This window comes from Aethalodelphis obliquidens, unplaced genomic scaffold (genome assembly GCF_003676395.1).
Source record: "Aethalodelphis obliquidens isolate GAN/ISIS:26980383/991018 unplaced genomic scaffold, ASM367639v1 scaffold24, whole genome shotgun sequence".
NCBI lineage: Eukaryota > Metazoa > Chordata > Mammalia > Artiodactyla > Delphinidae > Aethalodelphis > Aethalodelphis obliquidens.
This window is the reverse complement of record NW_020837968.1, coordinates 7,934,206-8,006,294: the sequence shown is the minus strand read 5'-3', so window position 1 is coordinate 8,006,294 and position 72,089 is coordinate 7,934,206. Positions and strand designations below refer to the sequence as shown.

The window sequence follows — 72,089 nt, the reverse complement described above, 5'->3', positions numbered from 1 at the left end:
AGTTTGATAAAACTGCAAAAGTTCAATCTACAGTAAATTGAAAGCCATTGTCTGTGCTAGTGGTAAAAGATTACTGGATATTTGTTGTATGTGTTCATCCAGCATCTATTTTCATTTTTTCTGGAAACAGTGACTTGATTTTACCTACAATAATATTGTTCTATACCTCCATCTCAAAGGACACAATCACCTTTGATCACAGTGATTGCCTGAGGCATAAACCTCATCTGAGTTACCAGTTTGGAGCTGTGACTTTCGCTGAAGCTAAATGTTTTTCCTATAGTTACTAGATGGCCACATTTTAGAAGTGTTTTCCTGACAATACAATGGAAGACAGAAGGGCAGGAGTTGAGAGAGAGAGAGAGATGCAGAAAGACACAAAAATAGGCTCAGTCTATGTCCTGATTTATTAGTGAGTCAAAAAATGCACCTGGGTCAGTATATGCCTTGATATAACAGATGGTGATAAAATAAATTCATTTCTTTTAAAACCAGTCTGAATTGAATTTATGTACTTAGCAGCCAGGAGAGTCCTAATATAGAAGGGAATTTAATATATCCATTTAAATTCTGAAAGGATTTGAAGAGAAAGCAACACATTTGAGTTAGAGGCAGTGAAGTCTAAAAATGTGAGCAGCCTAGATGAAAGGAGAAAGAAGGTCATAAAGATACATAATCTGTTCCTTCCTTTATGCATCTGAATTTAACCGACTTCAAAATGGGTTCAGCCTCCAGTGTATAATCAAATGGCAGGCATGGGTGACAGAAATGATAAAGTTGTTGCCAATGAGTTTAGCCCTGCTTCATGTTACTTACTCCTTATTTCTTGCCATGATTGTACTACTCTGGTATTTTGCTATCTCGTGGAAGAAATGCTCTTCTTTCAAGTGAGAAAACCATATCTTTGTTTAGCAAAATATAAAGAATATCTAAGATGGTGTAAACCACCAAGAAAATATTAGAAAGAGTCATTATTAATAATTAACATTTGTAATTATGCTAGACATTGTACTAAGTAGTATATAAACTATATCAGTAAATCTTCAAAACAACTATATTTGCTTTCTAAATGGGTAGACCTAGTCTCAGAATGATGAGGCCATCTTTCCTGGGTTATGAAACTGTGAATGGCAGAACCAGTTTATGGAGCAGATACTGTAGCAACGCTATGCTCCACAGCAGTCTTTTCTGAACTGGGGATACGGTCACAGATTCTCCCTATCCCAGAATACACACTCTTTTGTAATGTGACTGCACTACACGTCTCAACAAGATATAAGTATACATATAGCTGATTCACTTCATTGTACAGCAGAAACTAACACAGCATTGTAAAGCAATTTTACTTCAATTAAAAAAAAAAAAAAGATGATGAGTCCATTCTCCACATTCTTGAATCTGGGCTGGACTTTGATGAATAGGATGTGGCAAACGTTAACGGTTCTGGGTCCAGTTCTGAAAAAGACTTGCAACTTCCACTGTCACCCTTTGGGAATGTTGCTATCACCTAGGGAAGTATCCTTAGCATCCTGGATGAGACTGTTTAGCAAAAGATAGCCCACTGATTGCCTCAACTCCTGCCAAGCATATGAGTGAAGCCATTTTTAAACCAACAAGTCTCAGTCAAGCTGCCAGGTGGCTGTAGTCTCATGAGTGACCACAGATGAGACCAATAAGAAAACTGTACAGTGGAGCTCAGCTCAATTTGATAATCGAACCACGAGCAAATAGAAGGATTGTTTCTTTAAGACACTAAATTTTGGAATGGTTTATTATCTAGCAATAAATAACTAATACAGATCCCGTATGTTGATATAGTTAAACATGAATATTGTTTTGTGCAGGTAGAGTGGATCCCCACTGGGATACTAGGCAAAATTCCTTAAAACAAATTCACTCAAGCAATATTAGCATATAATTACTAAGCTGTCAATGTGGTTTAAAAAGACCTAGAATTTTCTAGAATAAAAGAAAACATTTTATCAGCATATTTTAGAGAAAATTAAATGAAAAAATATAATTAATCTTAAAGAGTATATAAAAATTGGTATGCTGATTGAATGTAATATTAGAATTACCTATTAGATATATCAGTGCATGTGTTAAAATATAACAAGGTTTTTTATTACATGTAAGCTAAATACATTCCTTTTTTTAAATAAATTTATTTATTTATTTACTTTTGGTTGAGTTGGGTCTTTGTTGCTGTGCACGGGCTTTCTCTAGTTGCGGTGAGCGGAGGCTACTCTTCGTTGCGGTGCGCGGGCTTCTCATTGTGGTGTCTTCTCTTGTTGTGGAGCATGGGCTCTAGGCGCATGGGCTTCAGTAGTTGTAGCATGTGGGTTCAGTAGTTGTGGCTCATGGGCTCTAGAGCGCAGGCTCAGTAGTTGTGGCACACGGGCTTGGTTGCTCTGTGGCATGTGGGATCTTCCCAGACTAGGGCTTGAACCCATGCCGCCTGCATTGGCAGGCGGATTCTTAACCACTGCGCCACCAGGGAAGCCATAAATACATTCTTAAAATATATTTCATGAAGTATATTAAAAGTCTTGTACTTAGAGAATATTTAAACTATCACATATAATTTTCATTTGTCATGAACATTTTCAAATGGACTAATACAAATACATTAGGTATTTTTCATTTCTGATTTTAGAAATCATCCATGAACAAAATAGACATCCCTAAGTCCTCAGTCCATGAAAAGATTAATACCTTACATTATATGGTATATTAAACTAACAATACGATTTCTTAAGACATAAATATTGAGAGTTACAGTACTGATGGTTAGTACAAAACTAAAGGAGAAATTCACAGAAAATATACACAAATTTAGAAAGTAGCTTGATTATATAGCTATTAACAGAACTCTTGTTATAAAGAATATATTTTGTATTTTTAAAAGTAAAGAAAAAAGGTTATTCAAAAGGAAAAAGTAAATAGTAAAAAAAAGGTAAAAAAATAATGATAGATAATGGATAAAGGTATTAAGACAATAGTAAAAGAATAAAAGATCAACAAAAAATAGAAGTGACTTAAGAAAAGTTAATTAAGAAAATGTTATGGGTTGATACCTCATCAAAAGGAATTGCTAAAAATAATAGTTATAGTCACAACAGCAATACTTTGTACCCGTGATATTGTACTTGAGTCAATGGTTAAAGATCTTGTATATTTTACCACATTTTATTTTTACAATAAGCAATAAGATATTATGCTACATGGAAAATGAAAATAAAGATATAACAGTATGCATAGAATATTTCAACAGAATTTATTTGTGCATGCATTTCTCTATTTTTCAATTCTAAATATTGAAAACTAAATATCAATTTTTTTTTGCAGTACGCGGGCCTCTCACTGTTGTGGCCTCTCCCGTTGCGGAGCACAGGCTCCGGACGCGCAGGCTCAGCGGCCATGGCTCACGGGCCCAGCTGCTCCGCGGCATGTGGGATCTTTCCGGACCGGGGCACGAACCCGTGTCCCCGCATCGGCAGGTGGACTCAACCACTGCGCCACCAGGTAAGCCCTAAATATCAATATTTTAAACATCTTTTCAAAGAGCTAGCTATGCAAAGTTATTTACAAATCTTTTTCATGTTAAATTTGTTTATAATAACATTTTTTCCCATATCATTTAATTTCAGACGATATATTGATATATGGTATGCTTTAAATCCTGGGGTATGAGCTGATAGTACAGATAAAAATATTCAGGGGACTTATAGTTTGTTTTCAATCAAAAGAACTTGCTTTTGTGATAAAATTACATACAGTTTCTATTGTGCTTATACATCATTTATTTTATAAATATCTAACGAGTACCTGTTTTATGCTAGTCACTCTTCTAAGAAATACTATGATTAAACACACACACATACACACACACACACACACACACACACAAACATAACAAAATTTGCTCAACATCTCATTAGGGAATTGAAAATTTAAGCAAATGAGGTACTGTTATACACTATTAGATTAGCTACACTGCTTGACTGGCTACAAAAACCAAACAGGGGCTTCCCTGGTGGCGCAGTAGTTGAGAGTCCGCCTGCCGATGCAGGGGACACGGGTTCGTGCCCCGGTCCGGGAAGATCCCACGTACCTCGGAGCGGCTGGGCCCATGAGCCATGGCCGCTGAGCCTGCTCGTCAGCAGTGAGAGGCCCGCGTACCGCAAAAAAACAAACAAACAAACAAAAGAAACTGATTATATCAATTGCCGCTGGTGAGGATACAGAGCAACAGATGCAAAATGGTACAACCAGAATGGTGTAGGAGTTTAGTGGTTTCTTAAATAGGTAAACGTGGTCTTATATAATGAGATGACAGTGCTCCTAGGTATTTACTCAAATGATTTAAAAACTTATGTCCACAGAAGAACCTTCGCATGAATGTTTATAGCAATTTCATTCATAAATGCCAAAACTTAGAAGCAACGGAGATGACCTTTAGTAGGTGAAGGGGTAAACTCTGATACAACCGCACAATGGACTTTTATCAGGGATAAAGAGAAAGAGCTCTCAAGCCATGAAAAGACATTAATGAATCTTCAAATGCAGTTTGCTAATGAAACAAACTGTCTGAAATGCTATATCCTGTATGTTTCCAATGATATGATATTCTGGAAAATCAAGACTATGTGACAAAGCAATTTAACTGTATTACATACATATGAAACAACCTCACTGAAGGTGTTGGGGAAAGAAGTGCTGACCTAAATAAATGTGGAAATAAATAGAGTCTGAAAGATTAAAGGCAAAAGGACCTGTACGTAAGCCCTGCACGCTAGTTTATAAATTTGTTTCAGATGCGGACATGAGTTAACAGGATATGCGGATACCGCTATACATTTTTAATGGAAATGAACAATTAAGTAAGTGGATGGCAGATGATGAGATTCAGTCTTCTCACTGTTGGAGTGAGAATTTACATATAAGGAAGGGGAGAGGACTACAGTTATCCTTTCTTTAAAAAAATAATCATTTATTTATTTTTGGCTGCATTGGGTCTTCATTGCTGTGCATGGACTTTCTCTAGTTGCAGAGAGCAGGGGCTACTCTTCCTTGCAGTGTGCGTACCGACTCTAGGCATGTGGACTTCATTAGTTGTGGCTCAGGGGCTCATTTGTTCCGCAGCATGTGGGATCTTCCTGGACCAGGGCTCGAACATGTGTCCCCTGCATTGGCAGGCGGATTCTTAACCACTGTGCCACCAGGGAAGCCGCTAGGGTTATCCTTGTAATAATGGAGTAGAGTTGGATACATTAGTATAAACTCGTATATATCTTAATATAAATATAAATGTTTACATATAGAAATATTTATCGATAAATGTATACAGACAGGTTAGCATATTCACATAACTTTCCTTGCTGTGTCACCTGAGTGGCCCTAGAATCAATGACATCCATAAAGAGAGGAGCTACCTGAGGGCTCAGATCTTAATTTCTAATACTATTCTCTGATAAAAGGAACTAAGGTTCCTTGGAGAAATGGATAATTCTAAGACTAGTGTTAGGAATATATAAAATGAGCTTGGAGATTATCCTTTAAAAGATGAGCTTATAAAAATAAGGAAGTTCTTTTTAAAAAGAGCCCCCAAACCTCTCAATGATGAGGGTACATCAAAGAAACACAGGTACCAACTGAAAAAGTTCCCAATGGCCAAAGCTGGAACAAAACAAATAATGTAGCATTAGATTATATTCAAAAATATAAAACAAATATCTGGGAGCTTATTCTGACATTTAAAAAATGACTGGATAGACAAATAAATGGGGGAGAAGAATTCCAAATAATTTATGTAGAAACCCTACCATCTAGGAGGTAGAGTGTATCTCCTTACTATTTCAGTGTAAATTAACACTGTACATAGTGACATCCATCTAGAGCGCAGAATGGAAATGAGAAATCAAGCAGTAAATTTACAGTGGAAAAATTTGACAAACTGTCTCAGCCAAATGGTCACTAACAATATCAACAGTGTTAAGTCAAGTTGGTACTATTCACCTTTGATATGAAGAAAATGGCACTTCTGGGGTGTTTCTCCTCAAAACATGTAACCCTGGTCTAATCACAAGAAAGTAAATCAAGGCAAATACCCAGTTGAGTAACATTCTACAAAATAACTGACTAATGGTCCTTGAAACTGTCATCAAAACAAAGTCTGAGGAACAGTCGCAGTCAAAAGGAGACTTAAGGAGACAACTCATAAATGTAGTATGATATCCTGTTTGGGATAAAACAGGAAAAATCACATTAGGTAAAAACTAAGGAAATCTGGATACAGTATGAACTTTAGTTAATAATGTATCAATATTGGTTCATTAATTGTAACAAATGCATCATATATAATTAAAATGTTAATAACGGAGGAAACTGGGTATGTAGTATATGGGAACCCTCTTTACTCTTTGGAATTTTCTGTAAATCTAAAATTGTAATAAAAGTAAAATTTTATTTAAACACAGAAACACAAGACAAAAATAAAAAACAAACTCCCATTTGTCACAAGTTCATACTATATTTTGGAAGATGGATTATAAACAGATATGTAACAGATATATATGCATATACATTGTGCAATATAAGTATTTTGAGGAAAAATAAACCAAGGTAAAAGGACTAGAGGAGAATGCCATTTTAGATGTGTTGGTTAGATCAGAACTCTGTAAGGAGGTAAAATCTAAATTAACTGAGATTGAAAATACTGTCTCAGATATGGAGTGACAAGGAGAACGTCACAGTGGGAGCGATCAGTTCTGCCACATGCCGCTGAGAAACTTAGAACGTTGAAATTTAGTACCAAGAAAGTTGAAGTTTAGTACCGACTTTGAATTTTTTTTCACTCTTCAGGAAAAAGAGTGTCAAAAACTCATAAACAGGGTACTAACCCTTGCATGGTTGCATAAGAGTGTGCCTCTGGCTTGGAACATTTCCTTACGTGGAGCAGATCCCTCACAGCCTGTGCGGGGCACATCACTTGTTTTTTTGGAAGGGGGGATGTCTTTCTCTTTTCTGGGTTTGATGGGTACTTCCTTTTTCTACCCAAGGCTGTGTGTCACGTGCACCTGGCCAGACCCAATGTTATATGTGTTCTCTGAGTGGAGTTACTGGGGATCTTTTGTCTGCAGCTCAAGAGGACAGGGGGCACCTATGCTCACTACTGCAGCTGAGCTTGCTCTTTGATGTCTTTGCAGTAAAGCCTTGTGCCCTCCAGTGCCTGTGTGAGTCCTGTCTTTCTTGGCAATCCCGCCATCTCCAAACCTTATAGCGGAATGACATCTTGTAAGGGCTGCTCCTGGTGGCAGATATTGATATGCTCTTTCCTATTTTCATAGAGTGGGACTTGTCCACTGGAGATGTAACTGGTGTCACTGCCTCGACAGATGGAAGTTGTTTGTGACTCTGAAAAGAATGGTTAAGGCAGAGTGATGGAGACAATGACCTGACTGGCAAGAGTTCCAGGGAGAATTAGAGGGGAAATGTGTGGAAGACAGTGATGTGATTAGCAGAATCATGTAAGTCCTAATCAGTGAGGCCATGATTTTTACACATTAAGGTATTTATATAGCATAAGGGATGCCTGTTTACAATGCTGATTCCCAAGACACCAATGTGTGGGTGTTGAAGCACTGCTGCTGTGGGCTGTGCTAGGGATACGGGTATTCTTCTAAGTGTAATAGGAAGCCACTGCACTTTTGTTTTCATTTGTTCCTTTAAGAGCAACATTTATGCTTTAATAACCCCCAAGGTAAAGACATTTTATTTTATGAAAAAAAGTGGATGTTGCTGAACTGCGGGAAAACTATTAGATTAGCCAAAGAGACACATCATTAGCTCAGGTTATGGTGGTGTGAGTTGGGATATAAACATGTGAATGGGACGACAGCCATTTGGAAGCTAAAGTGGCTGATAAATGGAAGTTTAGAAGTCGGAAAAATAAATAATACCTTGTACATGGCTAGACCAGTGTAAGAAGGATCCTTTAGCAAGACTAAAGGATCTTGTGTGTGCTCTCTGGGGTGTTATTGGGTATAAAGGGGAAACTCTTGTCCTATGTTAGACATGTTTACTACAAGGTTCCTTTGTAACCTCTAAGTAGAAGAGGAGAGTAGGCAGCAGAATCTGTGGTTTTGAAATTCAGAAAAGAGGTCTGAAGAGAGATGTAGATTTTGGGATTTTCTACATATCAGTTATTACTATTACTATTAACATACTATTAATAATCTGGGAAATGAGTTTGCCTTATAAAGACAGTACAGTGAGAAGAGAAGATAGTTGGATACAGAGACTCCAAAAATGAGCCTAAGAAGAATTAGCCAGATATTTTGGAAGAAGACCAAAGGAATAGGAGTCAAGTGGGGAGAATGTGAGAAATGCAGGGAGGGGGGGGCATTGTGGAAAATACTTTTCAAAGATCAAGAATAGTCAGTGCTAAAAACTATCCCTGTGATTTAGAAAGATAGATAATACCTTTGGTGAGAACTTGGAGTGTGCCGACATGTGAATTTTGTCTCTATCATCTGTCTGTCTGTCTATCTGTCTGTCTATCTACCTATCTGTCCATCATTTATCATCTGTCTATTCTCTATCTTCATCTATAATTTTTATGCTTGGGTCATTGTTGGAAATGCAGGGCAGAATGGCTTTCTCAGGGATCCAAATTATTATTTTTTATTTTTTTATTGAAGTATAGTTGCTGTGCAATATTATATGTTACAGGTGAACACTATTGTGATTCACAATTTTTAAAGATTATACTCCATGTATAGTTATTATAAAATGTTGGCTATAGTTCCTGTGTTGTACAATATATCCTTGTAGCTTATTTTATACCTAACAGTTTGTACCTCTTAATCCCCTGCCCCTATATCGCCCCTCCCCCTTCCCTCTCCCCACTGGTAACCACTAGTTTGTTCTCTGTATCTGTGAGTCTGCTTCTTTTTTGTTATATTCACTAGTTTGTTTTATTTTTGAGATTCCACATATAAGTGATATCATACAGTATTTGTCTTTCTGTACCAGAAGTGCCTAGCTGTTGATTCCTATCTTCCCTGTACCAGTTGGATTAAAGTCTAAGAGTGAACACTGAAGCTTTACTGGGTTGATATCAGCCCACCTCCCCACAGCAACTTCCATACAGTTGACATTCACTACTCTGGCCTTGTTTTATTGCTACATCTAGAAAAGTGTAAAAACAGCACAAAGTAAAGCCATGATATTGTACTTAATAGTTTATTTTATTCACTTGATTTAATCATTTATATTAACCAAGTGATCTACAGAACATCATGTGTACTGATATATGTTCAGATAACCTATGCATTGAAGAAGATGAAAATAGTTCATGCAAAATATATGTATCACAAATGCAAAATCATTTAGATTATTAACAAGAAAATCATAAGTACTCATTTTTTCTTTTCATTTTGATATATATATATATATATATATATTTTTTTTTTTTTTTTTTTTTGTTTTCTGGCCTCTCCGTTTTTTTGTCTTTCCCGTTGCAGAGCACAGGCTCCGGACGCGCAGGCCCAGCGGCCACGGCCCACGGGCCCAGCCGCTCCGCGGCATGTGGGATCCTCCTGGACCGGGCCACGAACCCGTGTCCCCTGCATCGGCAGGCGGACTCCCAACCACTGAGCCACCAGGGAAGTCCCTGATATATATATTTTTTAAATTAATTTTTATTGGAGTGTAGTTCCTTTACAATGTTGTGTTAGTTTCTACTGTATAGCAAAATGAATCAACCTTACATATACATATACCCTCTCACTTCTGGACATCCTTCCCATTCAGGTCACCACAGTGCATTAAGTAGAGAACAAATGTGTGGATACCAAGGCGGGGGAAGAGGGGGATGGGAGGAATTGGGAGATTAGGATTGACATATATACACTATTGATACTATGTATAAAATAGAGAACTAATGAGAATGTACTGTATAGCACAGGGAACTCTACTCATTTTGATATATTTATGGAATGTTTGCTAGGTACTTTACTTTATTTTTTTATTTTTATTTTTTTTTGTGGTACACAGGCCTCTCACTGCCGTGGCCTCTCCCGTTGCGGAGCACAGGCTCCGGACGTGCAGGCTCAGCGGCCATGGCTCACGGGCCCAGCCACTCCGCGGCATGTGGGATCTTCCCAGACCGGGGCACGAACCTGTGTCCCCTGCATCGGCAGGCGGACTCTCAACCAGTGCACCACCAGGGAAGCCCTGCTATGTACTTTTAATGATAATTTAGAGTTAACTCTGTTCTAAAAAGATTACTTAATTAAATTCTCATGCAAACCCTATGACGTAGCTGCTATTATTGCTATCATGCAACAGAAAAAGAAAAGAAAGTGGAATAAGATCAAACCAGATGCTCAGTCACCCTTGTTGTGTCCTCCACACAAATTATGCTTTTTAAAATCCCATTCGTCTGTTCATGCATTTTCAGTTCTTATATTGAAATGCCTATTTTTGAACAATTGAACTTTTGGTTGTCTACATATATGCAGACAATTTGCAAAAGTAACATGTTGATTGTCAGAGTGTACCTATAGCCTAAATAAGTGTATCTAAACAGAAAAATTGTATAAGGTTTTGCTAACACACTTTAATGTGTTATGTATTATTTAAACAATCTTCTATGGGATATGTAGATTTAAAAATGTATACATTCTCCCTCATTGTTTAAAAATCATAAAAACATGCTATAAGCCTGAAATGGTCAATTTGCTCAGTTTTATTTATTTTATATTCAATTGCAGAAAAATAATTCTGAGCCATCTGGCTGCTCAAAGAAAGTGAAAACTTGCATTCTATTTTGTGTTCTCTTTTGAGAGTAAGTTTTGCTTTTTGGTTTATGATGCATATTACAGAATTTCAAGCACTGGATAATTGCAAATTACTAGTAGCAGGTGTGCAGACTATTTAGTTACCAGTTTATAATATAAAAATACATTAAGAAAATGGTTAATTTTTTATCATTCAGTTTTCTCTCATATGAGTACATTATCATTTTATGAGATAAAGGCTTTATTTTCGGCTGATTTATTTAACAAGCCAAAGTATCTAGGATGATTTCCAAGAATAAAACGGATGACATATACATATAATGTCATGCTTGGCATAAAGTAAGGGCTTTAATGAATAGCAGCTGCTATATTTATGGTTATAATTCAAATTAACAAACTATAGTAGATATTAAACAATAAACACATATACTGTAATATATGTTAAATACTTACTTTTTTGTTGGTGTTATCTCCTCCTGCCATCACCCAAACTCATCAGAAAAGAACTTGTATCTTTCGGCTTTATTAAACCTTCAAAACCATTATTGATGTTAGGTGTAACAGGAATGTATCCTGTTCATCAGATGTTTTGCTTTTGTACCTTTTTTTCTTCCTAATATATTTAAGAATTGCTTTGTCAAGTTCCACAAAAGTGTGCTGGGGCTTTAAATCAAAACATGTTGAGTTTATAGATGTTACTAATATCACGGGCCATCATCATTGGTCACTATGATTTTTTAACTGAATTATAACTAATACTTTGTTTCTTGTATGTGCGTGTGTTTCTGCAATGGCTTCTCTTCTGTTTCAAAAAAAGGAAAAAAAAGTGGAATCCTTCCGATGGTCTAGACAAGGAAATGGGCCCCTGGTTCTGACCTTATTTCCTGCTATTCTCTCTCTTGTTTGCTCACTCACTCTGTTCCAGCCAAATAGTCTCTTTTAATGTTGCTTAAACCTGTCACATCCCAAGAATGTTTACACCTCAGTACCTTTCTCCTGCTTGTCTTTCCTTAGATAGTGACACTGAGGTCTTGCCCAATAATTTTATTTAAAATTTCACCCATCCCTAACAGTATCTTTTTCATAATTCAGTTTTAGTTTCCTCCATGTAACTTATCAATATCTGATAAAACGTATATTTTATTTTACTTGTTAATAAGCTTACTATCTGTCTCCCCTCACTAGAATAAAAGTTCCATGATGGTAACATTTTTTGTCTTTTTTATCATTAGGAGATTTCTGGTGCTTGTAACTGTATCTGACATGTAGTGAGCATTCTATAAATGATTGTTAAATGAAGAAATACATGAATGAATGAGTGAAAAACATATAAATGAATGGGTTTTGTCAGATTTTTTAAAGCTACCTAATATTTAATGTATAGAGAAATGCTTTGTTTAAAATAGGGCTTAATGTGATTTATTTGCCTAAAAGGACCTATAAACGTACTTTTGAAAGATTATTATTAAAAATACTTTTTAAATAATTCCATTTAATTATTGATTAATTTATATGCAGTATAGAAAATATCAATGGATTTGAATTATCAAAAATTATGTTTTTATCAAGATGTAATAATATTTTAAATGGCATACATTAAAAGCATAATTGTATATTAAACCTAGAACATTAACCAATTTTTCTATATTAACATTGCCCTGAGGTTTGGGGACCAATAGACAACACTCTCTCTCTCTGGTATCCATTCTCCGAGATGATCCCCTTGATTCCTGTGTCTTTGGCATAGTCAATATTCATATCTCTGTGGGTGAGGTCCTCTCCCACATTGTGACATGTTTGGTCAGTATAACCAACAATGATGATATATTTCCCCTGAGATTAGGTTACACAAGGCATGTGAACCCCTTTTCTCTTTGTCATCACTTGCTGAAGTTAATCACTGTGTGCTCAGCAGCTCTAGGAGAGCCCTCTTGGGTTCTTTAAGGTCTCCTACCAAGAGGCCCAAAGGAATGAGGAATCAAGGCCTTCAGTGAACAGCCCTGGGAGTGAGTGGAAGGTGATCCTTCAGTCCCAGTCAAGCCTTCAGAAGGCTCAGTAAGAATCTTGCACCAGAACCATTCAGCTATGCCAGTCCCCTTAAAGACTACAGAGATAAGAAAAATTTTATACCACTAAATTTTGGTGACATGTTACGCAACAATGGATGGTTAATATTACTATATCATACATATAATCAGTAATATAACCCCTTTCTGTAATAGGCTAAAGTTAAAAATAAAAGCTTGCCAGTATTGCATAGAGTTGAAATACAGAATCATTTACATAGATTTTATCTTTAGTTTTTTCATAATTGAGAAACACTTATTTTGCCCCTATTCATATCTTAGATGAAACATTTTAGATGAAACAATCAGTGGAGTAATACACATTGTCAGATGATTCTTATAATACTCTCCATAGACCTGGGAGGGACGGATGACAAAATTAAATCATAAATAGAGTTGATCCTCATTATTCACTGGTTCCATATTTGTGAATTTAACTACTTGCAAAAATTTATTTTTAACCTGAAAATCAATACTTGCGTGGCACTTTTGCGGTCATTCGAGGACATGTTTAGAGTGGGGACACATTTTTAGTCTCCCTGTGCTCAAATTTACCAACTGAGGTCAAATGAGGAGAACTTCTGTCCTCTTGCTTCAGCTCTCTTACTAGGTAAAGTCTCTTTTTTGTGGTCTGTTTATAGAGTGCCACATTTTTCACATTTTGTGCTTTGTGTTAGTGATTTCACTGTCTAAAATGGCCCTGGATAGCAGAACTGAAGGGTTGTACAGGGTTTCCAAAAACAAGGAGGCTGTGCTCTGCCTTGCAGAGAAGCTACATACCTTTAAATACAAGTATCTTTAAACAGAAAGACACACAATACAAACTTACGTATTAACCAGTTGGTGACAGCGTCTCTCTGTATTTCTCTAGGAGCAAATGTTTTGGCATTTGTAACAATTTCATGCAATACAATTAATGTGAATAATGAAAATTGACAGTTTAGTTTTAATTTAATACCAAATGTAGACACAGCCTAAATTTTTCACACAATAGTCTCACAAATGCCATTGACTTTTGCTCATATATAAAATATATGTATTAAGATCTTTGAAGAAAAAATGTTTTTAATTATTACTTGAGATTATTACATCCAGAAAAAAACAAGAGTATTCATGCCTGTAATTCTTAACTAAGATTGAAAAAGTTTTGAAATATCTTTCATCTAGATATAATAATTTTGTTAAACTTAGGATATCACAAATTTATTTTAATTAAAACGATTTTAAACCTTGTTTACAGTAAGAATCCAGATGAAGAGATTACACTTAAAATTATTCCCTTTATATAAATATGAGCTACTCATTTCTAATTTTATAAAATTTGCTTTTGTTGTTTATGGAGGTGTGTTGACATATGAACTTTTACTTCATTATCAATTTAGCATATTTTAAACATGAATTATCCAAAGAACTACCAAGCATCCAAAGAATTACTAACCACAAAAAGTAGAATTTAGATAGTTGAAATTTCCTATAAGTGGCATTAAGATGAAAATAGTCATGTAATATTACAAAATGTAAGTAAAAAATTAGCTTTGTATTAGCTACAATAACCAATAAAAAATCTGTTTCAAAGTCTTTGTACAGGAATTGTTTTTTTGTTTTTGTTAATTGGCAAACTTTCCTATGACAAATTACCAATAATTTGGAGGGGGGTAATGAGGTGGAAGAAAACCCTCAGAAATAGGATGGTTTGATGGAAGTCTGAGATCCTAAAACATTTCAAGATTGTAAAGCTTTAAGAATTTTAGTGAGAAATAAGTGATCTTCCATAAGAGGAACATGTCTTCATATCATGGCCTTTTCCCTAAGCACATTTCACTGGTGCTGTTTTTGTTCTTTTTTTTTCCCCCTAGAATCACCATAATCAATCCCCTAATCCTTGCCTCAGAGAGCAATATAGAAAAGCCTTCGGCTCTTTTATCTTTTCATCATCACAGATCTTCAGGAAGTGTTGTTTTTTCCTTATATTTTAAGTCAAAATTTTTTTCCTTCCTGAACACATTTCAGATTAATATTTCAGACCACAATCTTTGGTTTTTTCCCCCTTAGCCTGCAAGTTTAATGAGTAATTCCAATTGAACAGGTTTTATAGTAAGGAAACTCAAATTAGAACTTTTTGTAGTACCTATTTTAGTAATCATAAAAATCCACAAATTGTGTTAATTTGTGTGTATAATGGGGAGGAGCACGTGTGTGTACACGTGTATTTTTTTAAATTAATGTATTTAGTCAGTCAGTTAGTCATTGAGTCATTGATATATTCATTTACACATGGTCAGTGCCAGGGATTTTATTGGACACATGGTCCCAAACTACAAGTCAGTATAGATTTAAAGTTTTAAAATTATTTTACAAGTCAAGAAATAAATGTGTATTACTTTATTGTTATGTCTATAATAGATAAGCTTACATGGAATGTAGTTAAACATTGGAATGCTTAATTTCAGTGTTCCAAGGCTAGTATTTCATAATATATCATGCTCCCGCTGATTTGATATCACTTAGTTATGACCATTTTTGCATCCTGGAAGCTAACCATATTATTATTGCTTCTTACATTTTTAAAAAAATTAAATTAAATTACTTTATTTTTTTGGCTGTGCCAAGCAGCTTGTGGGGTCTTAGTTCCCGGACCAGGGACTGAACCTGGGCCTCTGGCAGTGAAAGTGCCGAGCCCTAACCACTTGACCGCCAGGGAATTCCCATACATTTCTAACAGTGTATATTTAAATATAACTTTGGAAGGTCATTTATTTATGGCTCATGTATGGACAGAGACTGTAAGGCAGCACACATGAGCTCTGCCTCCCAGTGTTCACGCCCTTCGAGGGGCAAGGCCTGTGACTTGCTTCTAACCAACAGAATACAGCAAAGAGGATGGAGTGTCACTTCCGTGATTAGGTTACATTAGATGAGGCTCTATCTTGCTGGCCAACTTGCTTAGAGGCTCTCCTTGCTGATGGATAAATTATGTTTCCATGGCAAGGAACTGCAGGCAGCCTCTAATTACAGAGTCAGGGCTCTGGATTCCAGCCTCTAAGAAGCTGGGCTTCTCCCTCATCCAGCTGCATGGCAATGAAGTCTGCCAAAACCTGGTTGAGCTTCAAAGTGGCTTCTTTCCTCGAAGAGCCTCCAGATGGGAACAGAGCCTTACTGACACCTTGACTGCAACCTTATGAGACACAAAGCAGAGGACCCAGTTAAGCCACGCCTAGGCTTCTTACCGCAGAAACTCTAAGATAACAAAGAGGTGCTATTTTAAGCTGCTAATAAGTATGTGGTAATTTGTTAGTAATAGAAAACTAATACAGTTTAAAAAATAAGTAAACGCATGTAAGCTTGAAATGAAATTGAGAAAAATCATTGCCAAGGCTTTAGTTGCCAGGCTTCATGAAAACCATAAATAAAATAAAATTAAATTAAAATTTTAAAATAGTGTAATAGAGGTCATTAGGCTGAAATGTTTTCCATTTTTTGCCTTTATAACTATTAAAGAAAAAAGAAAACACTCTGACTTTCTTAAAAACTCTTAACAATATTAAATTTAAAAGAAAGATTTAGAACATATATCTACACAAACTCAATTACTGTTTTCCACCTAAAAACAAAAACAAAAACAAAAAACCAAAAACAAAGAAAAGAGACTTGAATATGTCTTAAAAGTTTAAAGCAAAGAAACAAGAAATAACTTCAGACTTGTGTACAAACAATGCTCATTATGATACTTTCAGGATATTTTTAAAGAAGCAATTCATTGTAGATAACAATATTTTCTGCATGAACTTTTTGAGTCGTGTTATAAATAAATTATCTCAAAATGTTTTTATGACGTGACCTATTTTTAATGAAAATTTACACTGAGGTATCTGCCTGATTTCATTTAATAAATTAATAGTGCAGTTGTCTTTTTAAAGATAGCTTCAAGAAGTGAGTAAATTCATTCTTTGAAAAATACAAAATAAAAATTTTGCAGTTATTTTATCGATACAGACATGGCAATAAGTATGAATTACAGGGGAAAATAATGTCTCTGTAGAACCAACTAGTGATTAAATTGCACAGTAATCAAATTCACTAGGGATAAAAACAGGAGCTTAAATGTATAACTTTCTTCCAACACAGACTGCACTAGTGTTCTTTTACTAGGAAGTAGTATAACAATCATTCAGAACAAGGGCTCTAAGCATGATGGCTGAGTTTGGATTTGGGTTTCCTAATTCGCATGTGAAATCCTGGATCTGTCACTTCTCTAGCGGGCTCAGTTTTCTGAGCAGCGTGATGGGGTAATACCTAGGGGATGGATTGCTGAGAGTATTAAATTAGACTTATGCATATAAAGTACTTGGCATGATTCCTGACACATAGTTCAGTAAGTCAGTGTAGTTATTGTTGTAGCTGTTAATATTATTATGATTATAATCTTCACTGAATTTATGCTCTAAGACTCTGCGTTATTCCAAATGACAACTAATCTGATTAAATAAACTCATTATTTTAGTATTTTAAAACAAATGAAAAAAAGAAATTAGATTCACCACAAAAAAATAAATGAACAAGAAAACAAAACCCAAAATAGTCTTCACTCCCCTCCTCAGATAAAATTTGTGTGACTCCTGCTTTTCAAAACATTCAGAAATGTATGGGATGATTCTCAGATTGAAGAAAATACAGTATAAATATTTGAGGGGAAACTAAGGAAGTTTTTGTATTCTTATTTAAGTAGGTACCTACCATGTAAACATTTTTATGACTACAACCCCCCTTGAAGTTTTTATATTGCAAAACATATCTAAGTTTCTTATATAAGTGATTGTATTGCAATTATGTGTTCAGTTATTGTTATTGCTCAGTGTAAAATTATTTTAACAAAATAAAGAAAATAAGGGGAACCAAGCAGAACTATAAATCACAGGCTCATAAATTTAAAAGGCAAAAAATAAACAAAAGTAGAGATTTAACTGATGAATGAAAATCAGAGGGTAACTTAGCATTTCTTCAAAGTAACCCCATCCTTAATGCTGAAGCCTCGTAATCTTTCATAGCTCATTCAGCCAGAGTTTCATATAAGGGCATTTCAGTTTAATTTAAATTAGCTGAAACGATCAGATAGCTTTTTCTCTCCTAAATGACTTGTTTTTACAATGGATATAAAAGCTATTAGCTTTTTTGTTTTAAAGCACGGATGAGGTATGAAGATTTGTCTCTTGAGGTACACACTGATTATTAACAAAGAGGTTGTAAAAATTGAACACGACTTTCAGCTAACACAGTAACACAGACTCTGCTAAGTGACAAGTGACATTAAGAGCCTTTGGGACACAGGTCTCTGTCAGAGGAAGGAGATCCATGTGGGTGTAAAGGGACTGCAATATTACCATGAGATAGAAGTTTAATGTCATTTCTTACCTGAGGATTATAGTCAACTAAAGAGAACTTGTTCAAGAGATGGTTATGACATCTGATTTTGTTAAACTCTTGCCTGACCTGTGAGTCATCTAAAGAACTCCAAAATCATTTTCCATTTTCTTCAAAACCTTCGAAAGCTTCTTGTTCAGTTTTTAGCTCTAGTTCACCTCGTAATGATGACAAAAATATCTCCCTGTTGTCAGTCTATTTTCTTTAATTAATGGTGCCGCAGACTCCTTAAACTCTACAATAACTTAAGTACACATTCAGGTGTCACACCTTGGACTTTGCCATTGCTCCCAACTGCCGCAGCTTTCAAATCCCCTGTTGAATCATGAACTCCTGTCTTTCAGTCTTTCTTACAACAGCTCCCTTTCTCTTCTCAAATGCTTAGTGTTTCTGCCCTTCACACCAGGTTCTGTGATTTTATGATCTACAACTCAATTAAGATAACAAATTAGACATTTTATAATGCATTTGTCTTTTGAATCCTTTAACCCACAACAAATTCCCTGCTATTTTTGCATTGATAACTTTAAGGTACTAGTATTCCAGCATTGTTCCTTAATGAGAGTTTTAGAACAGGGTAGAGAATGCAGGAGAGTCAGACCTACTATCATTCAGTTTTCTTGTCTTCTCAGGGCCCTTTCTGTTATTCAGGGATAATTAAATGAAATCTTTATGTCTTATGCATCCTGTCTTTGCTTTCTCTTGAATTGATTCAATTCTCACTTCTGTGAAGACGTTCTATTATTGATAGCTCTAACGCTGATTTCCTAATGAACTCCCTATGTATATATAATCTACCAGTTAATTCTTTAAGTACAAAATTTTTAAATAATCATCTGCTCCCTTCTATAACCAATTCTTGCTATACACAAATATATTTTCTATATAATGTTTAGACACTATATATTTTTCTATATAATGTTTAGACAGAATAATCCCTTGATCCATTATTTATTCCTGTGTGTATGCCGTCACTCCCTTACTTAACAATATTTACTAAACACCAGCAAGCCAGGCAGTACCACTAATGGTATGACAGAAAGATGAAGAAGGCATATTCCCCGTACGAAATGACTTAATAGTCTAGTATAGAAGATCTAGAGATAGGTATTTAAAAAGTAACATAGCAAGTTCAGTAATAAAGTCCCAGCCAAGAATGGTGGGTAATAGAAATAGAAAAAAAAGTGCAATGTACAGAATAGATAATAAAAAGTGAAAGTAAATAAAAGAACATAATCATAGGTGTGTATGTAGATAACGATTGTAGAATGTATTTGTAGAGAATTGGCTAGGCATCATCTAAGTGGTAAACAATGTTTCTAAATAATTACACTCAAAACATCAATTATTTTGTTTTTGCTGTCCTTTACTTCATGCAGTTTGAGTCTCCTGTGTTTGTCTAGCACCTAGTGTATATCTCTGTAAGCATCATATTTCCCTGTAATTACAGATTTATTGTACATGCCATTGTCTTCCATTATACAGGTTATTGGTGTTAAAGGCAACATTATATTTGCCTTTGTATATCAGCATCTAATTCAATGTTTTGAACGTATATGACCTTGAGTAAATGTTTGCTGAATGGATCTTTAATCATCCAAGTTTCAGTTGCCTAGACCATGGATTCTAGAAGAGTCCCAATGCCAATGGTTGGATTTTTGACTCAGCTTATTTCTGGCACCATATACTTGGGCTATTATTTGAGCTCTCTTCCTCAGTTTCCTTATCTGTAGAATGAAATGTACCACTTCTAGGATTATTGTGAAGATTGATTAATTTAAGCATTAAGAACAGACCCTAACAATAGACTGTTACATAAGATAGCTGTTTTATTACGCTCTTTCTTTGTTGTTTTAAATGTTATTACTCTAGTCGCATGGGCACACACACACATCTATTCTCTCTTTTCTTGCAATAGTTTTCTGATTTTTGTACCATCAGCATCTTTTTTTTTTTTTTTTTTTCTGTACGCAGGCCTCTCACTGTTGTGGCCTCTCCTGTTGCGGAGCACAGGCTCCGGATGCACAGGCTCAGCGGCCATGGCTCACGGGCCCAGCTGCTCCACAGCATGTGGGATCCTCCCGGACCAGGGCACGAACCCGTGTCCCCTGCATCGGCAGGCGGACTCTCGACCACTGCGCCACCAGGGAAGCCCTCTTTTTTTCTAATATATTCTTCACACTACCATAAGAATTCATGACCTAAAACCTACTTACAATCCCATGGTTTTCATCATTTAAATTTATACTGACTATAATTCCGTCCCTTCAGTCTGGTATTCAAGAATCTCTACAAAATATAACAAATTCCTTTTCAAGAATTGTTTTCTTTTTTTAACAAGCTTTGTTGAAATATAATTCAGGTACTATATAATTCACACACTTAAATGGTACAATTCAGTGTTTTTTTAGTATATTCATTGATGTGTGCAGCCGTCCCCACAGTCAATTTTAGAACATTTTCAACACCTCAAAAAGAAACCCCATATCGTTTAGCTATCACCCCACTATCCTCCCGTTACTTCCCAACCAGCGAACACTAATCAACCTTCTGTCTGCACAGATCTCATATGAATGGAATCATATATATGTCGTCTTTTGTGACTGGAACTGGCTTCTTCCAGTTAACATAATGTTTTCAAGGTTCATTCTGTTGTGGCATGTTTCAGTATTTTGTTACATTTCCATTGTAAGGATATACTACATTTTGTTCACTCATTTGCCCTTTGATGGACATTTTGGCTGTTTCTACCTTTTGGCTATTATGAATAATGCTGCTGTAAACATTTATGTACAAGTTTCTGTATGGACATATATTGTTATTTCTCTTGGAACTATACACAGCAGTGGAATTGCTGGGTCATATGGTAACTCTATGTTTAACAGTTTGAGGAACTGCCAGACTGTTTCCCAAATCTGATGCATCATTTTACCTTCCAACCAGTAGTATATATGGGTTCCAATTTCACTCATTCCTTGCCAACACTTGTTGTTATCTGACTTTTTAAATTCTAGCCATCCTAGTAGATGTGAAGTGGTATCTCACTGTGGTTCTGATTTGCATTTCCGTGATGACTAATGGTGTTGAGCACCTTTTCATGAACACACTGCCCACTTGTATATCTTCTTTGGAGAAATGTCTATTTAGATCTTTTACCCATTTTTTAATTGGGTCATTTGTTTTTTAATTATTGAGTTATAAGAGTTCTTTATATATTCTAGATAATAGACTCTTATAAAATACATGATTAGCAAATGTTTATCTGATTGTGTGGATGGTTTTTTACTTTCTTGATGGTGTTTTTTGAAGCACAAACCTTTTAAATTTGAACGAAGTCCAATTTAATCTATTTTTTCCCACAGATAAATTGACTTTAAAATAGAACCATACATACATTAAGCCTTAAAACAATAAAAATTCAAACAAAGAAGAAAAAAAGCCATCTGATTCCAGGAAATCCATATGGGATGAATTTAGATGGGGATTTGAAATTTACATAAGGAACAGTGGAAACAACAGCAATTTGAAATGGAAAGTAAACATCCTTCCTGCCTTTGAGAGATAGGTGTGCTCCACCTGTGCTCCAGGTATCTGCTGGTAAGCGGAACCCTGCAGTAAGGGTTGCAGCCTGCAGCCCAAAACTGGACGTTGTCTCACAGAAAGCTGCCGTATGCAAAGGATGACCACACACAACAGTGTTGTGACCCTGACAGATGTTTAAATTTTGGGAAAGGGAGATTTTGCAAGTGCTAACAGTTTTTTCAGATACAACATAAAGGGAAATCAGATCTATAAGTGATGTTCACAGAGATATTGGTAATGATGAAGGATGTAGTGTCCAAGAAAATTATACCATATCTTCCAAAAATACTCAATTATTGACAATCCAAGCTTTTTTCAGCTGGCAGCAGATGGTAGAGTGGCCCCTTGAAGTGATGGTGCATTTAGTCTGTATGGGGTTTCTGCTCGGGTTTTTCCTCATAAGACTTTTCAAATACATTCTCTCTGCTCTTATCCACAGGATGGAGCATCTTTGGTAAAGGTTAACAGGAAACACCACATCATCTCTAAAATACACCAACCCATGTAATGTTGGCTTGTTAATGATGAAAGCCAAGATAGTGTCAATGAGGTATTGCAGTCTGTGTAGGTAAATGCCTTCAGGGGAGAGGTAAAACTGGTTTGATATTGTAATTTACAAAAGCTGGGGTAACATAAAGAGAAAAGCAAATGCATACTCCATGCATTAACAGTGCTGATGCATCTTTTTATTAGTGTGTCCATAGAACATCTAAATTCATGGCTATGAAAGAAAATGGATTGAATTGAATTGATTTCAATGAATATGAATTGAAACATGGTCTAAATTTGCAGTGAAAGAAAAGTCATGTCAAAAAAAAATGAAAACAACTACTTTTTTCTATAAAAGATTGCCTTGGATTTTATTAGAAAAAAATACTGTGTTATATTTCACAACAATGACCATCCCAGATGACAGAATCAGCTCAAATCACAAACCTTCATGACATTCAGACACAGTTGCATTTAGTTTGTTTCAATGACATAGGATAAAAGATGAGAAGATGCATTAAGACTTGAACAATGTTAGTCTCAAGGCAAATGCTTTAATGTTCCGGCATGCACTGTGCCAACACTGAACACATTTATAAGTGACAAAGGAGCCCACAATATTCTTTAATAAATGTATTTTTACATGTGATACGTGAACCTAAGCACTCCCTACCTCAATTTCCTCATCTATAAAGTGGAGATAATATTATTACTACCTATTGCATAGGCATGTGGTAAATATAAAATTCATGATGTTTATGGCATTTGGATCAAACTGCCTGGTACTTGATAAATTAATGTTAAAGTGTCATTACCTAGTTGGGTTTTATTAATCACCTCTAAGCTTTAAAGGTTTTCTAAACTTATCATATGTAATAAGAAATTCAATATATTTGTAAAAATATTTTTTTAAAAATGAAAAATCTGTTAAATGCGGAGATCAGTGATTAGAAAACTATAACCCATGAACCAAATCCAGCCTACCATCTGTTTTGTAAATAAAGTTTTATTGAAACTTGTCACATGCGTCGTTTTACGTATTGTCCATGGCTGCCCTTACACACAGCAACAGAGTTTAGTAGCTGCAGCAGAGACTGTGTGGCACCTAAGGTGTAATATATTTACTATACAAAACCTAATATCTTTATTTTATAGAACAAGGAAAACTCCTGTTGCAGATCACAGTGTATATTCAATATCAACTTATCAGTATCCTTCCCCCATCCTAATAAATATTTTAATTTGTAGAAATATGTCATTGATGAATTGTATTTTATATTATTAATATATATATATGTTGAACATTTTATAATGTCCCTACATCCTTAAAAGTATGTCTCCTTAAGTTAGAAATCTGTTTCAAGGGCTTATTAACATTTCATAGTATTACATATCTATAAATTGTGAATGCTGGAATTCAATTCAGGTTTTGCCTGATTCTAAAAACAACATTCTATATTTTTTTTCACTACAGTACATTATGTTAGAGAAGAAATACATTTCAAAACTATTCATAGGGAATTTAAATCACTATTCTCCAGTTAAATTACATTGAAGTAAATAATTATTACAGTACAAGGATGTTAAATTAAATAAAATAATATTTTTGAAAATAGTGTTTATTTTCTTTACTAAAGACAGGACTGAACTAAGGAAAATAATTTGTTTTCCATTAAAAACACACTGTTTTTAAATTATTATCATTTTGAGATAAGAGAAAGTTAAGAAACTGATTAGAAAATCTGTAAACCTATGAAAGCCTGAAGTTTACCATACAAGTCTTAATTCAAATCATTTTGACCACATATAGTATATTTTATCAGTCTCAATTTTGTCTTACCCAGTGATCATTTTTTATTGTTGTTTTGAAGTTCCCACTCTCTATTAAAATTTTTTCCAACAGTATTTCAAAAAGGCAAAACCAATATGTAGATAATTTTTACAGCTAGCCCTAGCAGTATGCAATTATTGCCTGTGGTTCGCAATTGTGAATCAAGATATATCAGTTTTATAATGGTTTATACGTTTTCAAAACCAGGGCATATATTTAGGAACTACAGAAAATAACAAACATATGTTTCTTGGTTTTAGCTATGGTTGTCAATTATGGCAAAAAATCCATTAAGTAAATGCATTCCTAGCACAACTACTAATCACTTGGGAAATAACAAAATTGCTTAAAAATTTACAATATTGGAAACATTTGAGCATTGCTAACCTAATACAGATTCAACAATGACCTAAAATGATGGTACTTTTTTATTTTATTTCTGATATTGGGAACATCACTTTTTACTTGTCCTCCTGTAAAATAAAATGCTATTGATTTTTTTAGAATCAAGACATTGCTAGTTATCATGTACATTTCTTCTTAGAAATACTTTTGTGGAAATTAAGATATGATATTATTAGTTCTCTTAAAAACTGATAGGTGTAAAATTTTAAAAAACGCATTTCACAGATTTAAAAAGAAGTAGCAAAGAATTGAAGGATTGTAACTAAGGAAGGTAGCAACCATTTTTAGCTGTGCAGTTATTTATGCCACTGCATTTAGTGTTAACAGTGCTTGCAACAGCCCAGAATCCCAAATGTTCTCCATTACTTTTTCTCCCCTACAGTAAAGAGAAACTATAGAAGATAAACGAGAAACAAGTTTAAACTCATGATGTTTCTGGCATTGGAATCAATAACCAGCACTCTTAAGGTAGAAAAATCAACTTTATAAAACAGTCTTTCTAACAAGATTCATGTTACTCCTGAAGACATATGGTTTCTGATACATTAGGGATGCAATTAATAATAGCTGAAGGTTTAATGTTTCAGAAAACCCCTGCAGAATAGCAAGAAAATTCTGTAACTTATGTGTTCAGAGGAGGCAGATGAAGTTGAGGAAGGCTATCAATCGATTGTGATTTTTTCTAGGAGCTTTGAATAATATTGTAGCTATTTTTAGACACTGTTGGCAGTATTTTTTATCCACATACCTGAATGAGGTTGAAAATACTTATAGGACACCAATAATCACAATAACAAAACCTAGGCCAAAACTAATACCATTAATACATAAAATTTTTCTTGATGTTCAAGGTGTTATTTTTCTCAGAAATAGTTGATAAGGCTAAGATTTCCTTGAGAAATAGCTGACTTTGCCCCTGTTAAAAAACTGTCAGGTTAGAATGAAATAAATGAGAGTATTTTGTGCACAATTATCATGGACAGTACAGTTAAAACCATCTCAACAAGGAAGCTTTAGCAAAAAACAAATTACTTATACAGCATCTTAAAGACAAGGCAATGGACTCGTTGGTTGAGGTACTTTGAATAATTGGGATATGGATCTAAGTTGTTTCATTTTTTAAATCACTGTTTTCAAAGTTATGCTATATAATCAGTTTTTCTTGTCCACAATGACGTTTCAAGGAGCATCCATCATTTTATAGTCGCTTTCCATTTTAAAAAGGTCAATTGAGTACGAATTCAGTCTCAAACTCAATTCAGCGTGTTCTTTTTTTCTTTAAATGGTCTAAAACCTTTGAATTGGGAGGACCCAGTGTTGGTTCTTTCATGTCTCCTCCTTCAGGTCTTGCTCTTCTGTGGTAAATCAGCTCAGTGCTTTGCGATGACCTAGAGGGGTGGGATAGGGAGGGTGGGAGGGAGATGCAAGAGGGAGGGGGTATGGGGATATATGTATACATATGACTGATTGACTCTGTTGTACAACAGAAACTAATACAGTATTGTGAAGCAATTATAATCCAAGAGAGATCTATTAAATAGAAAATGACAGTAGTGTGGAAGAAGGCTCTTGCCACAATACTGGTGGCACTTTATATAAATTCCATTAATACAGATTCTTTACAAAAACATTGCCTGTTCACACCAATTCCATGTATTTTCTTTCCAGTTATTCCTCAAACCACCCTGACAACTGCCACAACTACTTCACCTTAAAGGTCCAAAATGGAGCTGCTTTTCCCAGGCATTTTCATCCACACCTTCCCTTATCTTTCTCCATAATAACAATGGCCCTAATATCCTCCCATTAATCAAGTTAGAAATCTCAGAATCTTGTTTCTTCAATATTACTATTTGGTATTCTTCAATATTACTATTTATCTAATATTTTTTGGTTCCTTTAGTTTTTATATAAAATATGTATATTTCAATCTCCCCTACATATTTTATCTTCACTGTCAAAATTCTAGTCTAAACCAAGGTTGTAAACTTATTTTTAGGCAACTATAGTAGCATCCCCTCCATACTGCTTCCCACCTGTTTCTTTCCTAATGTATGCTTCCCACAGCAAAATAATTTATATGTATGTGTATATATATATATATATATATATATATATATATATATATATATATCATGTCATGTTAAACTATTTAAACCACTTCCCATTTACTTAGCCCAAAAACCACTTCTAGGCTCAGAACCCTAGCCTCTTTTATCTTTTCTCTTTTCTTTTGGCTTTCTCTCTATGTAATTTAAACATTTAGTACTATTTTTCAGGGCAAGCAGTTTGTTTTTATATGCCTGGCTTTTTTCCATTCCTTAAATTGGATCTTCATTGTGAACATGGCGAAGTGATTTCCCCCAATCACTTTGTTTATGTAGGGTGACCAAGCATTCCTCTCTATTACAGATTGACATTATCTTTGCTAATTTAAAATTTTTGATTTTCAATTTTGTATTTATTTGTTTGTCATTTGTTTATTGTATTATTTTCCTAATGGATGGTGACTTTCACAACAAATGTATTATTGTCTGTTAAAGTCATCAATGTATGCTAGTTCTGAGGAATTAGGGATGGTTTGCCTTATTTAGGCATAACGCATAAGCCATCATACATGCATCTGTGTGTAGGTATGTATATGATATGTATGTTTATGTAGAAGGTACATATATACATGTGTGTGTACAGATAGATAGATAAAGATGGCCCGTTAGTTAATTTAGCATGGGATTAGAAAACCGAGGTAAAATAAAAATGTATCTCTCCATTTCATTATCAATTTAGTACCCTAAGTTGAAGGGAATATAGAAAAATATCCTTGTAACCTAGAAATGAGATGATACATTTGCAGCAGTTCAGTCAAATATAAGCCAAAACCATTGCAAGAAACATTAATTAATATGATTACATCTAACTTAGGATTTGGTTAAATGAAGGACATAATGGACAAAGTTTCCAGACAGAGGGCATCCCAGGGAATGATACTGAACTATCTACAATCATGAAGGGAATAATGTTTAACGATTAATAAGAATACATTTTGTACTTCAATCTAATCTGACAAAAAATATAAAGCTAAATAAAGTCAAGTATTAGTAGGACTGTGGGAGAAAACTAACAGTTGTAGTATTGTTGATCTTTTAAAATTTGTATATTTGAGTGGGTGAATAGTAGCTCGTTTTAAAAAAAAACTTTTAGAAATGTCTAATATTACAGCTATTCTGTGCATATCTGTGAATCTGTTAACACCCAAGCACATTAAGTATTCACCTAGTCTGTGATCGAGTATTTCTATTCTTGGGTAGGTATCTGCATCCCAGAAAATGATCTCACTGCTCTCTTGGTCTTCTGTACAAGAATGGCCATCCCGTTGTTATAAATGATATCAAGGAGTCGTCGGTAGTCTAGGTTTCCATCACTGTAGGTGTTGTTAAGTAAAATGTGATACACACTATGAAAAAGAATGCAGCAGCAAAAGCAGTCTGTTAAGACTGCTAGATAGATAGCAGTCTTAGCAGTCTTTTAGATAGATATTTAAGAAATAGTATGAACTCAAATTACTCATCCACTGGTGAGTTGACATAAACAAAATGTGGTATACCCACTCGATGGAATACTACACAAAAATAAAAAATGAATGAGTACTGATACACTTACCAAAAGCTTCATGATTTGTGAAAGAGCCAGACACATGTAACTGTATATTATATGATTCCAAAGGATATTTTGAGATGATATGAAATTGTGGGTAAAAAAAGAGGTATGAGTGGCGATCTCAACACTCTATCACATCTTTTTATTCTGTATTATCTTTATAAGATGAATGGGCTCTGGTTATGATACGTATATATTCAGATAATCTCATTCATGGAAGATCATGAATCATGGAAGACTATGAATCAGAATGATCTGTAAGGCATACTGTGAACAATACAAGAAATATGAAACCCATATAGAAAACTGGAAAAAGTAAAAATCATCTTTCATGGTGAAGTATACTTTATTCATTTGATTCACTACTCATGTTGGTTGATTTCTTTTTCCGTAAGTGATGTTGATTTAGGTGTTTAAGCAATTTCTCTTATTCGGAGAGGCAAAAGTAAAACAAAGTTTACTGCATAGTCACACACTGGAGCATGTTACCCCAGGAATGTGTTTTCTTTATTTCTTTTATTGCAGGTGGAATTTACTATGGTGGAGAGTAAAATTAGCTAAATTTTCTTCAGGCTACAATTCATAGACCATAGTTTTTACAGGGAATTCTAACTCAAAACTTGCCAATAATACAGAGATAGCAGGAAGTATGAGGCAAACTCTGTTTGAGGACTTTTTTCTCTCCAAGTGACATCCAATATGATGAATTTCTTTTTAACATCATTGACCTGATCTATTAAAATAGCTGTAACAATTTCTGGCTTGGCCATAAAACATGCAATATTTACATACTCTGGCAAGAGCTAATTGCTCCATTCAATCAAGTAGTGTATCAAATATATAATCATGTACAGAACTATACTATCTATTTTATTGAGTGAATTTTACATACATACAGTTTTTCCACTTTGGAGCACCTATTTACAGTGACAATAAGTAGCACAAGCAAATAAGAATAAATTAAGTAAAAAAAAACCAGACAAAACCCAGAAAGTTTAAACAACTATTAATGGAAAGTAAGAAGTAACACATTGAGTTTTATTTGTAGGTAATATGTAAAGACGTGGAGAAACAGATTTGGAGGTTTTGGCGATTTTTTGCTGGAAGAAATCTGTTTCTAACTTGGATGATTAGAGATAAATAATAAACACTTATTTGATTAATCTGGGAAAACTTCCTCAAAGAATTAAACTTCCAGAACTTTTATTCTTTTTATTTTTTTTATTTTTTTAGATTTTATTTTTTTAATCTTTAATTTTAAAAATTGTTTTGCATTGATTGTTCCCTTTTTAGAATTTTTATTTTATATTAGAGTGTACTTGATTTACACTGTTGTGTTAGTTTCAGGTATACAGCAAAGTGATTCCGTCATACATATATCCATTATTTTCCAGATTTTTTCCCATATAGGTTATTATAGTCCAAAGAAGACATACAGATGGCCAAAAAGCACATGAAACGATGCTCAACCTCACTAATTATTAGAGAAATGCAAATCAAAACTACAATGAGGTATCACCTCACACCATTCAGAATGGCATCATCAAAAACAATTAAAAAGAAAAGAAAGAAAGATATACTAGAAAAGAAAGATATACTAGATGCAAAGGTATCAAAAAAAAAAAACAAAGGCATAAACATTTTTGTATTTTAGATGGTGCTATTCAAGCAGAAGTCTAAAAACAATTTATGTATGCAATTTTATCAATCTTATGTGGTAGAATGCCATAGTGTTATATTTTAATATTTTCCCTAGCTCAATAAGAAACACATTCACCCAGGATATTTTGGGTAGTTTCATCAATGAGAGTCTGAATACCTGACCACCATGACTAGCTTAGTCAGGTGTTGCTGGACTTCTACATTTACCATCAAAACTGGATGAGGGAGTACCACCAAGAAGTATCCAAGTAATAGCTTGAAAACTAAATGTAATTCTCCCCCCATTTCATAACAGCATACCTAACTCCTGATTCAGAGTCAATTACCCCTGTCAGTATGCTGACTCCCCTTCTAAGTTGCTGGTTCCTGAGTTCAAGGATTTTTAAGTGCCCTGGCGATGCTCATAGCTAATAGTTCAGTGGGCCTCTATCTCTTTTTTCATGGTGGAAATGATTATTTTTTAATAGAGTGAACTTGTAAGGAAACCTTTCTGCATATCTACGTGTAAATGCTAAGATTCTGAGCATGCTATATTTTGGGGGTTGGTTCGGTGTATTCTGAATTTTAAACAAGTTTATTTGAAATAAATCCTTACAATTCTTGTATTATTAATAATTATTGAAAAAATGAATAACAACTATTATAAAACCATTGCTTATTTCAATTTAATCCACAGAATATTTTTAAATCATTGAATATAGTCACAAGTAGATTATCTCAACTCATTTTTTTCTTCCAGTTTTATTGAGAAATAATTGATATACAGCACTGTGCAAGTTTAAGGTGTACAGCATGATTTGACTCGCATTATGTTGTGAAATTCACTCCATTAGAGTGTAATAGTGTTGTTCTGTAAGGTAAAAAGAACCAACAGAGTCATAGACAATTCAATATATAAACTCTATATCACACCGAGGGTGTTTTTTCTATGACCCACCGCCAACACTTTAATAGAGCTACAATGAGAACTCCCTTGAATCAGGCAGAAAGGAGTGATGTCACATTCCCTAATGCATTTAGGACAATAATTGATACCAGTACGTATTCACTGTGCACATATTATCTTCCGGAAATAAGTGGAAGGCAGCCAAAATGTACCAGCCTGAGAATAAATTATAACTCATTTCTTAATATCGAGAGGATCCAATATGCTGCAACACTGTAGATAATTGTGTTTGCATCAGCCACTGTGTGATACCATTTCACCTGAAATAGAGAAACTCTTAATGAGTTCCCTTAAAAAAAAATCAGAGCTGAATTACTGATACCATCCTTCTTCCTAACATCCCCAGACATATGATCTTATAGGACATGAGTTCTGCCATCCCTCTCAGCCATGCTTCTATGAATTTAACTATTTTAGATTTCTTATATGAGGAATATCATGTAGTATTTGTCCTTCTGTGTCTAACTTATTTCACTTACCACAATCTCCTCCAAGTTCATCCATATTGTCACAAAAGGTAGGTTTTCCTTCATTTATATGGCTGAATAATATTCCATTGTATGCATATACCACATTTTCTTTACCCATTCATGTGTTGACTGACACTTATGTTGCTTCCATATCTTGGCTATTGTGAATAATGCTGCAATGAGATAGGATTACAGAAAACACTTAAGATATTGATTTCCATTCTTTTGGATATATACCCAGGGACTGCTGGCTCATATGGTAGTTCTATTTACTTGTTTTTGTTTTTATTATTGTTGTTGTTTTGAGGAACCTCCATACTCTTTTCAATAATGGCTGTATCAATTTAAATTTCTACCAGTAGTGTGTAAGTGTTCACTTTCTCCGTATCCTCACCATTATCTGTTATTTTCTTAATAAAGGTCATCCTAACAGCTGTGGAGTGATATTTCAGTGTAATTTTGATTTGCAGTTCCCTGAAAATTAGTGATACTGAACATTTTTTCATATATGTGTTGATCATTCATATGTCTTCTTGGGAGAAATGTGTATTTATTTACTTTGCCTATTTTTAAATTAGGTTATTTGTTGTTGCTCTTATTTGCTATTGAGTTATAGCAGTTCTTTATAATTTTGTATATTATTTTACTGTATATATGGTTTGCAAATATTTTCTCACATTCCACAGGTTGCCTTTTCATTTGGTTGCTTGTTTCCTTTGCTATGCAGAAAATTTTTAATTTGATATAACCCCATTTGTCTATTTTTGCCTTTATTGCATGTGCTTTTTGTGTCATGTCCAAGAAATAATTGCCAAGGCCAACATCCAGAAGGTTTTTCCCCATTTTGCCTTCTAGGAGTTGTACAGTTTCAGATGTTACATTTAAGTCTTTAATCCACTAATGATGATATTTTATAGTGTTCCTTTTCCCATTCTTAGCATTAATTGAATTGTTGCCATCTCTGAGTAAAGGCCATTTTAGTTCCTGTATAACGTTCTTGTAACATGTTGTATAATTTATACTCATAAGCATTTTTAAATTAAGTGATAATCAAAGGAGAACATTTTGTAATAAATATGGTAAATATTAAGGTAGATTAATTTGTGTTGCAAACAAGTTTGCAACACAATTTTACTAACTAAAATTGATATGTGGTCCTCATTTTAAAAATCTTAAGAAAAGTGGAAAACTCCAACATCATTTGATCATCCACCTATTCCTGTAACTTTATAGCGCCTACAGTTTTATGAACATTTAATTTATGATAGTAATAAACCTATTTGATAGCAAATCCTAACTTCAGTAGAAATAAGTGCAAGATCAGTAATCATAAATGTACAGAGTCTAACCGTGAACAACATACAGTATCAGCAGTCTAGACTTATATTCAGATATAGGTAACATCCTGTTGGTAACACTTAATGACTTGACAGAGCATCAAATATTGGCAAAATGAATGTTTAGTTTCATTTTATTAAATATTGAAGGAAAGTTTTAGATACCTATATATAAGGAGTGACCAGTGTTTGCATAAACTTTCGATTTGATGCTTCAAATTTTGACATAGTTTTTTTTTAGGACATTCTGCTAAGTGATTGTTATATATCTGGTAAGTCTTAAATGAGAAATGACTATTTTATAGGTATATGTTGATAGTCTATAAACAATAATTAAATTAAATACATTTTTATATATTAGCAAAAAGACCTTTGGTGGTGACACAATGGTATAATAGAAATCAGAAATATAAGTTATTCCAAATTTATTTTTATTTTCTATCACTCCTGCTAAAATATTCTTTCAGGGGGTAAAAAGAAGACTCTGGAGAATATAAACATTTATTGTGTAGTTGTGAGCCTTTATTTATTCTAATGTGTTGGATATCACAAAGCAAGACTCGAAGAAGACAAAAATAGCACAAAGCAATCTTCAAAGAACAATGACTCACTTTGAGTTATTTTCAGAGTAAAAAAAGGAGTTGTATTTCCCACAATTTTGAAGACTTAATCTTGACGTCTCCCACTTACCCTGAGAACTAGAAAGCAAAGATATCTGCTAGAAATGAGTGGGAGTGTCATATATGAAGGAATGTTAAGGTTCTGTTACTAGTTAGGGCCCTTCCATTGAGGACAAAAAAAAAAAAAAAAGGTTATGAGTGAAAATATAAAATGCAAGTAAAAGTTTTACGAATTAAAATCTGTTACCTAAAATGCCACTGCTAATTGTTATCATTGTACATATGTGTCTCTAAATGTACACAATATTAGTATTAAAAACACAGAAAACAAAAGATAGGACTGATTCAGAGAGGGAATTGGCTGGGTAAGTGACAGCAAACATGGATTGTAAAAGAGATGAGAACTTAAGAAAAATTGGATGAGATGGATTAATGACAGGGGAAAGGTGAAATCCAGAGAGGGATAATAACCCAGAAAAATAATCATGTCTGATTCTAGTAAGGGGGAGAAATTGAGGGCCTTGAGGTGATTATGAGACTGTATATTTAGTATGTATAGTATATGTAATATATAGTATGTAGTATATATATACTATACAACATATATAGTATACATATACACATACTGTACATATGTACATTTTCTATATACACATTATATATAGATGTACATATATATGAATAATATATACTATATTCAAGCTGCTTCTACTGGAAAATTTTCTCTTTTGGTAATTAGAAATATAGCAGGTATATATTTCTTCTAAAATATTAGAAGAATGCCTAATGTTATATATTTATAAACTGACACATTTTTCTCTTTTTTTAGCCATGACTCATGGCTTGTGGGATCTTAGTTCCCCCACCAGGGATTGAACCCAGGCCCTCAGTAGAAAAGTATGGAATCCTGGTTACTGGACTGCCAAGGAATTCCCAGTGACACATTTTTCAAATGAGTTTTGCATATATAGCTGTCTGGAGTACTAGGTACATTGATTGGCTCTAGATCTTTAGATTAGTAACATCTATCATTAGACCTGTGAGCTTTTTGAGATGGGTGCCATCCACATGGTAATTCTGACACTTGTTTTCAGTAATTATTTTAATCTCAAACATATTTTTGTAAGAAATGGTAGACTAGAAATGGAAACATCTGTAACTGAAATAGTGACGTGCTAAATGCCAAATAGATTTTTCAAAAGCAATTTATCAGCTTTGTTGATACCATCTGCAGAGTGAAGCACCATCAAAGCACTGTAAAAGGGCGGTTTTCTCTGAGTGGAAGTTACCGAATGAAGTGATTGAAGAAATCAATATAACAAAAAAGAAATAGGATAAATGCAGTGAAAACAGGGGGAAAAATAACCCCCCCCCAAAATTACAAAGATGAAAAACTACCGTCATTTTGGCTTATTCACATCTTTTTAAATTGCATATTGTATGTCCATCTTTGAAATAAAAGCTGTGAAAAGATGCCCATTTAACTAGTTCTTTAGTTCATCTTAGTTGTGTGTGAGAGGATTTATTTATTGAATACCTTCTACCTTCTCTTTTATCTGTGCACTTTCTGCAAAAAATAAACTCTTTTCGATTATGCATTATTCTTTCAGTATATAAGGGGAGTATTTACTTCACCATTTGACCTGTGTGATTGGCTTGAAATAATTAATGTGTTCACAATATGAGCAGGATGCCAGTGGTGGGAGCTGGCATCACAGAGGTATGCTCCTTACAAGACTATCAGAGTACAGGGCTTTGGTGAAACGAATTGCCAAGCAGTTATGACAATGCCATAGTCGCATGTCATTCAGCCATTTGAAAAATAACACTTATTAAATGCCTGCTCCATCTGTGGGTATTTCTGTGAGGAAATAAAACTTGTTTTTGCATGGCCCTTAGATTCTAGTGGTGACAACAAAAATTTTTTAGACTTAATCTTATAATAAGTTAGGAGGCGATATATGTCATGGAGAATAAGGCATAGAGAAATAAGATAGATTTCAGTAAAAGGGATATACTTATAAAATAAGAGTGGTCAGGGAGAGCCATGTGGAGAAGGTGACCTGGAAGCAAAGACTGGAAGAGGCTGAGGAACAAGTGTTGTGAATCTCTGGGGGGGAGGAGCTCTCCATTTAGTGAGAATATGAAAGGCAAAGGCTCTGAAGCAAGTAATTGATGTTGATATGCCCCAAATATCTGTTAATCAACAAATAGGACAAACATCACGGTTGTCTGTGAAAAATGGTCAATTATCGTGCATTTGCATTTCCCAAAATTAGGTGGAAAAGATAGAAATGTAAAGTCCATGACTTCAATAATAACAGGAATGTAGTCATTTGCATAAAAAGTCTTCTTACCATAACCAGAGTCCATCTTAGTAAATAGAGATCATAGACATGTTTTTACCTACCTAAGTAGAAGACTTTTTGGTTGACATAAATGTATTAATCAACTGGAATAAACCTCCCAGATTAAACCAAATCCTGGTGACTTTTATTATGATAAAAACATTTTTCTTATTTTTAAGGTATTCTCCAAGGCAATATTCTATGAGTGAATTTCTCTGTGTGTGTGTGTGTTTACAATCGTTTAGAAAGTGCATTCTATTAAGATGGGGAGTATTATTTGAATAGATTCCCGAGTGAGTGAGGCATCATCAACAAAACCCACTGCACACCCTGAAGGACAAATCAAAACCCCTTAATAGAGGAATGCTTTACAGAAAAGCTGCATCCCAGAAAACAGAGTGGGGATCAGAGTTGTGACTGTCACAATCTCTTCTGTGTAGACAGATTCACTTGAAAATGGAATTGTTTCATTCAGTTTCAGGAGCACTTTGGGTTCTCTCATGATATTTTTTATTCCCTCCTTTGAATGTGGGTTGTTTATGTCGCCTTTCTTCTTATAGAACATAACATTCTTTAGAAAAGAAGTTGTTCCGCTTACTTTCGTATTTTGCTTAGGATTCAGCAAAATGTTCTACTAGGAGAATCATATAAATATATTTGCTCATTTAAACATCTAATAAATATAATTAATTGGATTACATAGATTTGGTGTTAAATGTATTAAAGTCATGACATACTTAAAATATTCTATCTTTAAAAAGATTATTTAATAAATCAGTCTGTATTTCTCATATGTGTGCCGTTGCCAATTTTTCAGATTTTACATTTGCTAAAAAAAAAAATCCTTATACTTGTGTATAGTAGTTTTTCTGATAGAATGTTAATGTGAAAAGAAATACCTTCTCTTTCTTAGTATCTAAGATTTGGGGAAGATATCCATGTTTCCACATTACTAAGTCTATTTCTCTGTAGACAATGTAACGCAAGTCATTACAAAACTCAGAGAAAGCATTACACTACATTACATCATGTAAGGGAGTTTTTGACATTTCCTAACACACAGCAGATTTCAGGTCTTGAGATGCTGCAGCAGCAGGGAGAGTAGAGAAATTAATGACCAAATTCACTAATTCTAATTTCTAAATAGGATTGTGTGAATGCTGAAAAACATTCAATCCCTGCTGCTTCACTTTCATGCTCAACGATGACCCACAAGAGTCTCATGCATATACTTGGCTACCAAAGAAATTCTATGTTTTATATCTAACCACAAAAGGAACAACTCCCTATTTGCTTACCATGCAGAAGAAGGTAATGGCCATGTCTTTGACACCAACAATTTTAAAAATCCAGGAATATTTTAAGATGCATAATCTATCCTTCAAGCAATCCATGAGCATCAAATATATATATTTGTATGTATATATATAAAATATGTACATATATTTATATATATAAAGTAGTCTAATAATTAATAAACTATTTTGATGAAAACATCCTATGACTTCATATTGTGTTCCTACTGTGTGATGAATACTATATATATGTATATATAGTAACTTTCAATATATATTACATATACTATATAATAAAATTTCATGTGGTAATCATTGCAAAAATTTTTATGAGGTTCAGAAAGATTACTTTGCTCAACATCATTCTACTTGTATTTCTTAACAAGGATTTATATCAAGATCTTTTCCTTGTAAAGACATTTATCTATTTTGCATATTGCTATTCATAAATATTTATATCTAGTCCCTTCAATAAGAAATAAAAATGCAGTCACCCTTGGTTCTCCTAGTAGAACAATGAGTCTTAACTAGGTTGGGGCATATGATAATCAACTAAGAGGTTTTTTTAATAAATAACGAATATGATACCCTCTCCCCTTTCCCCCATCTGGATGTTGATAACCCTCCAGTAACCACTGTGTGTGTTTAAAAAAATATTAGAGTTGACTAATGATCTTCCTCTACTTCCTCACTGCCTCCCTTCCATTTGAGAAACTATGCTATAGATTTCTATTTAGTAATATCAGGAGGTACTTATAAATAAAATTGGAAATGAATCTCCCTGTTCCCCTTTTACCTTCCCTGTATTCACACAGTTATCCTATGAAAAATGGGAGATGTAGAACAATCCTCTTTTCATATCCCCTTTTGCTCATGCATTGCCAAAGAGTTAGCAATGCTGGATTCAAACCGCAGGACATAATTATCTGAGCTCTTAGGGCTAGCATAAGCAAAATTTTAAGAATTTTTCAAATTAAAACAAGATATAAAAATATTAAGATTCATCTTGAAAGGAGACCTAGTAATACTTAGGAGAATAATACACATCTTATTTTACAACATAGCCAAATCTGAGTAAAGTATGTTATTATATGCAAGCCAGAGCATCTTACCAAATACTATTAGTGTTTAATCAATATCTGTCATTTCCTCTATCAACTGTGATTAGGAGATCAAAGAATTTAGAAAAAGAATATTTATAGAGTTCAGATTTCATGCAGATATAAATACTATAATGTCTTTGCCTTATGTTAGATGATGAAATTTAAAAAACTCAAGTACACTCTAATCTGGATACTGACTGTGATAATTAAAGAATATAATGGTCTATAATTATGACTTAAGTAAAATAATTAAAATTATTTAGCTGACATATCAATTCCAGCCAGTGCTTTTTTGCAACAGTCTGCCAATTGATTAAGCATGGTGGCCTAATAGATTCAGTCAGTTTAGGAGAGATATTTATTAAAACAGATTAATACATATGTATCTCTGTCCTGGAGAGAATGGTAAAATCTACAACAATATAATGGAGGACACTTAGAAAGAAATTTTATTAAAATACAAACTAGAGTTGGGTAAGAAAAGTTGAAGACTAGTTATTGGAAGAATAATAGCAAAATGAACTCTCAACTTGCGTGGGTCCTAAATGAGACTTTTAGGAAATATAACCACTCTGTGAGCATACTGATTGATCATATTATTTTGAGGGCATGCCTAATAGTTTCACTTATGATGATTAGTAAATATGCAAAGATACATATTTTAAGACAATATATAATCATCCCCGAATTTGGATGGCTTCATATGTGTATAATAAGTACATGAATATTTTTGTGAGTGAGGAGGAGGGGGAGATGTTTATGTCTAATGTTTAAGAAAATAGATAGTTATCTTAATTGTGAAGGGTTTGGGGAGCCCAGAATAAGTGTGGGTTATCTATCTTATGTTTTCCTAATTATAAGAATAGTAATATTTAAATTTCTTTTCAGATATTTGGTGAAATCTTGAAGTGAGTCAGTAGAAGTTTATTAGCATAAAATGATCTATGTGAGAGGTTTTTTCCCCTGTGAAGAATAAGTGTACGTGGCTGTTTTCATTTCAGTCCACAGGAGAAAAAGGTTGCTTCTGTTATTGTCCCTCCAAGAACAATTAGAACAATCAGGCTAAATATTAAAACATACAATTTGTTTGATTGCATCAGAGTGCTAATAATGCGTTGGGGGTTTACCTGGGGAAGATAATAAGAAAGACCAGAGAAGGTAGCTAAGTTTTACATTTTCCCTGAAATCAATTGCGAATCCTTAAAGTAGTTCATAAGAGATCACGTGGTTGAGCAAATACGTTGACAACAGACTCAAGAGAATTGGTGGAAAAAAAAAAAAGGAAATGAAGGCATAACAAAGAGAAGTGCCCTGTTAACCAATCCATTTTTAGTGTAGGACCACAAAACTTTATTCTGTGAGTCAGGGTGAAGTGGATAAAAGCCAACCCTTACAAGGTCTAAATCCCAGTTTAGAAGCATCTTAATTTTTGCTATAAGGCAAATATGAAAGACAATGGTCTGCAGGCCAAATTGGACCCACTACTTATTTGTGTACAGTTCACAAGCTAAGAATAATATTTACATTTAGTAATATTTTACACTTAATATTTTAAATGTAAATGTAGGAAAAACTTTCAGCCTTTTGGCAAAAACTGTTGCTCAGATTGTTGAGGAAATTGTCTCATGGCACACAAAGCCTAAATATATTCTGGTTCTTTACACAAAGTTTGCTGACTCCTGTTTTGTGATGATCTGGGCTTGCGAAGCCAAGAGGCATGCCAGGAGCAAAAATAAATCTGTGGAGGAAGATGGTACAATTTGAGGCCTCAAAAATCTCTACCTTTTTTCCCATAAAAATATTTTCCACTTAATCAAAAATAAAGAGAAAATCTGCAGACTGTACTGACTGTAAACCCAAAGAAGATACAAAAAATATAAACAGATCCAAAGTAGATGCAGATAATTTAATAGTCAGACAAGATCAAAAGAGCCACAATAAATACAGACAAGGTATTAAAAGAAAAAATGAAATATTTGGCAGAAAACTGAAAATTTAGAAAAATTAATCAAATAAAAATCCTACAGCTAAAATGTCAAGAATTGAATAACTCAATAAATATACTTAGAAGAATATTAGATACAGTTCTAAAGTTCTGTATCATAACTTTTGTTTATTAGTTTGGAGGTTCTACCTTGAAGGCTAAGAGAGAAATATGAAAAAAGCCCCAGTAAATTGCATATATATACAATTCTTTTTGTATGTCTACAACATACAGATTCTAGTTAAAAAAAATCATTAGAAATTGTACAATATTTTTTACTATTTGCTTTGTATAAATATTTTTAAAAGTCAATATTTTCATATCATATCATATTGGAAATAAGCCTCTGGAAATGATTTTACAGTGTAACAAATAGTAATAGTAATAAAGTTAAAATTAAATACATCACAACCGAATTACAATAAAGTGAACAGAAACCGTATTAAAATAACAGTGAAATCCTGTTTAAAGGCATAAAAGTATAAAAAGAGCCATATTCAGGGGCTGCATGTCCATGGAGGAGGTGAATGAGCAGACACTTAACATCCAAAACAAAAACAGCAACGCCTTCCTGCACTGGAGATGGAATTCACTGAGGCCGAGAGCAAGGTGAACTACCTGGTGTCCGAGTACCAGCAGTACCAGGACCCCGTGGCTGAGGATGAGGCTGAGTTTGAGGAGGTGGCTTGGAGCTGTCAGCTACCTGGAAAGCACGGAAGTTATGTGAACTCTTCACTCACAGCCTGTTCTCTGATAGCCATGTCACCCTGCCTGGGCACTTGCCCTTCTTTCTGTCTTAACATCACATGCTGTACAGAAGCCACCAGTAAAGCATTTTCATAGTGAAAAAAGATCTTTAAGTTACACTTCTTTATGTACATGTATACATTGTTTTTAAATGCTCATGAAATAGGAAATAATATCAGATATCCTAGTTTATGCACCTTGACAATCTCAGACAGATGGGGTTGAGTTAGGGAAAAAAGAGTTTAAGTTCGTCTTTCATAACATTGCAGGTTTTTTTTTCTTGCACTATTTACAATATATTTACTATTTACAATATATTCACTATTTACAATATATTTCAGCAGTTGTAATATAATGCCTAAAAATTTAGAAGAAAAACAACAAGGAGAAATTATACCAATTTTATATTGTGACTTCATATGAGTGTCTCAGGGGATCTAAATATTTTCTTCAGCCTCTATTTCAGGTACTTCAGGGAGATGATGCATCCGCCCCTCTCTATACCAAAGCATGAATGTAGATTGCCTGAAATAGAAAGGTTGATTGCTTCCTGGAGCTGTTTCTCCCTGGGAGATCATCCTTTGAAAAGGTTCTACATTAGAAAATAGACTTCATCATATAGCATTCAAATTTGTTTTAAAAGGAGGAAACATGAAAACAGTTTCATGAAGTAAAGAAAATGTGTTGAAATTATTGTAATCTCCAAGGTATTCTCACACTTTGATTAAAAACATAGCAATTTAATATGAAATTCTTTGAAAATATTATATCATTTTTGAGAGTAGGGGCAATAGAGTGTAAGTTTAATGTCTTTTTGGGAGGCAGCGTTTATGTTGAATGTTTAAACGTTAACACCACTGTGAGCTGTCTAAGTATTCCTTCCTAGCAAGGTTACAACTTATGGTCTATCATTTTCAGTGCTTTCTGTTCTCAATATTACTGTCTTGCTTCCCTGCAACATTCTAATGTTTACTTTTAGCACAACAGTTACTTAGTGTCAGACTCTAACACCAGAACTTAAAAGCTGTGTGATTTAGGCCAATCTATTTAGCTTCCTTTTATGTAAATTTGAAAGAATGACACTTTCCTTAGAGGATAATGAGGATTTAATGAAAATTTTGTAGAAAGAATTTATATATATTGTGTCTAAAACACAAGTGGTGTTTTATGAATATGAATTGTTCTACCTTCCTTTACCATAACTTGACTACACTTTTCTTCATTTTGCATGGACAAACTTAGTTATGGATTACTCCTTAGAGGTCAAAACTACCTCGAAATTCTACCCAGTATGCTGTTAAGATACAAGCTCAAGACTTCTGTTTTTATATATAAATCTTAGGCTTAGGAAGTAATACCTCAGGATCGATGTAAAACATCATCAAAAGCTCCTTGTAAGCACTAGGTGGAAGTTCTACTACCAACAAAAATGAAATTTATGTACTATACTCACAGCAACAGAGCAGGATTGTTAAAGAGCCAGGGAGGGCTTCCCTGGTGGCGCAGTGTTTGGGAGTCCGCCTGCCGATGCAGGGGACGCGGGTTCGTGCCCCGGTCCGGGAAGATCCCACATGCTGCGGAGCGGCTGGGCCCGTGAGCCATGGCCGCTGAGCCTGTGCGTCCGGAGCCTGTGCTCCGCAACGGAAGAGGCCACAACAGTGAGAGGCCCGCGTATCGCAAAAAAACAAACAAAAAACAAACAAACAAAAAAGAGCCAGGGAAAGGCCCCCCTGATTATTTGTCCCCTGGCTCAGAAATGCAAGTGTTTCACGAACTAGATACCTGGGAATTTGTACCTCTTTGCATAGATGCACCTTCTTGGGATATTCACATTTACTACATTCCTATCCACAAACCCACTGCCATATTTGTCACTTTCATATATATATTTTCCTCCCCTTTTTCTAGCAGGAGGATTTCAGAAAAGTTGTTAAGAAAAACCTTCATAAAATAAACGTCAAAGGTCGAATTCTATCTGCTTAGAAAAGGCTGAGATAATGGGGCAGGATAAGAGAGTATCATTCCTTGGTCCATCAGAAGAATTCTACAGGAAAGCTATCTCACATAGTAATTTCAGCTAAAATTTGCACAAGAATTATCCCCATTGATATACCCTATATGGGTACAATTTCAATATGCAGAAAGAACAATCAAATATGTTACAAAAAGGATATCTTTTTCAAAAACTTTAAGCTTAGATAAATCTCCATGCTTTGAAGATTGATAAAAAGGAAGAAAAAATAGAACTATGAAAAATATTGCAGAAGAAGGAAAAAACAGCATCAGCCTAAATATATAGGGAATACATAAAATATCTGGAAATTACCCATGTGAAATATAAAGTGTTACATTCATCACTTCATTTAAACCTTAAGATCATCCTGTACTCTAAATGGTTATGTATCCCATGTTTATATATAAGTAAAAGTGTTAAATAGCGTACCCAGAGTTACACAGCTAGCATATATAGAATCCAGTATTTAAATCCAGAGAACCTAAATCCATACTTGTTGCTGGATAGATAGTTGATTTCTGAAGATTTAATTACCATATATTGCTTCAAATTTTTTGACTGGAAGCTATTGTATGCTTATAATTTTATTCTTAGAGAAGAACTGCGTGAATGGTGACAGAAAAATAATTCATCAAATTGACTCATTCAGCAATGTTTATTAGGCAAATGTTACATACTAGTACAACAAATTCTCTCCCCTGTATGAGAAGTCTATCTTTCTAGTCAGGACAATAGGTAACAGCGGTCACTGAAATTACTGTTCTCTCAGTAATATTAAGATTTATACATAATGCCATATTATTAGTACCTTAAGAGCTTCATGTCACAGTCCATATACTTTACAAAGTCCTGGTGTCATTCTAGAGTGGATATCTAGAATGGTACACATTTTGTCAGGCCTGAACCTTCAATAAGTAGGGATGCTTTTTTAAGAAGAATACACTCTTGCACATACAAAATTACGTTACAAAGTGTGCATTTATTTCCAATTAGAAAGACTATCACACCAAACATAAATTTGGTAAATATCAAAATCATTACAGTAATCAAAAAATAAGTTTAATCTCTCATCATTCTGAAATACTTCTGTAATATGTATCCTTAATTTTTGCTTTATACTCTCTGATTGCCTCTTCCTATAAAAATGATTTTGGAAGATTATTTCCATCCTGAGAAAAGTAAGTTAAGGTAGTCTTTCTTCTAATATGTTTGATCAAATATTTCTATCATGATTTACATGCAGATCAATTCCAAAAGCTTCACAACTAGTTTTTGTTGATGTCAAGTAAGTTTTTAATATTGTTATTAAATTTGGGAAAATTTCTCTCAGGCATTTTTGGTTTTCATAATTTAGCTGTAACAGATAAAATCAGTGTTTGTGCTGTTAAAGTTCAGTGCCTTGCACACACAGGAATTCTGGTGAATTTTCCTTGTGGTTTCCTATCAAAAATGAAAAAAAAAGCACTACCTCACACATTTATCATTATAGAGTATGTAATCAAGATTATGATGTTTTGATTCTTGTTTTTGCTAAGTATTGGTAAATGAATATTCCACTTAAAAAGTTTATAAGTGTGAAGATTAGGAGAAATTTTTACACACTGCTTTTTCACAACTAAACATTTCAAATCAAGTTTTTCCCTCTATTCATATTTCCGGTACCAGGTAGCATAAGACACATACATACTGTGCTAAAACCTGACTTTCCACATAAATGAAATAACACCAGGTGACACAGCACACGAAGTAGAAGGACATGTCCTGAGAGTCATTTAAACCCTAAATGCTTAGCAATAATTTACCTTTTCATAGAAGAGACTACAAAATACACTGAATCCCAAGTAAACATATCCTCAAACTCCATTTCACTTGAACTAACTACAACTTTCCTGTGGACCCTCCTGCATATAGTATCATGGAGGGGAAGGCAAATTAGAAAAATATAGCAATCTTAACCAATTTGTGTAAAAATATTTTGCAAATTTTACAGAAACAAACACCATACTAAGGTCTCTGAAAGAGGAAGGGCTCCATGAAAGTGTGCAAAGGTAGGAAACAGTCCACAATCTCACCCTCACTTCTGATACCAATGCTTGGGTGTCCCAAGACCACCTTTAGTTTCAATAATTTGCAAGAAGGGCTCACAGATCTCACTGAAAGCTTAATGCTCACCGTTATGGTTTATTACAATGAATTAGTGAAGGGAAGGGACACATGGGGCAGAGTCCAGGAAAGTTCCACATTTGGAGTCTCCACTTATTCTCTCCCCGTGGAGTCACAGAGAGTGATAACTTTCCTGACAACAGAATGTGACAGTAGTCATGGAGTATTGGCAACCCAGGAAGCTCTCCTGAGTTTTGGGATCCAGAGTCTTTATTGGGGCTCTGTCACGAAGACATGGATGACTGCCCATGTGGCTAATCTAAGCCTCTAGCCCTTCCAGGTGTGGAGCTAATACCACATGACCCAGAGATATCATTGTCAGACTGTCTTTATTGGCCTAAGGCCCTCATGTAAGCAAAGATAATTTTATCAAGTAGAAAATTCCATGGACCTAGAGATTGTCTCACAATAGCCAAGGGCAAAGTCCAGACCTCAGCTTGGGCAAAGTTAAACTCTTTACTGCACAAAATGATAGAACCTGAAGCTTAAGTTCCATAAGTTTCACAGTAAATCTGCCCCTGCCAGAAATATAAGTGATTGGTAGTATTTGTTGAATGAGTGGATGCCTTCTGTGTTTATCTATATATAGGTCCTAGAAAACCTATGTGAATATGGAAATCAACTACATTATCTGTGATATTAGACTACCATGCCTTGTAGTAGGGGTTGCAAAGTAGAGCTACATGCCTTTCCAGAATCTTCACTGAGGTCACAAATTCTGCCTTCTTGAATTTATCTCTTACACCTTAATATGCATATACCTTAAAATAAACCTATATTATCTACAACTTTCTGTTATCCAAGTTCTATCAGCATGATGTAATCAACTCAGGGATTCAGGATGTTTTTGGAATGGTGGAAACACTAGGTTTTACTGCATCTTAAGTTGTATTGCAGAATAATAGAACAAATACAAGTTTGTAGCAAGTCTCTCAAGATGAAGTGTGATCCCTAAAAGGTAGAAGCAAACTCATTCTAATTCTCTGCTTTGGGGATAGAAGAGGTGAAGAGTGGACAGTTTTGAATTCAGTAGCTGCATGCCAGATGCACATATCTTTGCAATGAGCCAGTCATATAAGGTTACAGGGAATGTGCTAGAATCACAATGCCTGCATCTCTCAAGTTGTCTAGCAAAAGGAAAAGAGTAGATATGCACCATATTGGTACCTATAACAATATTAGAACGAGGTTTAGATTTTTAATAAATATATTTAAATCATTAAAGAAAATAACACATCCTAAAACCTTAAGACAGTTATAAATTACTCTGGAAAAAATGAAATTTGGAAAAGAAGATAATGGACCTTAGAAAGACAAAGTATTTAAAAGGCATTGGAAAACTAAGAGAAGCCTTATTAAAGCTGAAGAAAACTTAGTGTACCAGAAGATAAAATTGAGGAAAGAAACCAAAATAAGCTATAGAGAAAATAGAGATAAAAATATGGAAAATAAGTTGAGTGGCATAGAATAGACTGAGAATAAGGAATAGAAAAAGAGAGGAAATTGCAGAAAAATAGTGTCTGAGAACTTCCCAGAACAGACTGAGTGCATGAAGTTACTGCCTAAACAAGGAAATAAAAATAAATCCATTGCTGCTAATGTCTTATGAATTGGTGAAAATAAAACACTCGACAATACCTTAAGAAACTATAAAGAAAAGGAAACACCCCTAACAATGGCAATTAATGTGTAAGCAGTCTTCTCAAAAGCAAAATAGAAGTCAAAAGAATAGAAACTTATTTTTGAATACTGAAAAAAGTTCCATTTTCAATCACATACCCAATTACACTAACTTTTTAAAATAATGAAAAAATCAACTTAAAAAAAGAAGCACATACAGCACTGCTAATATCAAGTAAATACTATTAAGGCAAGAAAAGCACCATATAAAAAGCCAATATTCTTCATAAAATCCTCAATTTAGAAGAATAATATAACTGTGTCATGCAAACAATAAAATATGCTATATCATTCATAAAATAATAGATTAACATAAAAATGAGGGAAGAAAATAGAAGATAGGAACAAAAATTAACAAGTTTTTTTCTAATAGAGAGTAAAACCTACCCTAAACAGATAATATATATTCTTTCTATTTTTCATGTGTTAATCCAGAGAGACCACCTTAAACTAATACTAAAAACATCATATGAACTCAAAAAAAAAAAATAGAATTAGAAATCAGTAGTGAAGAGAAACCTAGAAAATATTTCTACATTTAAAAATAATAAATAAATAAATAAAACCCACACATTTATGCCTGTGTTCGCATACAAGCATATTTCTGAAGGCATCAAATTGTAAAGTCGAAAAAATTTAGAATTGAACAAAAACAAAAGGATCCTGTACGGAATGTAATTTGAAGTATACTTTAGAGCGAAATTCATCATTGTAAACAGACAGATTAAAAGAAGAAAATAGGGCTTCCCTGGTGGCACAGTGGTTGAGAGTCCGCCTGCCAATGCAGGGGACGTGGGTTCGTGCCCCGGTCCGGGAAGATCCCACATGCTGTGGAGCAGCTAGGCCCGTGAGCCATGGCCGCTGAGCCTGCGCATCCGGAGCCTGTGCTCCGCAACGGGAGAGGCCATAACAGTGAGAGGCCCGCGTACCGCAAAAAAAAAAAAAAAAAAAAAAAAAAAAAAAAGAAAAATTAATGATCTAAGCATCTCATTCATGAAATTAGGAAAAGAAAAATGGCAGCAATCTAAAGAATTTGATGGACAGATATAATAAATATGAATGCATTTGTGAATATAGAGGTACTCAGAAAGCAATCGAGAGGATTAGCAAATCCAAATTTCCTTGAAAATATGCATAAAACCCACTAGAGCTTTCCTCAAACATGGTACTCATTAGCATCATGTGGAGATGCTTCAAACTTCTTATGCTCAGCTCATAATCCCTAATCCAGCCCTCAGAAGTCTTTAGATTTTCCCAGGTGGTTCCAATATATAGTCATGTGGAAAACACAAACAGACAAAACTCTGAGTTTTGTACTAAAAGAAATAGAGAAAGAAATGTACTAAAAGAAAGAGAGAGCTGATGGGGTGATGAAGGATGTTGAAAAAAAGCAATATTAGAGAGACATGGAAATATGTCAGGGCAATCGTGATTTCAAATTTAGAAAGCATCCTATAAATAAGTTTATAGACATTCTGAGTTTGTTTATGAACATAAAGAGTAATCCAGCTGTTTAAAAATCCATCCACAAAAAACTTGATGATTTTATAGGTAACCTCGACCATTCTTTCAAAGAATAGGAAAATCTAGAGAATGAAGAGAAAGAAAAGACAAGGGCAACAGGGTGGAATGGGGAGGGAATCTGGGAGGGGGAGCTAAAAGGAGAAAAGAAGAAAATGTCCACAGTTTTGTTTTGTTTTCAATTTTAAGGCAAGGTATATGTTAATAGGGAAATCTGGGGCAGCATAAGAGAAAAAATTTAAGATTTGTTTAAGAGCACAAATTTAGTAACAATAAATAAAAGATCAACACACCAAATAATAAGTATGTTTTTTCTCAAAATGAAAAGAAGGATTAAAGTAAGAAAATCTATTAATATAAGTTACAGCACATGGCAGGGACTGCAAACTGCTGGTATCCACCGGCCTTCTTCCATATGACTACACAAAACCTATCTGATTATTCGACTCACACTTGTTACTTGTCCATGTGAATTAATTCTACACTTTCTCTCCAAGATGTTTAATGGAGATTTTAGGATTTATGCACTTAATTAATTGCATGCAGAATATTAAATGATTTCCCAGAGTAGAAACCATCTACTCTGAAAATGCATTTACTGTCTCTCCAAGCCATGAATCTGGTGTTCGGTAGGGCATGCAGAGTCGGTTTATGAAAAAGAAAACAATACAATCTTTTAAAGTCCTTGAATTATATTAACACATTTAAAACTGAGTTATCTCTAATAAAGAAAAAATGTGTATTTAATGATTAAGGGTACAAAACATTTGCTAGCCCCTAAGCAAAGCACAAAAATGAGCAAAATGATACAAAATGATACATTCTACAGGAAGGGAGAAAGAAGACATGCATATCCATAATTAGAAGAATGAATAAAAAATGTCATCAGTGCTCCTAGAGCCTAATAGTAACAAGTAAAGCTCTTTGTATGGACAGACATCTTCATGGAGATTGATTTGGTAGTAACAGTTAAGGATAGCATTTCCAAGTCTGATTCATATACAATGTTCATGGCAACAGCTATACCATAATGTGTTCTTCTATAAAAACTGTTTTGCCTTGTCCATGAGCACATTGAGTGCAACTGCATGTGCCAGTAATAGATTTTGTCCATGATCCTCTTATGAAGAAATAGCTTTAAATCTTACTGAAAGTTATTGCTAATAAACTGTTCATTATAGATGATATGAGAAGTACATACACCGGTTAATCATGGAAAATAAGGGAAACTTACATAATGTATGTTTCACTTGTTTCATAAATCAGAATAGTTGAAACAGACATTTAATAATTTAAATAAAAGTATACATACAATTGTATTTTCAAAGAAATCCCATATTTTAATGATAATAGATGGTCTTGGCTTCATTATGCCTGAAGGTTTTTTTTAATATGAAAAGGTGATGCATATATAGGGGCTGATTCATATAACATATTCTCTAAAGTGCTCAAGATATGCTACATGTTTCTGGACCTCTTCTAGAACATCTTTGAAAGACAGTTTGAGATATTGCCTTTATTACTGTACTGTGAGATTTTGAGAGTTTCTATAGACACGTAAAAATTGGAGGTGGTTACCCTCAGAAAGAACAGATGTTTTGACATATGTCCAGATGAGTACTCTGAACTAGAAATTCAAATCTCCTTCTGGAAAACTTTTTGTGCTAACATATGGTAGACAATGAATCTTAAAAACCATTGGCTATGGACTTGACAGAAAAAATGGGATTAGTTAAGATTTATTTACAGAGATTAACCAAATTGAGCATAGAAATGGGTGGAACTGGCTATATGCCTCTGATTTTCAAATGATTGGCAAAAATCCTTTAATCTCTCCAAAAATTCTTTAAATTCTCTGAAATTTACATGCAATATAATATTTCTAAATACATTTCCTATCTGTCTTTGTTAAATCATGTGGAACACTTTCCCTGCCTACAACACTTCTAAGAGGAATATACATTTGCAGACCGAAACTGTGGAAAGAAAGGCTCAAATTTGAATAACTTTACTCTCTTTTCTGCATTATGATAAAAAATGATGGATTCAAAGCATAACAATATCCACATTTAAATGGCGTCAAGCAAAATCATATCATTTCTCTATTGCTGATGATAATTACATATGAAAATACCTCTCCATTTTTGTAGAGTTACATTTATATAATTCAAAATAAAAAATGCGTATTTGTCAGCTATTTTTTTTAAACAAACCCAAACTTATATAGAACATTTATGCATTTAAACAAGATATAAGGCATGTTTTTTATTTCTCCTCTTGGAGAAATGTCATGTGAACATGGCAAAAATAGTGATCTCTAATCATTCTTCCTTTTGTTTGAAGGTCATTTCCCTTGCTTTCTCTTGTTTCATATGTTATATTGTCACTGGACATTAAACATGTTTTGAAAAGCACCAGAAACCCAGAATATACTTTCAACACTGTCTACAGAAAAACTTCAAATTTAACTCATAACAGTTTCAACATGCATATGATATATAATAGATTCCTCATACGCTTAGGAGTTGAAATTAGAGATAAAATGTGAATAATCAGCACTGTTTGGCTGAGAAAGAGTATCCTATAATAGCCACTAATTTGGCAAGAATAATATGTGCTTAAATTATCCAAATTTCCACGTGGCCCTAAAATTAATCTCTTGGGGTATAGGTAATTCTTTAATTCCATTCTTCTCTACAAATCATTGAAAAATGTCCATCCTGTTTTGAACAAAACATTAGGGAAAAGTGTATAAAACTATTTTAACTAGATCTGGGATTTCTGAATAGATCACTGCAATAACGAATAGTGTAGTCATTACTGTTCTGTGTATTTTAGCCCAGATACTTTTCCTCACAGACATATTTTCTCCAGCCTGGGATTTTCAACTTTTAAAGAGTGTACATTCAGCATTCCCTGCTGCAGAAAATAAGAATTACTTTGAAAGTTGCTTTTATCTAATTATAACCATTGTCTTGACAACAACTGCAAACAAAAGTGTTTCTTTTTTTTAATGAACTCATTGATCACTATGCCTAATCTCCATAGGATGGCAAGGCATGTTTATTTTGAATAAATATGTTGAAATGCTTTTAAAATCTCTGATGTCTCCTTGAGAATCACTTTTCTGGATACACTCCATCAATCCCTAATATTCTTCTCCTGCTTCTCAGCTGGTTAATATCTATGATTGATCTTTGGCCAAGCAGTAAACATAGAAATCTGTTTACATTAGTTCACCTAATTATAAATTTGCTTTTCCAGTTATGATAGGACACTTTCAAGTTTCATAGAATTTAAATATGCTTGCTAAATATAATTTTCAAACTCTTTAAAATTTGTGCAGGAATAGTGAAAACACTATATTTAAGAACCACATCTAGATTGGAATGAAAAACCTGCCACTTAATATCTGTGATTTTAGGTGACTTAACCTCTCTGAGACTCAGTTTACTCATCCATAGAAAGGACATAACAGCATCAACTCTTTAAGAGTCATGGTATAGGTAAAATCTCTTAGCACTCAATATGGTTTAGTTTTCTGTTTCTGCTTCCAAGTCAGTATCTCCTTACAAAATAAAAAAGAAGAAAAAGAAACATTAACCCTCTGACACCCCAGTCTGAAAAAAAGTCTCTGTGGCATGCTGAACTAAGAATCTAGCCTCAGTGTCTTTTATTTCAATTATATATCCTGGGATTACACAGTTTGGGGATAATGTTAATGAGTTTTCACACACAATAAATGATGCACAAGACAAGCTATTTAGTATCCAAATCTGACAAGTTGATGTTCTGTAAAGCTGCTTTAAGAATTTGAGTGAAAGATAATTGAAACATTACAAGGATGTAATGTTTCCATTACTTCAATACATATGTTAAAATACTAAATAAAAATTAACTGCAGTCTATAGAACCTGATTATATTACTATTACTTCTATTATTTCTGGGCTAACAAAATTAAGTTTCAGATTGGTTGAACTTTATGGAAAATGAGGAAGTTTGCTGTAGAGCTGTAAAGAAGAATCATATTTTCAATCACACCACACAACCAAGATACAGCATATTCAAAGTGCTGAAAACCAATGATAAAAAAATAAATCTTGGAGGCAGCAAAATATTACATACAAAGAAAAAAGAAAACGACTTCATCAGACAAATATAACCTGAGAGAAATTGCTGCCAGTAGATCTAAGAAATATTAAAGAATACTTTTTATATCAAATCAATATGATATCAGAAATCTAGATTTGTTTAATAAATAAAGATCTCTGGAAATGGTAAAAAATAATAATAACTACATTTTTTCTTATTTTGACTTGCTTTTATAGAAATTTGACTCTCTGAAAGAAAAATAGTAAAAATAAAGTGGCTAATAACATAAATACAATGAAAATATATAATTAAGAGAGGATAGAGGAGGGCTTCCCTGGTGGCGCAGTGGTTGAGAGTCCGCCTGCCGATGCTGGCAACACGGATTCGTGCCCCGGTCCGGGAGGATCCCACGTGCCGCGGAGCGGCTGGGCCCGTGAGCCATGGCCGCTGAGCCTGCGCGTCTGGAGCCTGTGCTCCGCAGCGGGAGAGGCCACAACAGTGAGAGGCCCGCAAACGCAAAAAAAAAAAAAAAAAAAAAAAGAGGATAGAGGAATGGAAGGAGTAATTATACTTATCCTGTTGTAAGTTTACCACTGTTTTTCACAGCTATAAATAATGGACAAACAGTGAAGCATGAATGGAATAAAAAAGAAACACTCAACCCAAAAGCTATCATGATAAAAAGAAAAAGGGAACAAAGAGCCGATAATAAGAGAAAAATAAGTTGGTGTAATTAAATTCAAATATATCAATAATTACATTACATATAAACAGTCTGTAGACCCAATTAGTGATAGAGATGGTCAAATTGGATTTTAAAAGATACAATCTATATATTGTCTATTGAAACCAAATTCAAATATAAAGATGTTGGAAGGTTAAATGTAATAATATGGGAAAATATAATATGTAAATATTAAGCAAAGAAATCTGGAGGGGCTATAGTAATATCAAAAAATAGAATTCAGAACAAGGCATATTACCAGAAAAAAAGGAGTCAATGAGAGAAAAGACATAATAATCCCAATAAAGCTTCAAAATGCATGAAGCAAAACCTGATAGAACTGAAAAGTAAAAAGAAAAATCCACAATTGTAGTTGGATATATTAATACTTCTCTGTCTGAAATCCATAGAACAGCAGATATACAGTAAACATATACAAGACCTGATAAACAGAAGTTGACCTAGTTGACATTTATAAATCCCTCCAACAAACAAAAGCAAAGATACAAATTTCAAAAAGCTTTTGGAATACGTAACCAAAATAGAACATTTTCTGAGCCATTAAACAAAAATCAATATATCTGAAAGAACTGATGATGGTCAAAGTCTATTTTCTGAGCACAATGCAATTATTGTTGATAACAGGAAGATATCTGGAAAAACCCAAATATTTGGAAGTAAACAGATGCTTCTAAATAACTCATAATACTTCTAAATAACTCATGAGATTCATAAGGGAAATTAGAAAATATTTTAATTGAATGAAAATGAAAACATTACATATTACAATTTGTGGGAAATAGATAAAGCAGTGCTTATGGGGATCTTACAGCATTAAACACTTGTCTTTAGAAGGAAGTAAGGTCTCAAATCAGCTACCTAATATTCCATGTTAAGCAACAATAAAAAAAGGGGGGTAAATAAACCCAAAGCAAACAGAAGAGAGGAAATAATAAAGATAAAAGCAGAAAAGATGAAATAGTAAAGGGAAATAATAGGAAAAATCAATTAAAAGGGAACTGTTTTTTTTAAAAGATCAATGAAACTGAAAAATCTCTAGCCAGAATGATCAACTAACTCAAATCCACAAGAAGAAATGAAAAGCACTGGAATGGTACATCTGTCAGTAAATATAGACTATATATATAATGTTTCTCCTCAATTTTATTAAAAGACATAAGATTACATAAAGCAATAATTATAATATTCTGTTTTTAGGTTTGTAACATACACAGATGTCATTTTTAAATTCAATTTATTTAAATTAAAAAAAAAGTTCACCCATTTATTCCAACCCCTACCCACCACCTCTGGCAACCATCTATATAAATATAAATATATGTAGATTCCATATATGACAAAGATCATACAGTATTTGTCTTTCTTTGTCAGACTCATTTCACTTCATATAATAATTTGTAAATTATATGGCAAAATAGAACAAAAGAGAAAAATGGATACGGAGCAGTAATAGAGAAAAGTTGCAATATTTTATTGGAATTAAGACAGTATTATTGTGAAGTAGATCATAATATATTGATTCATATTATAAATCCTGGAGTAAATAGAAAATCAACAGAGGAATTAAAATGAATACTAAAAATTTGGTTTTACATGAAATGAGTTAAGAATAAAGGAGCAACAAAGACAACAGACATAAACAAATGGCAGTCGTAAAGCCAATTAATGACTATATCAAGTATAAATGGACTCATCACTCCAATCAAAAGTCAGAGATTTATTTTATTTGATCTCATCTTACTTTGGAAACTTTATTTTCTGTCACCCTATTTCCTTTTTCTTTTTTTCTTTGGGTACGCGCGTCTCTCACTGCTGTGGCCTCTCCGGTTGCGGAGCACAGGCTCCGGACGCGCAGGCTCAGCGGCCATGGCTCACGGGCCCAGCCGCTCCGCGGCATGTGGAATTTTCGCGGACCGGGGCACGAATCCGTGTTGCCAGCATCGGCAGGCGGACTCTCAACCACTGCGCCACCAGTGAAGCCCCCTATTTCCTTTTTAAGAGTCTGCAGAACAGCTGCGGACCACTCAGCGATTGCTCCTCCCATTCCATGGCCTGAGCAGTGGCAGCTGCAGCCCATCTTCAGTGGCATCTTCACTGACCGCTGTGCACTGTGGTTCTCAGTGGGGAACTAATGGGCAGGCACAGAGGGCACCTGCTGCCTTCAAACCAGGCTGCCACCTCGGGTTTAGCAGCAGTAAATTCAGGAGCTGGAGAAGTCCGTTCACCCTGAATTCCTCCTTGCTCACAGCCTTCTCAGCTGAGGCCTGCCCTTCCTTTACAAACACCTGTTAAGGATCTTCGCACAAGTCGAGAGTAGGCGGGACTCCCGCAGGTGCTCACGGGAGAGGGAACCGCGCATGCGCAGAACTTCCCGGGGTCAGCGTCCGTCCGTCACGTCAGACCCGCCCAGCGAGCTCCCGGTTGTTGCATAGATGGCGGTGTACATACAGCAAAGAGACTGGTTTGTGTTACACGGAGCAGTGGTAGGCAGGTTCACAGAAGATGCCTTTCACGCCGGTGGTCAGGCCTGGTGTCGGGAACCACCACGAGTCGCGGCTCCCGGAAGCCTGCCGGGCTCCGGTGAGTGAGGTTCCAGGAACGAGGTGACCAGCAGTAGGAGTGGCGCCCATGGCAGCAGCAAACTTCCGCACAGCTCTCTGGCTGGTCTTCCTGGAGGTTATGGTACTGACATCAGCCAGATTTTCAATGGCAGTGATGGCAGAAGAGGACGGCAGAAGCTTCTCCCAGGTTCTCTTCAGATTTAGAGGTAATGCCATTACTTTTCCTTCTTAGATAACTGTCCCATTTGGAAGTCAAGGTCGGTGCCACCTAAGTGGGTTCTTGCTGCAAGGTTTGAGGACATCCTCCTTCATTTGCAGGACATTAAAGGCTCAGGGCATTGTGAAAGTTTCTCTTTAAGTTATGCTGGGAACCCAGAACAATGCCTTACAGACCGCTGTCTGGGTAGCACAGAAAGGGAAAAGTCAAAGATTTTAAATTTGTAAATTGGACTAAGGAGCAAGATTAAATTATATTGAGTAGAAAAGATATGTTGGATTCAAAGATGCAAACGAAGGCTTACCCATATATTACTATATTCTCTATCAATATGTTAAATCTATCCACCTTAGTTTTGAAAGATATTTTTTAGGGGATTATACATTTCATGAGGCTTTGCCTATAAAATCTATGTTACTAAGAGATTATTAAAAATGAAAGCCAATCAAATAACAGTATACTAAAAAGTTCATAGATATAGGAAAAGAAATGATTTTTAAGAAGTACCTGAAATTTTAAAGTTCAGACATTTCAGATTGTAATGAAATGTTCTGTGATGGAAATACTCTGTAGCCAGTAAGTTTGGAAATGCTATATAGACTATATCCTCTGCAAGAGATTCATCATTCACATTAGCATCATGGAGTAGTCCTGCAAGAAAAGAACTATGACTGAGTTTAATGTACCATTCCTGTCATATTTGTCCATGAAATGTATGTATTTATAGTCTATATAACAATTGTATTTATATATAACAGTTTCTAATACCCACATAAACAGATTTCCTTGCAGGATTCTCACACATTGATGTAAAGAAGAGCATACAGATCCTTCTAACTTAGTGTTCATTAAAATATAAGCTCTAAGAGGGCCTTTTTACCCCAAAGCTTAGTACGGTGCCTGGTATAGATTGTATGTTTGCTTTTATTTTTGTTATATCTGTATCTATATCTATCTAACTGCTGATCTATAGAGAGTGAGATAAATGGTTGAATGAATAAGTTACTTCATTCCAATTATGAAACAGATACAACATATTAGTATACATCTGAAGGAAAAATCAATACTAAGAAAATCAATATAAGAAAATCAATATAAAAATCAATATAAGAAAACCAAAACAATTGTTCACCACAAACAGGCAGCTTATTTTGTTTCTCCTATTTGTGGATCGTTAATTTTAAGTGAGTGATCTAAAATGAATACACTTCAAACAACAATACAGAAAGGAATAGTGAAGTATCTTTTGCCATAACTATAGATGCTGGCATTAATAACATTTCCTAGAGAGAATCAGCATTCTACAGGATAATACAGTTGCTTCCTTGGTTGTAGAACACTAAATTGAATAGCAGTGGTGGTACAATTTATTGAAATATGAGCCAATTGATTATTAATTTTTTAAATAGTTTGTCTCCCTTCTGTTTTAAATGGATAGCCAGACTTTGTTCTGTCTTGTCTCAGGAAAGCTGTGGCACAATAAAGATTACATAAAGTCCAAGGATGTTTCTCAAGAACAGATTGTATTGGGTGTCTAGGAAGAAAAGGAAAAGGCAGATGGGAACATTCCTTTGAGGACAGCAGAGAGGAATGGATAAGACCTCTGATGTGACTCCTGGGTGTATGGGGAAGGATCAATTCTAGGCATAGGGCTTTCATGTTTAATAAAACTTCTCACACACTACATATGACAAAGAATTGAGTGACCCAGATAATTGAGGAATTGTATAGTCTTCAACAATGACATTATTAAAGGCCACTATGATAGAAAGATAATTGAAATTCTCTTACATTTTCAGGAACTCAGAGTGCTCCTAGATTCTTAAGAAACCTTACAGAGGCTGAAGAAAAGCAAATGATGCTGACACTAATTATCCTGACAAACTAGTAGTTTAGGCTCATAGATGAATTAGAAGTTAATTAATGGAAACCCAGAAATGTGATATTCTATGATTTTAAAAGTTGACTTTAAACAAAGTGTTTTGTTAAGAATATAAAACATGGGGCTTCCCTGGTGGCTCAGTGGTTAAGAATACACCTGCCATATATCCTGAGAAAAACCATAATTCAAAGAGAGTCATGTACCACAGTGTTCATTGCAGCTCTATTTACAGTAGCCAGGACATGGAAGCAACCTAAGTGTCCATCAACAGATGAATGGATAAAGAAGATGTGGCACATATATACAATGGAATATTACTCAGCCATAAAAGAAACGAAATTGAGTTATTTGTAGTGAGGTGAATGGACCTAGAGTCTGTCATACAGAGTGAAGTAAATCAGAAAGAGAAAAACAAATACCGTATGCTAACACATATATATGGAATCTTAAAAAAAAAAAAAAAGGTTCTGAAGAACCTAGGCGCAGGACAGGAATAAAGACGCAGATGTAGAGAATGCACTTGAGGACACAGGGAGGGGATAGGGTAAGCTGGGATGAAGTGAGAGAGTGGCATGGACATATATACACTAGCAAATGTAAAATCGATAGCTAGTGGGAAGCAGCCACATAGCACAGGGAGATCAGCTCGGTGCTTTGTGACCGCCTAGAGGGGTGGGTTAGGGAGGGTGGGAGGGCGATGCAAGTGGGAGGAGATATGGGGACTTATGTATATGTATGGCTGATGCACTTTGTTATAAAGCAGAAACTAACACACCACTGTAAAGCAATTATACTCCAATAAAGATGTTTAAAAAAAAATGAATACGACTGCCAATGCAGGGGTTACAGGTTCGAGCCCTGGTCTGGGAAGATCCCACATGCCATGGAGCAACCAAGCCCATGTGCCACAACTACTGAGCCTGTGCTCTAGAGCCTGCCTGCGAGCCACAACTACTGAAGCCCGCATGCCTAGAGCCTGTGCTCCGCAACAAGAGAAGCCACCGCAATGAGAAGCCCGTGCACCACAATGAAGAGTAGCCCCTGCTCGTATCAATTAGAGAAAGCCCACACACAGCAATGAAGACCCAACACAGCCAAAAATAAAAAAATTTAAAAAAAATATATAAAACATTTTAGATAAGTGGACAATTTACAAAATATATTGAGGCAGAGAAAATATTTCCTACGATACTATAATGATGGATACATGTCATCGTACACTTGTTCAAAACCATAGAACGTACAGCACCAAGAGCGAACCCTAATGTAAACCAAGGATTTTGAGTGATTATGATGTGTACGTAGGTTCGTCAACTGTAACAATGTATCACTCTGGTGGGGGATGTTGATAATGAGGGAGGCTCTACATGTGTGGGGAAGGAGGGGGTATATGGGAAATACCAGTATCTTCTCCTCAATTTTTCTGTGAACCTAAAACTACTCTTAAAAATAATATATATATATGCAAAATAAATGTATATATTTATGAATATATATATATATATATATAGAGAGAGAGAGAGAGAGACAAAAAGTGTAGTGGGAGGGTAATTTTTACTAGGTACAAATAAATTTGGCCATCAGCAGCAACCATAAGTTAAGGAAAATGTTGCTTTCAGATGTCTGTTGTTTTTGTAGACATCCAAATCCTAGAGGCTTCAAAGAGAGCCAAGCACTGACAATATCGATGAAGTATAAGAGTAAAAATGTCTGATGATGCAAGCAAAGCCAGACAAAGTCATCTTAACACAAATTTTGCACTGGTAAGACTGAGGCTGGAGGCAATATTCATTGCATTGTTTATGTAAAATAGCAGCCAAGTGAACTGAAGTGGTTTGGGAAAAAAATACATAATTAACACAATTGTGTGCCATAAAAGTTTACATATGGATGAAACCAGATTGCTTGAGAAAAGTGCCTGTTAGGACCTCATTTTTAAAAAGAAAATAGGTTAACTAGGATTGAAGTCTATGGAAATAAGGCTTATGTCTTTAACTTGGGGTAAGTAGGAGACTGCAAGTCAGTAGCACAGCTTGTTTATTACACACACACACACAAAAACAAGTTTAGAGGTCTCTTTATTTGTTTTTGCTTCACATAAAATTCAAGTTGTGCAAAATTATCTTAAATGGAACAATTGTGAAAGAAAGAATTTATCTCTAATTAGTTACTTCTAAGAGAGGATTATTAAACTGTTACTGGAATTATTTCCATTTGTCATTGTTGATTTAATTTTGAATATTTTTCCCTTTCCTGTTTTCATTCAATGATGTTTTATGGCAAAAACATTTAGAATTAAAATAGATTTAATTAGTAAACTTTATTTGACATGGTACAATCTTCTATAACTTCTAATAGGAGAAATAACCTGAAATAAGAGAGATCTAGTGAAGGCATGAATAATGAAACACATTCACATGGGAAGCCCTGCTTATACTGCAATGCTGTGTACACAAGATTTTTTTTTAACATCTTTATTGGAGTATAATTGCTTTATAATGGTGTGTTAGTTTCTGCTCTATAACAAAGTGAATCAGCTATATACATACATATATCACCATATCTCCTTGCTCTTTTGTCTCCCTCCCACCCTCCCTATCCCACCCCTCTAGGTGGTCAAAAAGCACCCAGGTGATCACCCTATGCTATGCAGCTGCTTCCCACTAGCTATCTATTTTACATTTGGTAGTATATATAAGTCCATGCCACTCTCTCACTTTGTCCCAGCTACCCCATCCCCTCCACATCCTCAAGTCCATTCTCTACATCTGTATCTTTATTCCTGTCCTGTCCCCAGGTTCTACAGAACCTTTTTTTTTTTTTTTTTAGATTCCATATATATGTGTTACCATATGGTATTTGTTTTCTCTTTCTGATTTACTTCACTCTGTATGACAGACTCTAGGTCCATCCACCTCATTACAAATAACTCAATTTCGTTTCTTTTTATGGCTGAGTAATATTACTTTTGTGTTTATATACCACATCTTCTTTATCCATTAATCTGTCGATGGACACTTAGGTTGCTTCCATGTCCTGGCTATTGTAAATAGTGCTGCAGTGAACATTGTGGTACATGACTCTTTTTGAATTATGGTTTTCTCAGGTATATGCCCAGTAGTGGGATTGCTGGGTCATATGGCAGTTCTATTTTTAGTCTTTTAAGGAACCTCTAAACTGTTCTCGATAGTGGCTGTATCAATTTACATTCCCACCAACAGTGCAAGAGGGTTCCCCTTTCTCCACACCCTCTCCAGCATCATTGTTTGTAGATTTTTTAATGATGGCCATTCTGACTGGGGTGAGGTAATATCTCATTGTAGTTTTGATTTGAATTTCTCTAATGATTAGTGATGTTGAGCATCCTTTCATGTGTTTGCTGGCAATCTGGATGTCTTCTTTGGAGAAATGTCTGTTTAGGTCTTCTGCCCATTTTTGGATTGGGTTGTTTTTTTTTTTGATAATGAGCTGCATGAGCTGCTTATATGTTGTGGAGATTAATCAGTTGCTTTGTTTGCAAATATATTCTTCCATTCTGAAGGTTGTCTTTTTGTCTTGTTTATAGTTTCCTTTGCTGTGCAGAAGCTCTTGAGTTTCATTAAGTCCCATTTGTTTATTTTTGTTTTTATTTCCATTTCTCTAGGAGGTGGGTCAAAAAGGATCTTCCTGTGATTTATGTCATAGAGTGTTCTACCTGTGTTTTCCTCTAAGAGTTTTATAGTGTCTGGCCTTACATTTAGGTCTTTAATCCATTTTGAGTTTACTTTTGTATACGGTGTTAGGGAGTGTTCTAATTTCATTATTTTACATGTAGCTGTCCAGTTTTCCCAGATCACTTATTGAAGAGGCTGTCTTTTCTCCATTGTATAGTCTTACCTCCTTTGTCAAAGATAAGGTGAACATATGTGTGTGGGTTTATCTCTGGGCTTTCTCTCCTCTTCCATTGATCTATATTTCTGTTTTTCTGCCAGTACCATACTTATTGATTACTGTAGCTTTGTAATATATTCTGAAGTCAGGGAGCCTGATTCTTCCAGCACCATTTTTCTTTCTCAAGATTGCTTTGGCATTTCAGGGTCTTCTGTGGTTTCATACAAATTATGAAATTTTTGGTTCTAGTTCTGTGAAAAATGCCATTGGTTGTTTGATAGGGGATTGCATTGAATCTGTAGATTGCTTGGGGTAGTATAGTCACTTCCACAATGTTGATTCTTCCCATCCAAGAACATGGTATATCTCTCCATCTGTTTGTATCATCTTTAATTTCTTTCATCAGTGTCTTATAGTTTTCTGCATACAGGTCTTTTGTCTCCTTAGTTAGGTTTATTCCTAGGTATTTTATTCTTTTTGTTGAAATGGTAAATGGTAGTGTTTCCTTAATTTCTTTTTCAGATTTTTCATCATTAGTGTATAGGAATGCAAGAGATTTCTGTGCATTAATTTTGTATCCTGCTACTTTATACCAAATTCATTGATTAGCTCTAGTAGTTTTCTGGTAGCATCTTTAGGATTCTGTATGTACAGTATCATGTCATTGGCAAACAGTGACAGCTTTACTTCTTTTCTGATTTGGATTCCTTTTATTTCTTTTTCTTCTCTGATTTCTGTGGCTAAAACTTCCAAAACTATGTTGAATAATAGTGATGAGAGTGGTCAACCTTGTCTTGTTCCTGATCTTAGAGGAAATGGTTTCAGTTTTTCACCATTGAGGACAATGGTGGCTGTGGGTTTGTCATATATGGCCTTTATTTTGTTGAAGTAAGTTCCCTCTATGCCTACTTTCTGGAGGGTTTTATCATAAATGGGTGTTGAATTTAGTCAGAAGATTTTTCTGCGTCAATTGAGACGATCATATGGTTTTCCTCCTTCAGTTTATTATGGTGTATCACATTGATTGATTTGCATATATTGAAGAATCCTGGCATTCCTGGTATAAACCGCACTTCAACATGGTGTATGACTCCTTTAATGTGCTGTTGCATTCTGTTTGCTGGTATTTTGTTGAGGAGTTTTGCCTTTATGTTCATCAGTGATATTGGCCTGTCGTTTTTTTCTTTGTGACATCTTTGTCTGGTTTTGGTATCAGGGTGATGGTGGCCTCGTAGAATGGGTTTGGGAGTGCTCCTCCCTCTGCTATATTTTGGAAGAGTTTGAGAAGGATAGATGTTAGCTCTTCTCTAAATGTTTGATAGAATTTGCCTGTAAATCCATCTGGTCCTGGGCTTTTGTTTGTTGGAAGATTTTTAATCACAGTTTCAATTTCAGTGCTTGTGATTGGTCTGTTCATATTTTCTATTTCTTCCTGGTTCACTCTCAGAAGGTTGTGCATTTCTAAGAATTTGTCCATTTCTTCCAGGTTGTCCATTTTATTGGCATAGAGTTGCTTGTAGTAATCTCTCATGATCCTCTGTATTTCTGCTGTGTCAGTTTTTACTTCTCCTTTTTCATTTCTAATTCTGTTGATTTGAGTCTTCTCCCTTTTTTTCTTGATGAGTCTGGCTAATGGTTTATCAATTTTGTTTACCTTCTTAAAGATCCAGCTTTTAGTTTTATTGATCTTTGCTATCATTCCTTCATTTCTTTTTCATTTATTTCTGATCTGATCTTTGTGATTCCTTTCCTTCTGCTAACTTGTTAGAATTTTTGTTCCTCTTTCTCTAATTGCTTTTGGTGTAAGGTTAGGTTGTTTATTTGAGATGATTCTTGTTTCTTGAGGTAGGATTGTATTGCTATAAACTTCGTGCTTAGAACTGCTTTTGCTGCATCCCTTAGGTTTTGGGTCATCATGTTTTCATTGTCATTTGCCACTTGGTATTTTTAAATTTCCTCTTTGATTTCTTCAGTGATCTCTTGGTTATTTAGTAGTGTATTGTTTAGCCTTTATGTGTTTGTATTTTTTACAGATTTTTTCCATAATTGATATCTAGTCTCATAGCATTGTGGTCAGAAAAGATACTTGATACGATTTCAGTTTTCTTAAATTTACCAGTGCTTGATTTGTGACCCAAGATATGACCTATCCTGGAGAATGTTCCATGAGCACTTGAGAAGAAAGTGTATTCTGTTGTTTTTGGATGGAATGTCCTATAAATATTAAGTAAGTCCATCTTCTTTAATGTATCATTTAAAGCTAGTGTTTCCTTATTTATTTTCATTTTGGATGGTCTGTCCATTGGTGAAAATGGGGTGTTAAAGTACCCAAGTATGATTGTGTTACTGTTGATTTCCCCTTTTATGGTTGTTAGAATTTGCCTTAGGTATTGAGGTGCTCCTATATTGGGTGCATAAATATTTACAATTGTTATATATTCTTCTTGGATTGATCCCTTGATCATTATGTAATGTCCTTCTTTGTCTCTTCTAGTAGCCTTTTTTTTAGTCTATTTGTCTGATATGAGAATTGCTACTCCACCTTTCTTCTGATTTCCTTTTTATGGAATATCTTTTTCCATCCCCTCACTTTCAGTCTGTATGTGTCCCTAGGTCTGAAGTGGGTCTCTTGTAGACAGCATTTATACGAGTCTTGCTTTTGTATCCATTCAGCCAGTCTATGTCTTTTGGTGGGAGCATTTAATCCATTTATATTTAAGGCAATTATCGGTATATATGTTCCTGTTAGCATTTTCTTAATTGTTTTGGGTTTCTTATTGTAGGTCGTTTCCTTCTCATTGCGCTTCCTGCTAGCGAAGTTCCTTTAGCATTTGTTGTAAAGCTGGTTTGGTAGTGCTGAATTCTCTTAGCTTTTGCTTGTCTGTAAAGGTTTTAATTTCTCTGTCGAATCTGAATGAGATCTTTGCTGAGTAGAGTCATCTTGGTTATAGGTTTTTCCCTTTCATCACTTTAAATATGCCTTTCCATTCCCTTCTGGCTCACAGAGTTTCTGCTGGAAGTTTAGTTGTTAACCTTATGGGGATTCCCTTGTATATTATTTGTTTTTCTTCCCTTGCTGCTTTTAATATTTTTTCTTTGTATTTAATTTTTGATAGTTTGATTAATATGTGTCTTGGCGTGTTTCTCCGTGGATTTATCATGTATGTGACTCTCTGCACTTCCTGGACTTGATTAACCATTTCCTTTCCCATATTAGGGAAGTTTTCAAGTATTATCTCTTAAAATTTTTCTCAGCCCCTTTCTTTTTCTCTTCTTCTGTGACCCCCTATAATTCAAATGTTGGTGCATTTAATGTTGTCCAAGAGGTCTCTGAGACTATCCTCAATTCTTTTCATTTTTTCTTTATTCTGCTCTGCAGTAGTTATTTCCACTGTTTTATATTCCAGGTCACTTATCTGTTCTTCTGCCTCAGTTATTCTGCTATTGATTCCTTCTAGAGGAGTTTTAATTTCATTTATTCATCATTGGTTTTTTGCTCTTTAGTTCTTCTAGGTCCTTGTTAAACGTTTCTTGTATTTTCTCCATTCTTTTTCCAAGATATTGGATCTTCTTTACTATCATTGTTCTGAATTCTTTTTCAGGTAGACTGCCTATTTCCTCTTCATTTGTTAGGTCTGGTGGGTTTCTATCTTGCTTCTTCATCTGCTGTGTATTTCTCTATCTTCTCATTTTGCTTAACTTACTGTGTTTGGGGTTTCCTTTTCACAGGCTGCAGGTTCATAGTTCCTGTTGTTTTTGGTGTCTGCTCCCAGTGGCTAAGGTTGGTTCAGTGGACTCTGTAGGCTTCCTGGTGGAGGGGACTTGTGCCTGTGTTCTGGTGGATGAGGCTGGATCTTGTCTTTCAGGTGTTCAGGACTGCATCCTCTGGTGTGTTTTGGGGTGTTTGTGACCTTATTATGATTTTAGGCAGCCTCTCTGCTAATGGGTGGGGTTGTGTTCCTGTCTTGCTAGTACTGTGGCATAGGGTGTCTAGCAGTGTAGCTTGCTGGTCATTGAGTGGAGCTGTGTCTTAGCATTGAGATGGAGATCTCTGGGAGAGCTTTCGCCATTTGATATTATGTGGAACCAGGAGGTCTCTGATGGACCAATGTCCTGAACTTGGCTCTCCCACCGCAGAGGCACAGGCCTGACACCTGGCAGGAACACCAAGACCCTGTTAGCCACACAGCTCAGAAGAGAAGGGAGAAAAAAGAAAGAAAGAAAAAATAGAATAAAAAGAAATGAAGTTATTAAAATAAAGAATTAAAAAATCATTAATAGTAAAAATATTAAAAAGTAATAAATAAAAGAAAGAAGAATGAAAGAAAGAAGAGAGCAACCAAACCAAAAAACAAATCCACTAATGATATCAAGCACTAAAAACTATACTAAAAAAAAAAAAAAGTACAGACAGAACCCTAGGACACATGGTAAAAGCAAAGCTATACATACAAAATCACAGAAAGAAGCATACACGTACACACTCACAAAAGGTGAAAAAGGAAAAAAAAAGTCTATAGATTAAAGAAAAAGGAAGAGAGCAACAAATCAATGAACAAATCTACCAATGATAATAAACTCTGAATACTAAACTAAGATAAACATAAAATCAGAAACCAGTCAGTTGCATACAGCAAACCCCAAGTCTACAGTTACTCCCAAAGTCCACCGCCTCAATTTTGGGATGATTCGTTGTCTATTCAGGGATTCCACAGATGCAGCGTACATCAAATTGATTGTGGAGATTTAATCTGCTGCTCCTGGGGCTGCTGGGAGAAATTTTCCTTTCTCTTCTTTGTTAGCACCGCTCCTGGGGTTCAGCTTTGGATTGGCCCTCTCTCTGCATGTGGGTCACCTGAGGGTTGCTGTTCCCTTCCAGACAGGACAGGGTTAAAGTAGCCGGTAATTAGGGGGCTCTGGTTCTCTCAGGCCAGGGGGAGGGAGGGGTATGGGGTGCGGGGTGAGCCTGTGACAGCAGAGGCAGGCGTGACGTTGCAACAGCCTGAGGCGCACCATGTGTTCTCCCGGGGAAGTTGTCCCTGGATCGCGGGACCCTGGCAGTGGCGGGCTGCACAGGCTCCCGGGAGGGTTTGTGGATAGTGACCTCTGCTCGCACACAGGCTTTTTGGTGGCTGCAGCAGCAGTCTTAGCGTTTCATGCCCGTTTCGGGTCCGTGCTGATAACCGCGACTTGCGCCTATCTCTGGAGCTCGTTTAGACGGTTCTCTGAATCCCCTCTCCTCTCGCACCCGAAAACAATGATCTCTTGTCTCTTAGGCAGGTCCAGACTTTTTCCCAGACTCCCTCCTGGCTAACTGTGTCACACTAGCCCCCTTCAAGCAGTGTTCACACAGCCAACCCCTGTCATCTCACTGGGATCTGACCTCCGAAGCCTGAGCCTCAGCTCCCAGCCCCGCCCACCCCGGCAGGTGAGCAGATAAGCCTCTCGGGCTGGTGAGTGCTGGTCGGCACCGATCCTCTGTGCGGGAACCTCTCTGCTTTGCCCTCCGCACCCCTGCTGCTGTGCTCTCCTCCGTGGCTCCGAAGCTTCCCCTCTACCACTCCCATCTCCGCCAGTGAAGGGGCTTCCTAGTGTGTGGAAACTTTTCCTCCTTCACAGCTCCCTCCCCGAGGTGCAGGTCCCGTCCCTACTCTTTTGTCTCTGTTTTTTCTTTCTTCCTTTGCCCTACCCAGGTACGTGGGGAGTTTCTTGCCTTTCGGGAAGTCTGAGGTCTTCTGCCAGCGCTCAGTAGGTGTTCCGTAGGAGTTGTTCCACATGTAGTTGTATTTCTGATGTATTTGTGGGGAGGAAGGTGATCTCCGCGTCTTACTCCCCCACTGTCTTGAAGGTCTCCCCTAGAGGGCAGTGTCTTCAGCGTGATCACAGTCTTCTGGACCACATAGGATGGATGGTGGTTTTAGCACAGTCCTCTCTCACTGGATCTTTCCCTGATTTTCTTGTTAGACTTCTGCTGGGTATGCCTCTATTATATCACACTAGTACCACTGTTAGTCTTCACTGGTTCTTAACTGATTGCTTTACTGCTTTCAGCAAATCCCTGAATCATTAATTGTGCCACAGTGTAATGCACATACATTTAGGCCCTTCAGGCAGGGCCAAGGGATTTCCAATTTTCAAGGCTTGCACTGGCTCTCCCTGGACAGGGCAGAACTTCTGTTCCATGAGCAGGAGCTAGGGATGGGAGAGATGGAGGTTTTGTTCTTCACTGTGTCCTCCCCAACCCAGATCCTCCCTGTAGAGAAGGAGCTGTGTGTATATGTACTTGAGGAGTAGGTAGAGCTTATGCTCTACCTAGCTTCCACAACCCATCGTCCTCAATATATGTCTCCCAGACCACATAGTCTGGGAGATGGGATATTCATGTTCAGTGGATGCCAAATCTACCCAAAAGAGCTCTTTTGCACCAGAGAGCTGGGGGGAGTCGATAATAGATATACCTTTGCCAAGACACTGGAAGGGTTCTTTACGGGAGAATGTTGTAGCCCAGAGCTTGAAGTCCATGGCCTTCCAATGTTGTTAAAAATCTCTGTAGGGCTTCCCTGGTGGCGCAGTGGTTGAGAGTCCGCCTGCCAATGCAGGGGACGCGGGTTCGTGCCCCGGTCCGGGAAGATCCCACATGCCGCAGAGCGGCTAGGCCCGTGAGCCAAGGCCACTGAGCCTGCGTGTCTGGAGCCTGTGCTCCGCAACGGGAGAGGCCACGAGAGTGAGATGCCCACATACCACCAAAAAAAAAAAAAAAAAAAAAAAATCTGTAGACTTTGTGCCATAACTGCTTCTCAATTTATTTTAAGCCCTTTATAAAATCTCCAGAAACCCTGAATAATTGTCTTTGCTAATTTTGAACAGTCCACTAAAAGTTTCTCTGGCAGAGAGTTTCATCAAGCTTTACACACTGTTGTTACTGACAGAATATTTTCAAATGTGAGGTTCCTTGATGTTCAACCTACAACTGATCCAACATTTATTTTATCAATAAATATTCAGTGACTAACTTGGATCTGTATGATAATTAAACACTCTAGAAATTTAGAATCTTTGTACATGATGGTGAATATTTAGATATTTTGAAACATACAAATTATTTAATTGTTCTTATTGCTTTAGAGATTTATTCTTGTGTTTGTCTGGCCTTTAGTATGAACTGGCCCAGTGATAACTTTTTGACATTGATAGAACAGCACCTGGGGACAGGGTACAGATTATCTGTATCATTTCAAATATATTTTTAATTATATAGCAGCAGAATTGACTTTATCCTAATGGTGAGGACTGCCCTAATCCTTCTATGAACATTTCTCCTTTCTCTGGACTTCAGAATTCCAATTACACAGCTTAGGGGTAATTTAGAGATCTACAATCTCTATTGTATCAGACCAGGAACTTCCCCATTCAATGTCCCTTTTTGAGATATTGCTCTCAGGGAGCAGAATATTGTTAATTCAAAAGTAGAGCATTATTTGATATTTCTTAAAATTGCAGAGTGATATTTTAAAAATCTCCTTAAAGAGAGGAATAACTTCACCAACAAAAAAGAATAAAGTACTTTGGTAGAAAGAGATAAGGAAGTCTAGGAGGCTTAAGTCCTTGCTGGAGCTTAAATAAGTCTCCCCTCCTCTCTGTACCTTTGATAATCACTGTAAACATTGATGGTAGCAATTTGCTACATAAAGATAAACAATTATTATATAGAAAATAGCTCACAAAGACAAAAACAAATATTCATTAGATAACTACAGAATGCCAATTTTGATGTGATAAATTTTTTAGAAGTATAATACAGTGAAACTGTATTTGAAATTGATGGGATAAAAATTTAGCTATAACACTTTGGCAAAATTAGTTATAGTTTCTGATTTTAAATTTCCTTATAGGAATGGTAAATCTGACTTTGCATCAAGTGGTGCTAAGGATTAGTATAAAGGTATGAAAAGCGTAATCACAATACTTACCCTTTTTTTTTTTCCTCGCGGTACGCGGGCCTCTCACTGCTGTGGCCTCTCCCGTTGCGGAGCACAGGCTCTGGACACGCAGGCTCAGCGGTCATGGCTCACGGGCCCAGTCGCTCCGCAGCATGTGGGATACTACCGGACCGGGGCACAAACCCACGTCCCCTGCATTGGCAGGTGGACTCTCAACCACTGCGCCACCAGGGAAGCCCTTCTCTATCCTTTTTGATTATCAAAACAACATCATGTGAGAGACACTCTTCTCTATTTTGTAGATGAAGAAGTCAAGTTATAAAGAAGTGTTGTGTGCAAGATAGCTTTTACGGGATGGATCCAGAATTTGAGTTGTGTCATTTTTATACCAATTCTTTTGTTATTGTTGTTAAGGTACCCTGAATAGAGAAGTACCATTGTCTGATTATTAGAATATGGGTTCTGAAATATTGTTATAGTCTTAATGTTACTTCTTAACTACAAGTCCTTTAACCTGTTTGAACATTTGTCCTATGATCATTATTATGAGAAACATAATACTTTCCAGGGATGTTGTGATTCATTCCTGTGAATATGTTTTCTTGTTGATAAAACACTATAAAATAGTAATTGGTATAGTTGATTCAGCAAATCAAATGGAATAGGAAACAATAGATTTATCATGGTTATATTTACATAATATTTAGACTACCTTCTAAAATTATAGGATTTTAATTTAGTAAATTAGATTTTTATTTGCTCCTAAAAATTATAAATCTATGTGCAAGTTAAATAATTCTAAAAATCTATTTGTAAGCATTGCTCTTAGATATATTATTTTTAATGTGGTTTAGTTCAAATTAACATAAAAGGTAAAATTTTTCAGAATTTTCCTGCAAATATTATTCATGTGGACTAGTTCTTCTCAAGAAATCAATGAGATTTCTGTAAATATTTATTCTTTCTAAAGAACATCTGTTCTTTGGGAGAACATACCAAATAAAAGTTTGTATATTGAATTGAAAAATATATTCGCATATACTTTATTGAAGTCTTTTGAACCCTGTTAAAGTTCATGTAGAGACAATGCTTTATGTTATTCTATGCATTTATTTATATTTTACATTTTATAAAGCATTGACTTCTGCCTTCTAAAAGTAGAAACAGGTTATCAAGAACAATAAATTCTAATTCAGTATAAGGTGAAAATCTTCTCTAAGAGACTAATTATCTTTCAAAAAGATAAGAGATGAAGGGCATAAAAGTGTTTTACTTACCCATAGTCCGGCAATACACCCTGATATTTAGAATTTCATCAAGAGCAAACAACAGTATTTTATGTTAGCACTATAAAAGAGAAATACATCAAGATCTATAATATTATCATACTCTTATTTTTATTGACCCAAAGACCAAAAAATTAATACTATTCATGTAATCTTTGTAGATATTTGCAATAAAAATCACTTCATGTGAATACTGATCAATTTATATTTGAAAATAATCACAATGTCAGCATTTCTGCAAAGGTGAGAATATAATTTGGCTTACCTAATGTCTATCATGAGTAATTTCTATACCTTTCTCTTTATTAAAATTTAAATAATAAATCCTGCATCTAGATCACTTCTGTAAACATTTATACCAGGTTGCTAATTACAGCAAGTTTGCCAATTCTAATGGGAACTATAGAATTATGGTTTAATCTTACGGATTTGGATTACAAAAAATAAAGGTGTTTGTTCATATATATAAAGCATTGTCTTGAACCCTACTTCTTTAGTAAATGTACAACTTTTAATAGAGAAAACTGAGAAATACACTACAGCAAATATTTCTTCTATGACACCAATCACTTGAGTCTTAAAAGGGAGCAAAGTGGAAAGGGCACAGTTTGTAGCCAGAGAAATTACAATTTGAATCCTAACTGTAACTTGTTGAAAGGATGTGGCCTTGATTTACTGCCCTGATGCTGTTGTAAACACTGAAGAAATACTTATAATGACACTGATGTATTCTTTGAAACCTCCACTTGGAATCTAGGTAGAAGTCATTAGATTTAGCTTCTTATTTGGTTTCATATATTCTTCTTCTGTTCTGTTCTACATTTTCATTCCTAAGTCTGAAACTCTGCTTTCATTTATTTTTATCTCTATTCGTATATCTCCCCTATAACCGTTAGGACTGTTTCTTTCTATTTGGAATCGTGGATCAACAGACACCCATTAAATTGTTCAGGGTCCACTGACAGTATGACGATTTATTCAGATATACTTCTTACATTTGTTGGATTTGTGCAGGAGTACAAATTGAGGCTAACATACCATATGTCTAAGAAATTTAAAGTTATTAGTAAAACTAATAAACCATTAAAATACTTTTTCCTTGTATTATGAAAAATATACCTCCATTTCAACAAAATGGGCAAATATAATGAAAGCTATGATTTTATAAAAGTGAAAGTCTGCAAAATATCAAATGACTGAAAAAAGCTAATACTTTGTGGTCTGTTGATATACTAGCAATGTTGTTATTAGTAGTAAAATATGAGTATACACAATACATAAATCCTTGCTATTTATTCCATAAAATTCATTTTTTGCCTATATATCAGAAAATTAATTATATGTTCTAATTA

The 72,089-nt window shown here is 35.1% G+C and overlaps 1 pseudogene; it reads right to left on the bottom strand.

Annotated features, from left to right (window-relative positions):
* Positions 1 to 40,607: 40,607 nt before the first annotated feature.
* LOC113628639 (40S ribosomal protein SA-like) lies at positions 40,608 to 70,732 on the bottom strand (annotated as a pseudogene).
* Between the last annotated feature and the right edge of the window lie 1,357 nt (positions 70,733 to 72,089).